Source organism: Prosopis cineraria, unplaced genomic scaffold (genome assembly GCF_029017545.1).
Source record: "Prosopis cineraria cultivar Desert tree isolate PC_DT_omini unplaced genomic scaffold, ASM2901754v1 PC11, whole genome shotgun sequence".
Classification (NCBI taxonomy): Eukaryota; Viridiplantae; Streptophyta; class Magnoliopsida; order Fabales; family Fabaceae; genus Prosopis; species Prosopis cineraria.
In genome coordinates, this window is record NW_026555342.1 from 33,436,815 (window position 1) to 33,508,903 (window position 72,089).

Here is a 72,089-nt window from a genome sequence, read left to right on the forward strand (position 1 = left end):
TATCTAAGGACGTAGTTATCATAGTAAACATGCAATTGATATGATAACAAAAGAGAAATTCATTAAATAACAATGTGCATAGCACAATGATTGGCCTTAAGGCACAATTTCCAAGACATGGCCCAAAATCAGACCTTATTTATTTGCTTTGAAGGCATGCAATGTTTGTTATGAATACATATAATGTGTTTTCGCTACGTATTGTTTGATGTATTATGATTTTAATGGTTTTGCAAAACAAGTCTTGGGCCTAAACTTTTCAAACAAGGAATTTGTTTACTGTATGATGTGATTAGTATGGTGATTTAGTTAATTTTCTCCTGTATCGAGTAGATATAGGTAAAGGTTACATAAGTAATGAGGGGGATATGGTCTATGTCAAGGGAAGGGAGGTCACTATGTAACAGCCCTCCCCGTGATCTCACCGTTATATGGGTTACTGGACACCTCCCCCCAAGCTCCACACAAGATGACCCCCACACACGGGAGCGTCAGAAGACAAAGGCTTCCCTGCAGTAGTATGCAAGATTATTCCCCTTGCAGAGAGCCTCCTCAGGTTCGGTCCTCCAACCTCTCCTACATAACAAAGTTGAGGCTGAACCTGGTACCATTGAGTACCAAGATTGTAACACACTAAATTTTTTTAAAATAACTTAACTTAATCATAGTTGGGTTACAGCCACCCAATACATTTTATATCAATAAATTCAATATAAAAATATTTTATAATTGGCTTAAACTTGCACAATATAATATTTTAGATAAATTTTTACCTCCCACATGCTATTAGGCTAAAACCACATTTATCCATCCTTATACTCCCAACAAGTGCAAATCATAGACCAACAAGTAAAATAAACAACTTAGTTAATTTTCAAAACAAGCTAGTTATTTGGCCTCACAATCATGCCATTTTAACTCATCCAAAGTAAACCAAATATCAAAATTATAGTCATCCAAAGTGTACTAAAAATAGAAATAGTTTGAAAGGCATGATTACATCATTATATTCATATAATTGTCAATAAACAAAAAGCTCTAGTATTGGCAATATAACACATTATAAATCATAAATCAAATACCCAAAAGAGACAGTGGATCTATGCCACTAAGCCTCCGGGACTCTTCCACGTGTCACTCATGGCTCTTCTCCTAAAAATTGTTAACCACATAATGAGACTCAAAAGTCCCAGTAACCAATGCCAATTTATGATAGTGTATACAAACAGTTAAGTGTGTGCTTACTAAGTGAGAATCAACAATAATATAATTCTAACAAAATACAAAAAATATTACAATACACAATAAACAACCATCCTTATCTCCCTCCATTAACCTTGAGCCGTAGCCCTCACTCGGTGCTAAATTATCCAGCCAAAGGTAGATTAGCCCGAGCCTATACAAGCCACCTATTAGGCTCCAATAGGGGCGTATCACGTGGCACATAAATACAACAATAATAGCAAGTTTCCTAACACCTCCCATAATAATCAAACAAATTCATAATAATATTGCACAATTATACAATATTACAAAATTCATAATTTTCTCAATAATCACCTAATTAACATGAAGTAACACTAATCACAAATTAAAAGCATAGTTACCTCGTGGCTTTTTCAATAAATTATTCCTTATGATTTCTCTCCCACCACAATCTTCACCAACAACACAATCTACAAATAATATATTATTTATAAATATTAGTTTCAATCATTGAAACTAATAAAATAACTCTAATAATAGAATTACAAAATATAACATAATTCCTAATCTCTCTTAATACAAATCTAGAGTTAGTACTATTAAGTAAAATTTTTAACTCCTCTTTTAGTCATCAATAAACATTAATAATCTAAAAATCAACTTCTAAACTAATTTCTATTATCAAAATTTTCTTTTTATTTCATAAAATCGCACCTGAAATACCCAAAAATTGAAAATTGAGTCTCAAGCTTAGAATCATAATCCTATAGCTATAATAATTCATTTCTCATCCCAAATAATCATCTAAACCTCAATGAATCAACATACATTTCTGAATTTAATAAAAACCTAGTCTAGGATTTGATCCATAATGTCACGGGGTTAGTCTTTCGACTCGTGCGACACTTAGACAATATTCTCTGGAAGTTGCTAAGTAAGCCTAACTTGTATGAAAGGAGGATGCTTGGCTAAGTTGAGGAAAGGGAAAGCTTGAGGGCAAAGGATACTTGGAAGAGAGCTTAGAGAATGTGAGAGTAGTATTGCTTTGAGAACTCAGGTTTGTGTTACAAATGAGGAAGGGTGAGGTATTTATAGGCCTACCCCTTGGTTCTAGATATTTCCCACCTCCTTAATGGATGGTGGAGATTGAATTGATCCTACGGTTACAAATGATTCTCTAGAATCCTCTCCTAGATATTTACAACAAATATCTAGATATTTACATGGAAAGATCTAGTAGCAAATATTAAAATATTGAGGCTAGAGTTGTGTAGACTTCTCTAGAATGTTCTTACACTCTCTAGCACTCTTAAGGTTGCCCGGGAGCCTTCTGGAGGGTTCTGAAATGTTATAGAGTTCCTTAACGTCATGAAAAATGATAAATTGTAACATTTTTCCCCACTTAATTTCGTGATGCCCTCGTCGTGCCTTCCTCCTTATAATGTTGGATTTAGTCAGTGAATTGCCACAGGAGGTCTTCATGTTCCCAGCTAGCTTTGGAGTGTGGTTGACCCTTCCACTTGGTTAAGTACTCGATGTAGTTGGGAACACCTCTTTTTCTGATCACCCTGTCGGCAAGGATTTCTTCTATCTCCTTGTCGTACTCGGTAACGACTGCTGTTGGTGCTCTTTTAGAGATACCTCGAGATGGATCTTCTTCATCTCTATAGTATTTCTTCAAGAGAATAACATGAATGATAGGATGAATCTTAAGCTTGGGAGGCAGTTGTACCTGGTACGCAACCTTTTCCACACGTCTGATGATAGGGAAAGGACCTTCATATCTCCTGACCAAGCCTTTGTGGACTTTGTGTAGTGACTTGAATTGATTCGGAAATAACTTGACTATGACCAAGTCACCAACTTGAAACTCAATGGGGCGCCGCTTCTTATCTGTCTACTTCTTCATTTTACGGGAGGCTTTGTCCAGGCATGCACGAGTAATGTCAGCTTTTTCTTGCCATTCCTTGGTAAACTTATAGGCAGCTGGATTATCTCCCTTATATGGTGTGGCAAGTGTATTAGGGGTTAAAGGTTGTTGCCCGGTAACTATCTCAAAAGGGCTCTTACCTGTCGACTCACTTTGCTGCAAGTTGTAAGAGAATTGAGCCACATCAAGCAACTTAGCCTAATCTCGTTGATGAGAGCGCTCACGTAGTGCTGAAGGTAGAGCTTTAACAAAGCATTGATCTGCTCTGTTTGTCCATCGCTCTGAGGATGAAAGCTTATTGAGAAATTCAAGTCTATCCCCAAGAGCTTGAAAAGTTCTCTCCAGAATTTCCCAGTGAATCGGGGATCTTGATCACTGATGATGCTGCGAGGGATCCCTCATAACTTCATGACATGCTTGAAAAACAAGCGTGCCGCTTCATCAACTTTACAATCTGTTGGGGCTAGAATAAAGGTGGCATATTTGCTAAATCTATCAACCACCACCATGATACTCCCACATCCTTTAGACTTAAGGAGAGCAACTATGAAATCTATTGAGACACTCTCCCATGGTCTCTCAGCCACTGGCAGAGGTTCGAGCAGACCAACAGGATGTTGTTGTTCAACCTTATCTTGCTGGCATACTAAGCATGTCCTCACATATGCTTCGACATCCTCTTGCATATGTGACCAATAAAAGTGATTTTGTACAAGAGCAAGTGTTCGGGTCATACCTGGATGTCCGACCCACATGGAATCATGGCACTCTTTTAAGACATCCCTTCGAAGGTTGCCCCATTTTAGCACATCGATTTGGTTTCCAATAGTGTAGAGTATTCCATCATTTACCCAGAATCTTCTAGTTTTGCCTTTAGTAGCAAGCATTACTAAGTCGCTTGTAGTTGAGTCTTGAGACATACATTCCTTCATTCGTTCAAAGAAGTCATTCTAAGGCATGCAGGCTGTGAGAATAACTAACTCAGCTTTTCTGCTTAATGCATACGCCACCACATTTGCTTTGCCTGGCTTGTACTCTAGCTGATAATCAAACTCAGCAAGAAAATCTTGCCAACGAGCTTGCTTCGGGCTGAGCTTCTTCTGTGTTTGGAAGTAGCTCGTACCGATATTTTTTGTCATTATAGTGAACTTACTCCTAAGTAAGTAGTGACGCCAGGTTCGGAGATAATGAATGATGGCAGACATCTCTTTCTCTTGCATCATGTAGTGCCTCTCTGTCTCATTTAGCTTGTGGCTCTTGTACACAATAGGGTACCTTTCTTGCATTAACACACCCCCTATTGTAAAGTCTGAGGCATTGGTGTGTACCTCAAATAGCTTGGAGTAGTCGAGCAAGGACATAACAGGCTTTTGCGCGACCATCTGCTTCAGTTTCTCAAAAGTATCTTGGCAATCTTGTGACCATTGCTAAGACTTATTCTTCTTGAGCAAGTTAGTTAATGGAGCAGCGATGGTTGAATACCCCTTGATGAACCACCTATAGTAGTTCACCAGACCAAGGAATGATCTTAACTCTGGGACCTTGGTGGGAGGTTGCCATTCTTGGATGGCTCGAATCTTAGTTGGGTCCATCATGAGCTTTCTATCCTTGATCTTATGCCCTAAGAAGTCCACCTCTTATTTAGCAAAAGAGCATTTTTCCAGCTTAATGTAAAGTTCGTGATCAGAGAGTACCTGGAAGACTTTCTTCAAGTGTTGAGCATACTCTTCAAGAGTCTTGCTGTACACCACGATGTCATCCAAGTATACCACCATGAACTGGTCCAAGTAAGGGTGGAACAACTTGTTCATGAGCGTGCAGAATGTTGTTAGGGTATTCGTTAGTCCAAAGGGCATGACAAGAAATTCGAATGCTCCATATCTCGTCACGCAGGTTGTCTTTGGCTCATCACCTGCGGCGATGCGTACTTGATAGTACCCGGATCGAAGATCAAGCTTAGAGAAATACATAGCCTTTTCAAGCTAATTGAACAAGTCAACGATCAAAGGTATCGAGTACTTGTTCTTGATTGTGATCTTGTTCAAGGCCCTGTAGTCAATACACATCCGTAGCGAACCATCCTTCTTCTTTTGAAAGAAGACTGGAGCACCATATGGGGCCTTAGATGGTTGGATGTACCTAGAATCAAGGAGATCTTAGAGTTGTCTCCTTAATTCGGCAAGTTCTGGAGGTAATATTCCATAGGGTGCCAAGGTAGGTGGTTTGGCACTAGGCTCTAACTCGATCTGATGATCTACCTCTCTTCTGGGAGGTAGTTTCTTGGACAACTCAATCGGCATGACATGCTTGTACTCCTATAGCACCTCTTGGATGCAAGGGGGTAAGGTTTCCCGTGGATTGATTGTGCCATCTTCTTCCTCGGCCAATGAACATACAGTGGCAATGTATCCTTTTGAGTTCTTGAGACCCCTCTTGAATTGCAAGGTAGAAATTATAGGTTTGGATTTCTCCGAGCGCCTCAAGGGGATTACTCAAATCATGTTGGAATCAATGACTACCATAGACTTGGCTTCAAGAATAGGGAAGGTATGTGCTTTGCAAAAGAAAGCAAGTCCCAACACAACTTTGAAATCATCCATAGAGACAACAATAAAGTCCAGTGTACCTTGCTAGTCCCCGATCTTCACCTTCCCATCCTTGGCGATCCCAAGGACTTGTTTGGCTGGGGAGTTCACTGCCTTGATGGTGCCTTCTCCCTTATTGAGTTGGATGCCTAATCTCTTTGCTTCTTCAACCTCCATAAAGTTGTGAGATGCTCTTGTGTCGAGCATGGCGGAGGTAACCTTGCCTTCAATGGCAAGATCAGCATAAAGTAGACCCTTCTCTTCCTTCTTGGACGGAGAAAAGAGCCCAGTTAGTGCATTCAAGTATTGGAGGGAACCAAAGTTGACCTGTTACTCCTTGTCTCAGCAACCAAGGCATTCATAGCCTTGCAGTTGGGGCAGTCGCGAGTCCAGTATGGACCATCACATATAAAGCATGGCTTCGGTGGCTTTGAGGCATCACATTTAGTTGAAGATGGTTTGTCCTATTTAGAACTTCCACCAGAGGATTTACCACCATCCTTATGATCGGAGTTCTTCTTTTGTCCTCCTTTGTCTCCCCTACTCTCACTAGGATTAGACTTCTTGGACTTAGTAGAGTAGTCGATGAGGCACTCAGCAACCACAATTGCCTCATCTAGAGTTTGTACCTTGCGCTTGTCGAGCTCTACTTTAGCCCAGTCTTTGAGTCTGTTCATGAAGTGGAAAAGAGCCTCCTTGTCGGACAAATCCTCAATCTTGAGCATAATGGTAGTAAACTCCTTGATGTAGTCAGGAATGCTACCACTTTGTCTCAACCTATGGAGCTTACCTCAAGCCTCCGTCTCAATGTTGTGGAGAACAAAGTATTTGCGGAGTTCTGACTTGAACAGCTCCCATGTGTTGAGAGTGCAAAGGCCCTTCCCTCTCTCGGCATGCTTTCTACGCCACTATAGTTGGGCTGTATCTCGAAGGAAAGTCAAAGCATTGTTGATTCTGATCAAGTCATCAGTGACTCCCATGTCCTCGAAGTACAATTCTAGGCCAAAGAGAAAGTTTTCCATAACTGTGGCACTACGAGCCCTATTATACATGGCCGCCTTGGGCACTCTCAGACCTTTAGAAGTGGCATTTAAAGTACTACCACTAATAGGGATGCTTACACAGTGATGAGATTCTCACTCATGATGAATCTCATTTATAGGGGAGCGTAGACCTCGCACCTCATCTCTAACGTATTTGCGGAGGTCAGCGAGATCATGTGTGAGGGAACGAATGTCCTCCCCCAAATTACGGCCAAGTTCTACAATCATCGACTTGGCAACCCACATTACCTCAACATTATCTTGGGTAAGATTGCTGAGTTGCTCATTGAGTCCTCCAATAGTATTTCTCACTTCTTCCATGTTAGATTCCAAGGTAGAAACATGAGGTTCAAGGGACTCACCTGCCGGTGCCCTGCTCCGGCCTCACTCTCGCTTGGACTTGGTGTGAGCTTGCTCTTCTTGTACACGAGCTTGCTCTTGTGCTTCCACGCCAACAACGTTTCCTTCCTTGGTTGCCATTGCGCAATACCTTCCTTCAAGCACAAAGGTTAGAACCTTGCTCTGATGCCAACTGTCACAGGGCTAGTCTTTCAACCCGTGCGGCACTTAGACAATCTTCTCTAAAAGTTGCTAAGTAACCCTAACTTGTATGAAAGGAAGATGCTTAGCTAAGTTAAGAAAAGGGAAACTTGAGGGGAAAGGATACTTGGAAGAGAGCTTGGAGAATGTAAGAGTAGTATTGCTTTGAGAACTCAAGGGTTGTGTTACAGATAAGGAGGGGTGAGGTATTTATAGGCCTCCCCCTTAGTTCTAGATATTTCCTACCTCCTTAATGGATGGTAGAGATTGAATTGATCCTACGGTTATAAATGATTCTCTAGAATCCTCTCTTAGATATTTACAACAAATATCTAGATATTTACATGAAAAGATCTAGTAGTAAATATTAAAATATTGAGGCTAGAGTTGTGTAGACTTCTCTAGAATATTCTTGCACTCTCTAGTACTCTTCTAGGGAGCCTTCTGGAGAGTTCTGGAACATTCCGGAGCTCCTTAACCTCATGAAAAATGATAAATTGTGACAATAAGCCTCAAATTTAAAGCTCATCAACAAAGTTATACTCTAGAATAGTTATTATACTACTAACAACTTCAAAAACCATATTTATTCAACATAAATTCATCTCTCTTCCAAATCCTAAATTTTTCACCATCACAAAATTAAAAACTAAAGGAGCTAGATGAATAAGAAAAATTTTTAGAACACAGATTTAGTCTTGAAAAGCTTAAAATCTCACCCTAAATATCCTATCAGGAAGTCTCACCTTTAAAATTCAGACACACTGCGTCGACAAATTCGCTCACATTCACCCGCTCTGTTCATGCGTAAAAGAGAAGTAAGAAGAGAAGGAAAATGAAAGGGAAAAAGACATTTGTTGTTTAAAAAAAAAAACATGTGGCTCCCCTATTTCCTTTTTGCTTTCCTTTCCTTCATGCACTCACGTTGAAAGCTCCATTCCTCCTCCTCCTTTTTCTTCTTTTTTTTTTTTTAATTTATTAATCTCCCTCTCTTCCTCTCTCATACATTTTCATTTTCTTTTTGTTTTATGGACCTACTTACACAGTACACACAGCCACGAAAAAATTCGCTCCCCATCCTTCATATATATATATATATATTTTAATTTATATGTATATATATATATTACATTTCTCAATCCCTCTCTTATATTTCTTTTTCTTCTTTCCTAATAATAATAATAATGATGATGATGATGATAATAATAATAATAATAATAACAACAACAATAATAATAGTAATAATTTTTAAAATTTTAATTTAGAATTATATCCTAAGTTAGATTTAATAATCATCTCCTACTAATTTGCTTACCTCTAAATAATTTTTAAAATTTCTATTAACCCAAATTAACTATTAAAATTTAAATTGGGATGTTACATACTACTTGATTGCCTTCCTTGCATTGCTGGAGTTATCAACTAAAAAATGTTAAACGAGGGGTGAGATAAAAATTTAAGTAACCAAGAGTAAATTGGGTAACATACTTAACAATAATTAAATGAGATTACCAATTATTCAATATTTTCACAATAATTTCCATTACCTTCTAAGATCACATCCCAATTTAGTGATAGTACATCCTTGCCCTTTCTCTTCTACTACTTGTAGTTTAGGATTTAGGAACTAGTGAGCCTATACCTTTTGAATCCAAGGGACCCCAATTTAGTGTAGTGCTCCGACCGCAACACATTTGATTATCGAGTCATGCACCATTTAGTGAAGTAGAATAACAACTAGGCACATGCTCCTTTTACCATTTAGCCATAGGTGAAATAATTTAGAGTCACGCACCATTACCAAGTTGTAGTAAATAATAAAACATAATTGATATCAACAACGTAGTCCAACTGAAATAGTATAACAAATATTTAATCTTCCATGATTATAGTAATATTCATAATTCCTTTTAATGCCATATTTAATTATCAACCTTAATTCTATATGTTTATAATGGCTGGTGATTAAGAATAAAAAGAAATAACCTCTAATTATCTCTACCCTTCAAGTTAGAAGGGGGAACCACAACTAAAAGCACCAGAGTAAATGGTACAAATCCCTAACTTAAGTCCATCAATAAGCTCAAGATAGGCCTACATGCCTAACAACACAAATTTATTGCTAGTTTCCACCAATGGCCATAATTTCCATCTTATAATCAATTTTGTCAAATTTTAAGAGTAAGAATCTTGAGTTCAAAATGATAAACCAAATCAATTCCAAACATCATGAAACTTATCTAAAGTTTCTCACCGAATAAATTTCTTGTTTACATAATATCCCATTTGCTCTAACAAAAATTCCATAAAGATTTTGATAGAGATTCTAGAATAATTCAAAAATCCTCCAAAAACATCTAGTCCAATCTAAATTTCTTGTTCTAACAGACCAAGTTACCTAAAGCTAGAATTACAAGTCACAAATGAGAAAAAGCTCTGAAAATCGAAAGCCCTTTCTTCAGCACTTACGGTTTGAGTCAAAAGTGATACATTTTAAGTTTCTACCATACAAATTCTCAATACCATAATCTGTAATCAACTACTAAACAACTCAAACATAGCATATTTTCAGCAACACATTTGGATTTAAGCAAAGAGAGAAAACCAACCGATGAAACTTGAAGAAAATAGGAGTTGATTGAAGATAAAACCTTACGTAGATGATTAGGAATTATAAGATGCTTCAAAACAAGCCTAAAGTGACGGAAATCGCATGCCTTAGTAGAGCCACTTGCTTCCTCTTAGCGTTCTTCATGTCTAATATGTTTGCTGATTTTCCCATTTTAAAATTGACACTTTTCAAATACATTTCTCATGGAAATTTTCTGTGAAAAACACCAATTTTTTAATAATTTTTGAAAATTTGTATTTATTTCATGGACCTTCAAAAGTTACAAACTAGAACTCCATGGAAAGCTTGAAATATCCACTTTTAAATCCAAAAAGTCCCATCCAAAAATAAAATCATTTGGTCCTTTAAATAACCAATCAAAAAATAGCTTGATTAGTTTAGAAAATTTCTTTTAATTAGAAGGGTCATTACAATTTTCCTTTCCAATTTCTCAAATTTTCAACCCAAATGAGTTCCATCAATTAATCCTCTAATTAAATTCCAAATAACTAAAGAATTAAAATTTTGGGACGTTTCATTTGTAACACTCTAAGATTTTACAATGATTTTTTGTAAAAATATAATTCAGTAATCAAACTTTAACCATTAAACACATACCATGGTAGAAAAATCTTTGCCATGGTAATAAAAAGTAAAACTTTTGTTTTTTTACAAGCCATATCATGGTAAATAAAAGTTTACCATGATAAAAAGAACTTTAGATATTAAATCAAAACTTCACCATAATAGAAAAGAGACTACCATATTAGTTTTGGGTCAAAATCATTTTATAAAGCTTACTATGATAGAAAAACTTTTCTTACAATAAAAGATTTCTCAAAGTAGACTATCATGGTAAAAAAGAATCTACCATAATAAAAAAGATTAAACATAGTAAAATAGGCCTACCATAGTAATTTAGGAAATAAATAAGTTAAATAAATACCAATGTAGAACTAAGTTAAACAACGTGTACCTAATGGGAACTTATTGAAAATAGAGCTGATAATTTGGGCTAAACTCTATGGGCTAATCCGAACTCACTTGAAAATTTTAGGACTGAGCCTAAAAAATAAATAATTTTTAATACTTAGGCTTATTTAGATGGAACAGAATAAGCTCGAGAAAATTCAAACCAAGCCTAATTAGGTTTGGGCTTAGCTTGAATACCTAGATAAAAAGAAAATTTTTTAAAAATATATAAACTATAATAAATATTAATTAATTCTTTAATTTTTATGTTATTTTATATTAAAATGCCATATATTTGAGTCCATTACCATAGTTATTTTTTAAAAAAATTAAGAATATTTATATTTTCATATTTTTATTATTTTTAATCAATAAAATATCTCAAAATAACATTTAAAATACATCTTAATATTTATTTTTATATTTTAAGACCCAATTTGTTTTTTAAAAAATTGAGTCTATACAACATTTGCATATCCAAATATATATATATATATTATACTCTATAAAATAAGATAATTAATGTTAAAGTAAAAATAAAATTAAAAATAATTTTAAAAAATAAAATTTGAGGTGTGTATGAATTGATGGCTCTACTACTAGATAAACATAATAAATAGAATAATATTTTTAGATAATTATTTAATTATCACTCACACCAGACTTGATTAAAAATTAAAAATAAACTAAAATAAATATCCCTTGTATCCAACGGTTAAACAATATAAAAAGCTAAAGAAAAAATAATTCCAATAAAAAATAATATTTTACTCATAATTAAATAATTTTATTTTATGTGATATAATGATGGCTATTTTTCTCATATTCTAAAAAATGAAAAAGTACAGTTTATCCAAAAATTATTAGGAACTTTGAACTAACTAGGGCAATGATTTTAAATTATTGGTCTAACTATAATTGAATTGAAATCAACTTAATCATAATTAAAATAATATAATTTAATTAAATTATGTAAGATATTTATATATGACCATGATAAGATCAATATTTAAATAACTAAGATATTAACTTACAAGTAAATGAAACATTCATGAAGAAATTATACATAATATAATAAAACAGTAACATAGCTACTTAAGTGCAAAGTTAATAAGTTATTATTTTTTATTTTATTTTTTTAAATTTAAAATAATATTGTATGCTTAAAAAATTATTTAAAAATTAAAGTTGATTCAAAAAATAAAAAAGTATTTTAAACAAGTTTTAGGTATTCAAGCCAGCCCGAATGAGCTAAAAAGTGTTAGGGTCGAGCTTGGTTATATAAATTTTTTAAAAAGAATAAGATACTTTAAGCTCGATTCAAATAAGCTCAGCCCGAATTGAGCCTAGCCCACCTAAATTACCAACTCTAATTGAAAACAAGTATTTAAATCAAACAAAGTGATCAAAAGGCGTAATTAAAAGTGAAGCACAGTCCCAAGAGTTAAATTATCCAAAAATAAGTTAAAAAGGGATAAAAATTCCAAAAGGACTAGTTTAGAAAGACATAGAGAAAGGATGAATTTTATAGAACCATACTAGCTTTTAAAAGGAAGAAATGAATGAAGAAAAAAAGCTGTAAAAATCCCCAGCGAAGAAGCAGTCACAAAAATTGACAACCATGCTAGTGCTTTTCTTTTTCTGAAAAATACCACCAATGATGTGGCTCTTTTTTCAAAAAGCCACCCGTAGTAGTGCTTTTAGAGAGAGCCTATGGAGGAGGCATTTTTGTAGATAACACCTCCAATGGAAAGACTTAATGTCCCACTATTGGTGGCACTTTTGTTGAAAACACTACCACTGCTGGTTAAAATTCATTTTTTACACTTACATTTTACACTAGTTAAAAAACAAAAGACAGGTTTGAAAAGTTGAGGGGATGACATTTTTATAAATAGTTGCAAAATTGATTGACTTTTTACACCTGTTCTATTTATAATTGGTGTGTAAATATTTTTTAATAATTTTACAAAAAATAAAATTTAAGAAACCTCACATGGTAATTAAGATAACTCGCGTGGCATGAATACCCCAAATTTCCTTAAACCCCATCATTGAACCCGGGAATTGCTAACTCATCGTCCAAAACCTTTCCCTCTCTCACATAACAGCGTTAACTTTATTTCACTTATTCTAATTCTCGCATCTGATTTCCAATCTCTGATTCTTCCATCGTGACCATCTCCTCTTGTGCTCAACCCAGACTCTTGTTCTGATAATCTGGGTTCTAAGATCTCTGATTCCAAAATCTGGGTTCCTTCTCTTCAATTTTGGCCTTTCAGCTACGGTGAGGACTGGATATCGAGAAACTGCTGCAACGACAATGAAAAGGATCAGAGGAGCTGAGCGCTTTGACTTTAAGTTATCAGTGATAATGCGCTGCCACTTTGCGATTCATTCGATAGTTTTGGTCTACCTTTATACGTTAATAATATATGTTGTCTTTGTCGTCATTTGGAGTTTCACTGCAAATAACCAATCTCGGTTTTTAAATAATGTACATCAAGTGATCAATTTGAAGTTGGTGAGCTATATTATTGATCCCCTTTTCTTTTTTATCCGGGCGAAACATTGATGTCTGTGTTTTCGGAATATGTAATTTTGGGGGGCTGGTCCTACGGCAAGGCAAAACTTGATAACAAAAGGATTTTCGTTTGCGTGTGGCATTATCGTGTGTTTGAATATGTGATAACAATCTTGGTAGGTCCATCTTATGCTCTCTATTAATTCCAGCTGATTTTTTATTTAGGTCCAAGTCCAATTCATGCTACTACATACTTTGCTATTTTATTAACAACCTGCCAAAAAAACTAAGGGTGTGTTTGGTTGAGAAGTTTTGGAGGGAACTCCCCTCTCCTCATTTGGTTAAGAAATTTTAAAGGGGAGGGAAAAATAACCCTTCCCTTTCCTTCATATGGCTTCCTTGCAAATTAGGGTTTCTTGAAAGGGAGTTAATTTTTTTACTATTTTGCCCTTATTTATTTTTTAATATTTTAAATATACCCATAACTTAAAAAACTCTCTTTCATATCGAATTATGCTTCACTCCCAAACCTCAACAGACCTCATTGAATTTTTTTAAAAAAGTTACATTTTATTATATTTTATTATATATTTAGTTATATATTTCTTATAACAAATTGTTATCATTATAATTATTGGGTTAACTTTTTTTCATATATTAACAATATGATAGTATGAGAGTGAATTTTAAAAAAATCATGCAATTTAAATTAAGGTGTAAATTTTTTTTCTACAGGATTTTCATTTGCGTGTGGCATTATTGTGTGTTCACTACTAAAAAATATGGTATATATAACGTCTTATATTCAACAGTTATACGAAAAAATGTTGAATAAAAAAAGGCGGGATTCCAAAAAGCTAATATTCAACAGTTAAAAAAAAAACCGTTGAATAAATTTATATATATTCAATGGTTAAATATAAAAATTGTTGAATGAATTTCTTTGAAAAAATGCCTATTGATATCACCATATTATTCAATAGTTCACTAAAAGCAACCATTAAATAAAGCATCAGATTATTCAACAGTTAAAATAAACAATCGTTGAATAAATGATTTTGAAACTGCCTTATGATGTCATCTTATTATTCAACGGTTCCTTAACCAAAACCGTTGAATAAACATTTATAATATTTAACAGTTTCTATTAAGGAACCATTGAATAAACATTTATTCAACGTTTCTATAACAGAACCGTTGAATAATATCATTTAAATTGACTTTTAAATCTCGCGAAGTTGTTACTCTTCATACGCTCAAAACTTCATTTCTCTTTGCAAAACCAAATACCCACTATTGAATCTTCTTCCCCAAGCATCGAGTCCACATTTCCAGCCAAACCCTTCCATATTCCGCCATTGAAATGCTGTTGCTTGCCTTCATTGCCATTTTCATCTTCTGTCTACGTTCTGCTCCTCTTCCTCTTCCTCTTCTCTCTTCCTCTTCCTTCTTTCTCTTCCTCTCTCTCTTCCTAACTTCATCTTCCTCTTCCATTCCAGTTGCTAGGTTCGTGGTTCATCTCCATTCAACCGTTGTTACGTGCGTGGGTTACATTGGCAAAATGAGAAAAAGGTTAGTTTTTTTTTTTAAGAAATTATATAAAATTTGAGTATTTTATTTGAACATAGATTAAATGGGTTATGATTATTTACAGTGGGAATGATTTCATATACAAAGTGCTTGAAATTTGGTTGAACGAAAATGCTCTATATCTGCTAGTAAATGTTAAATGTGATTGATTGAGTGATTTTTAATATGAATTTGTTGTTATTTTAATGTTCAATTTGTTAAAAAAGGGCAGTAAGCATGGAAAATGCTTAGTTTTATGCTATTATGCTGCCGAATTTTTTTAAAAAATTTAGTCTTGCAAATATGACCATTGTTAAAGTTGTTTTATGGTTTAGAGGGAGTTTAATTATACTTCTATCTTGGTTCTTAAATTAGTTTAAAATTTTGAAGTTAAAATAGTGTAAAAAAAGGGCATAATACTTGAGAAATACTCATTTGAAATCGTTAGGCTGCTAATTTTTTTAATTTTAAATTTTCTCTTGAAAAGAACAAATATAAGCATAGTTGAAGTTATTGAAGTAATTAAACCCGTGACTCATTGAATGCTTTTCTATCTTTACCATCTTTCTTAAATAAAGGCATTATGGATAAGGAGTAGATGTCAGCCAATGACCTATCTAAAGAATATTGGGATGGGGTGGCATAATTTGTTAAGTTTATGGTAAACAATGCAAAAAATCATGAGCGAATTGTTTGTCCTTGTTTTAGTTGTGGCAATGTAAAGTCAGTTTCTCCTGAGACATGTGAACTTCACTTATTTAAGTATGAAATTGATCAAAGTTACAAGTATTGGGTAAAGCATAGAGAGACACCTGAAGATATGAATAATAGTAGCCGAGGGTATATGGAAAGTTGTTCATCACCACCATCTTTTGAAACAAATGTAAATGAAGTCGATTGTCTTGAAGAATTGGTTGATGCGATGGAAGAGGAACTCGAGAATTTTCCAGAGAAGTTAGAAAGGTTGAAAACTGATGCAAAGACACCTTTGTATGAGGGTTGTACTAAGTTCACTTTATTGTTCGTTGTGTTAGAATTGTACATCTTGAAAGCAATAGGTGGGGAGAGTGATACAAGTTTTTCAAGCTTGCTCTCTCTAATAAAACTAATGCTACTGAAGAATAATAAGCTTCCAGGTTAGCTATATGGTGTAAAAAAGTTATTACGCATAGTTGGCCTAAGCTATAAGAAGATACATGCTTGCCTTAAGGATTGCATTTTGTTTAGGAATGAATATGAAGAGCCAACCCACTATCCTTAGTGTGAGACATCATGTTATGGCATACATCAAGAGGAAAAGAATTTAACTTGGCATGCAGATGGAAGGATTAAAGATGATAAGATAGCATCCAACTGATTCTCCTGAATGGATAAGGTTTGATCGGAAGTACCTTGAGTTCGAAAAAGAAGATAGGAACCTACACCCCACTATCTACTAATGGGATGAACCCACATGGTATGTAGAGTGGTACTTATTACATGGCTTGTGATGATGGTCATTTATAACCTTCCTCTCTAGCTTTGCATAAAGCGAAAGTATATAATGCTATCCTTACTAATATTAGGGCCCAAGCAACTTGGGAATGACATAGATGTTTATTTAGAACCATTGATTGAAGACTTGAAGCTATTATGGGAGATAGGTGTAGAGGTATATGATGCCTACAGAGAAGAGATATTCAATTTGAGAGCCATACTTTTTGGTACAATCAATGACTTTCTAGCGTATGGTAATCTATCAGGGTATAGTATTAAAGGACAACTTGGATATCCCATTTGTGAAGAGGGAACACATTTAATGAGATTGCAACATGGTATGAAGAACGTGTACCTTGGGTATCGTAGATGGTTGGGTGACAAACATCGATATCGTTGGTAAAAAAAGTCTTTTGATGGAAAAATAAAAGAAGAGAGGCCACCAAAGCAATTGACTGGTTAGGAATTATTTGAAAAGGTAAAAGACCTTGATATTAAATTTGGTAAACTATTTGCGAAGCATGTTGGAACAAGAGGGTGGAAGAAAAGATCAATTGTCTTTAAGTTGTCATATTAGAAGACCTTGAATGTGTGACACTTCCTTGATTTGATGCATATTGAGAAAAATGTGTGCGATAGTCTTGTTTGGATGTTGCTTCATATGCCAGGAAAGACAGGATGGCATCAATGTAAGGTTAGACATGGTTGAAATAGGCATAAGAGAAGAATTGGCACCACAAGAGAAGGGAACTCACACATTTCTTAAAGCAGTAGCTCACACACTGTCTAGAAAAGAAAAGAAAAGTTTATGTGGGTTTCTTGCTACAATCAAGGTTCCAGATGGCTACTCTTCAAATGTTAGAAACCTTGTCTCAATAAAGAACCTAAAGTTAAAGGGTTTAAAGACTCATAATTGCTATATTTTAATGGAGAATTTTATTTCAGTTGCTATATGTGGTATTTTACCTGATAATGTGCGATGTACAATCATAAAGTTATGTTACTTCTTTAGGTGCCTCTGTAGTAAAGTAATTAATCCTAACAAGTTGCCGAAGTTGCAAAGTTGAATTGTACAAATATTATGTGAGTTGGAGATGTTTTTCCCCCTGCATTTTTTGATATCATGGTCCACTTAACAATTCGCTTGGTTAGGGAGGCACAATTATACAGCCCTGGTTATTTGAGTTAGATGTACCCTTTTGAGCATAATATGAAAGTATTGAAAGGGGTGTGAAAAGTCAGAGTCGACCAGAAGGTTGTATTATTGAACGATATATTAACGAAGAGGCTATTCATTTTTACGATCAATACTTAAAGAATTCAAGGGATGTTGATGATGAAGCTATAGAACGAACAACGGGAAGAAAAGTTGTGACTATCTCAAGTGACCAATGGGAAAAAGTACACCTTTTTGTGCTGTACAACTCTCTAGAAATTGATGAGTATGTAAAAATTCATAAGGCAGAGTTAAAAAGGCAGCATTTTCATCAATTAGAGAGTTAGATCATCAAACTGCATAATAAATAGTTCATTTGCTGGTTGAAAGAGCATATCGAAGGGAACTACAATGCCGATCCTAATTTAGTTCTTGATAGATTAAAATGGCTGGCATAAGGTTCGAGCAAACATGTCTTCTCTTATACTAGCTATACTAGCAATGGGTACAAGTACTACATAAAGGAGCATGATGATCGAAATACAATGCAAAATAGTGGTGTATCCACCATAGGTGATAGCATGCACATTTCCAGTGCGAAAGATAAAAAACCTATTTACGCAAAAATGCATTACTTCGGGGTAATTGAGCACATTTAGGAGTTAGATTATATCTCCTTTTGAGTTCCAGTCTTCGATTGCAAGTGGGTTGAATATAAGAATAGGGTAGATGTCAATCACTCTGAGTTAATTAGGATGAATCTGAATAAGGAAGGGTTCACAAAGGATCCTTTCATTTTTCTTCTCAAGCTAAACAAGTTTTTTATGTCCATGATCTAGCTGATAAGAAATGGTTTATTGTTTTGTGGAGTAACAAGGAAGTTGAAGAAATGGAAGATGTAGAAAATGAGTAAAGTCAAAGAAATGATGAGGTTGAAATTGATCCATTTCATAGGACATCATTTGAAAATGATGATGGTGTAGACAGTATTGAAGATAATGCTTTCCACAAAAGATATGATCATAATGAAGGAATTTAGATTTCTAAGAGGGGGACATCAATTCAATAAAAGAAGAAGGTTGTTAAAGTGAAGAAGAAATTAGTTAAAAAGTAGTTAAAACAAGAGAAAAAAAAGAACAACATAAATAGGTAGTTATGTTATTGTTGACTTATTAAAGAAAGTGCACGCATTGTTGTTATTTTTTTGATTTGTTTTTTTAACTTATTCTTTTTTATTTAATTAATCTTGATTATTATTGCCTTCATAGGTAAATAACTACTGAGCATGATCATCTTGACACTGGCTCTAGATCCAGTAGTCCAAGTAGGCAGCATGATAACCCAGCTAAGAAGAAGGCTGACCTTGATAGGTAGGAAGAACAATTGAGGAGAGGGTTGGTTGTGATGGAGGAAGTCACTAAAGCAAGAAATGAAGGAAGAAAATTTACTGTCAAGTGGAACAATAAGAATCAAGTAGTTGATAGTCATAACTTTATTAGTTATATTGGTATGGCAGTGAAGTCCTCAATGCCTATTACTTTAAAATCTTAAAATAATGCAACTCCAGCAATGAAGAATGCAGTGTAGAGAACTTTAACAGTAAGATACTATGACTTTGCTTATTTTTTAAAACTTAATATTTTGTAATCGTTTGTTTAAATTAACATGTTCATCTTGCAGTCAGGATTTGAGATCGAGGAGAGACGTAAGAAGTTTGTTCTACAAAAAGTTAGGATAGCCTTAAGATCTTTTAAAAGTTTTGTTACTCGCAAATTTTTGGCAAACCTTGACATAGAGGGTATCAAAGATGCAGTTCCTTCCCTCATTTTGAGAATTGTAAGTGATGATTAATGAAAAGCTTTTGTCAACTCACGCTGTAGTTCAGAGTTCAAGGTAATATTAATGTTATTTTATTTAATCTATTGTTGCTTTTGTTGTCACCTCCTATTTATATTAATTGACTTGTCATTTTTTGTGTTTTTTCAAAGGCATTAAGCGCAAAAAATAAAGAGTTGGTGAAGAAGAATGAATATACATATAAGGTTGGACGTAAGCGATATGCAGGAGTTGAAAAAAGGCTTGATTAAGAAAGAGCAAGTATTGGAGGGTTCTATATCTTGTGGCAAGATTTGGGCCGAGGCTCGAAAAAATAAAGTAGGTAATATTGACAACCCAAAAACAAAAGCGATTGTCGAAACAATAGCCAGTGTTAATGATATATAGATATAATGTTATTAGTTTTTACTTATTCACTTTTCTTTGTTCTGCTTCATAGGAGACTTTGACTCAGGAGGCATTAGCAAGCACTCAAACTATTGGTGAGGATATATTGGAGAAGGTATTAGGGAATATTGACCATCCTAGTCGTGTTCGGGGCATTGGCTTTGGAGTCACAAGAAAATATTACTTTAGCGATGCATTCAAGCGTAGTAAAAAGGCTGCTTCTTTTGTTGAGGTTCAAAAGTTGAGGCAAGAGATATAAGAACAATCTAGACTCATTGACATCCTATTGAGTTCACATAAGTTGGGGCTTCCACAGGGCGACAGTAGCCCTAGTGTGAACGATAGTTGTACAATCCCATCTCAGCTCCTACCTGAGGTATTATTATTCATTTTACTATAATCTTGCATATAATACTAATTTTATTGTTCATATTACATAATTTTTTTTCTTTTTTTAAATTTGTGTAGGGTGACATCGACGTTGATTATTTAGTAGAAGATGGCCATGTGGTTGCACTGGGGCTATATATAACATTACTGGGCAAGTGATACTTCACAATGAACACATCCTTGAAGGATAATAAAAGTCTCTTTGAAGACAATTGAGAACCTTAATTATGATCTACCTTACCCCACTCCGGATGCAAGGACAGTAGTAGATGTATTGCTTAGCTTTGTTGCATGGTCGGTTCGTCTTCTTCATATTTCGGCACTATCTCTAAAGGTATATTTGTTAAACTCATAGTTGAAAATTAACTTCTTTTGCATTTTTTTATATTTGATATCTAACAATCTTATATGCTGGAAAAATTAGCCTGTTGATAAGCCGGTGGGAAAGAAAGCACCAAAGGCTATGAAAGCATTCACTACTAAGTAGAAGAGGGGAAAGGATAAGAAAAGCACTGAAAAATCCAAAGAGTCCATCACATTTCCCCAAAAGACACCGGTTCTCCCTCAAGCCCATATGCCTAAAGTCCCTCAGCCTCAAGCCTCTAAAAGTCAAATCGCACCCAATGAAAATTGGCAATTACTTAAGAGCTATGCTAAGATGCAAGAAAGAGTGCTGCTCCCTTTCCCTCAGTCTTTTGACTAAGTCAACAATAAGGTGTTAGATGATTTATTCAACCATGTAGAGGCTACCACTACTCTATGTAACTTATATGTGAGGTATGTTTCTAAAACCTTTCATTAAACATTTAGCTACACACACAAACACACACACACACACACACTTTAATCATATATTGTTCTATTTATTTCAATATTTAAGGAACCTCTACACTACCATGCTTGCTAGAATAGATATAGCACGAAGGATTATATTTGTCAGTCCTCATATAGTCTCTCCTTATGGCCATGACATAATGAGTCCTAAGCAAGGACTGAAAATATCTCAGAAGCTTTCAAAGTACTTCTAGCAACATGGTGCCGACAAGAACACGATATTCATAGTACCTTATTGTGAAGGGTAAGTTACTTTACAGTGCTTCACTTTAATTTATTCAAAATTTAATTATTTATATGATACTTTTTAATTGTAATTTTTGTCATAGGGAACACAAAATGTTACTTGTGATCAATCTAACTTTAGCAAAGGTGTGGTACCTTGACCCTATTCGGAGTGGCCACCCCTCTAACAGACCACATATTGTGGAAATGATTAATCAGTAAGTTAATTAATTTGTTTGCATATATGCAATTTGTTCTTTGTGTATGAATATTTCTTATGTCAAGTTTTCTATTTCATGTTAGGGCCATTGTCATGTCCCGCACTAATGTTGATCAACAATTTCAATAACTAGTAAAGGGCAGCGATTGATTTGATACAACAGCATCATGGACAGTTGTCAAAGTATATGTATTTATCATTAATTATGTTAGAAATGTCACTGTATAGGTCATGCCATATTATTAATTAACTATTCGGTTATTTTATCCATTGTATGATTGTAGTGCCCAAAGCAAGTAGACAAAGTCAGGGATTGTTGGTACGCTATCATGAAATTCATGAAGGACATAATCCAACCAGCTCCAACTAGAATTCTTCCGAATGATGTAATTGTCTTCCTATTCTATTTTATTAGTTTTTATCAATAAACATGATTTTAATTTGTTGTTGTTGTTGTTGCATATAGTACTACAAGGATACATACTGTGACACGTATACTCATTAAATGGAAGAAGTCCTTGAAGAGATAGCACACGGTATTTTTAAAGCATGGTTTACTTTCAATAGCCAGCAACAGTGACAATTAGGAAACTTAGGCAAATTTTGAAATTTGGAGCTTCATGTTTTAACCACTAGTTGCTTTAATTTAAGCAATCCAAGTTGTATATAAGTTTTTTTATAGGAATTCATTGTACATTTATATGTGTATATATATAACTATCATTAGCCGGAATTTGTGTCTGGGTGCTAGAATATCGTTTTGTAATTTACAATGCTGGGAGATTGCTAGAAATGCAGGGTGGATAATGAAAAAAATTAGGTCATAATATTCAATAGTTATGAGAGAAAACTGTTTAATATGATTAAAAACTATTCAACAGTTTCATCATACAACCACTGAATAAGTATATATATTCAATGGTTATTAGTGAATAATTGTTGAATGAGAGGAAAATATTCAATGGTTTTTAGTCCAAAATCGTTGAATATTATCTCTCACAATTTCTCATTTTCAAATTCCAAAAAGTTATGCAACAATTTTAAAATAAAAACTGTTAAATAAATGAAAAATATTTAATAGTTAAAAATTGTTGAATAAATGGTCATAGAATATTCAGCGCTAGCTTACTCAACGGTTCATAATCGTTAAATAGTAAGGAAAATAACCGTTGTATATTTTCTTTTATGTAGTAGTGTTTTTAATATGTGATAACAATCTTGGTAGGTCTATCTTATGCTCTCTATTCTAGCTGATTATTTATTTAGGTCCAAGTCCAATTCATGCTACTACATACTTTGCTATTTTATTAACAACCTACCGAAGAAACTAAGGGTGTGTTTGGTTGGGAAGTTTTGGAGAGAACTCCCCTCTCCTTATTTGGTTAAGAAATTTTAGAGGGGAGGGAAAATAAAATAACCCTTCCCTTCCCCTCATATGGCTCCCCTACAAATTAGGGTTTTTTGAAAGGGAGCTATTTTTTTTTACTATTTTACCCTTATTTATTTTTTAATATTCTAAATATACCCATAACTTAAAAAACTCTCTTTCATATCAAATTGTGCTTCACTCCCAAACCTCAATTGACCTCATTGGATTTTTTTAAAAAAAGTTACATTTGATCATATTTTATTATATATTTAGTTATATATTTCTTATAACAAATTGTTATCATTATAATTATTGGGTTAATTGTTTTTATATATTAACAATATGATAGTATGAGAGTGAATTTTTAAATAATCATGAAATTTAAATTATGGTGTAAAATTATTTTCTACAAGAAAAAATTAAAAAAATTTAAACTAATGTATAGAGATATAATAGTAAATTAATTATTACCTCCCCTCTCCTCCCCTCCTGAGCCAAACAAAGGATCATTAAAAATCCCTCCCCTCTCCTCCCCTCCAACAAAACCAAACAAAGTAACAATAAAATCCTCCCCTCCCCCCTCCTTCTCACCCGTTGAACCAAATACACTCTAAAACTTGTGCATATACCTTGGGGAAAGGCTACGTGAAAGCAACCATGAGTGTTACTTTGCACTATACCTTAATTCGTAAGAAAAAGTTTTTAACTTAATTAATTTTATACATATACACATTCTGTAAATCTGCACATAATTTATGTACTACTTTGCAAAGACCATTAGCAATTGGTGATTATTTGCCCAAAAAAGAACGTCATCGTGGTTTTGTGCACCAGCCACTATAAACTGGTAAAGGATGTGAAGAATGCATTGAACTCGTAATATTCTTTACTTTATGCTTGGTAAGTTTTTATAATATATGTGTATAACTCCATGCATGTTTTTTATTACAGGATTATGGTAACTTACCAAACCATAAAGAGAAAAGGAAACCTCCCCAACTAAAGGTAACGACTTGGTTATGCCTTAAGGTTAGCAGCTAGTTTGATTATGACCTTATCGACCTAGCTATAATATCAATTTTATTCATTTGATTTAATACTGATTATATGTTCTTGTCAACAGAGTCATAAACAACCGAAGGGAAGTAATGCATGTGGATACTGTGTAATAATACACTTGATCAACATCATCATCTCAGGCATAACAGAGTTTTTTGAAGAGGTAAAATTATATTTTTTACCAGAATGTTTTATTTATTTATTTATTGATTTATTTATTTTATTTGTTGACAGAGTTGACGTTTTGTTCTGTTTTTAACAAACAGATGTTCGAACCAATTCATTTACTGATGAGCAATTAAGAGGCATTCGATTTCAATGGGCAAGCTACTTTTCTGAACTCGTGAAATTGTGAGTTCAATTTTCCATGTTGTGGTGTTTAAAAATCCTGCTCATTGTATTTACTTTATTAGTTCTGTAGTTATTCGATTATAAATGTTGAAATATGCGTTGTAGTTGATTGGTTTTTAGTTTCTGGCTGGCTATTGACTATATTTCTAAGTTATTTTCTGTAAATATGAAGGTTGAGTAGGAAAAAAAAACATGGTTTCAAAAAAAAAAACAAGAAGAAAAAAAAAAACCATACCTTTCCATACCAGTTATATTCATAATCAGTGTGAAATGTGTACACTTTTAACACCTGTTATATATGATCATAATCAGCGTTAAATGTCCACTCTTCACACTGGCTATGTACACAACCAGCATTAAAAATGCATTAAATATTTTCTCTTTTTATCAAAATGAGATTTCAATGCAATCCTTTTCAACTTCGACTATTGATACTTTTCTTATTGATTGTTTTCACACCAATTATAGAACCAGTGTTAAAAAGTTAATTTTAACCGGCATGACACGTTCTTTCCATAATAGTGATGCCTTTTTAAAAGTGGTGCCAATGATGACTATTATTGAAAAGTGCTGACACTGTCAATGTTTAATGACACTGGCAATGCTTTGACAGCATTTTTTTGAGATTTTTTTTTTTTAAAGTATCATTGCATAAATGTCACTACTATATAATTTTTTTTAAGCAAGTAAGTAATCTATTTTTATTTTTGGTCATCACCCAACAAGTAATTAATCTAATTCTAAGCATACTAATATAATAATTTTGTCCTAGATATTATGAAAGCAATTGAGGAAGAATTTATTAACCTCATAGGTTGTGTAATCTGTTTTGGCCCTCTATTATCCATTTTCACGTACGGTTGTTTGAAAGTCCTTTTAGCTAGCATCCATCCTCCTAGGTCCTCCTCGAGAGTAACGAGAGGGTCATTAACAAGTGGTTGATTAGCTTTTTGGTTTCCTGCCATCTTCGGTTGATCTTCCATCTTTTCCAATGAGCCTTGTTCCTGAGATTTTTCTTTTTGCAAGAGGGAGCACTCTTGCTTTCTATGACCATACTTTCCGCAATGGAATCATACTACATCCAGACCTTCATACTCAACTTTGTAAATTCTATTTCTGATAACAAATTTGGATTTTAGTCGCTGATTCAAGTCCACCTCAACGCTAACTCTAGCAAAATGTCCTCGCTCCATCATAGTTCCCCTGTTCTTACAGTAGGCTAAGGTATTCATATAAACCTTCAGCACCTTCCCACACATATTACCTAATTCTAGCATTAGTTCTTCAGAGTAACAATGCGTTGGCAGCGTAGGAACCCTCGCCCATACAGCTATTTTTCCTATCGAGTTGCTATAGGGGTTGAAATTTGGAGACCATCTTTGTACTGCAAGATAATGGCCTTGTATAAGCCATGGGCCTTCAAAAAGTAGTTTCTGGCTCAGAGCTTTATCTTCTGATCCAAAGGTAAAATAATTATTTAGCAGGTCAATGAGTTCAAAGTTCGACGATTTCAAAATCCACTCAATCTTCTCACGCATCACCTTCAACATCATGCTTCTTCCCAATACTGTAACTATCACAGCATCCTTCCATGGCATACATAACTTCTTCAGGCGCTCATTAGATATATTAATCTGCGGCAAATTATCCAGCATAGCTTTTTGATCTTCCGTGAGCTTTGGGATCATCTGTTGCTCCTCTTGCAGCCACTCTTTCATCAGTTCATCATATCCTTTCTCAACATTCTAGTTTTCTTCCCCGAGAAGCTTCTCTTTATAAGAGATTCGGGTTTTAGCCTGTTCATTGCTTTTTGTCTTCGTAGCTTGTTCTTTAGCCCTGGGTTCTTTAGCTTCCTTCATCTGAGCATCATCACATCCGCTCCTCTATTCCTCCACTTCTACTTTTGGTGATCGTTTCCTAGTACTCCTTGCAATCATGTCTTCATCTTGTTTAGAGAGACCTTCGTCACCCTTCTCATCCAGCTTGACTTCTATGCCCATCGAACACCCATGCCCTTTCACACTCGCACTCACTCTCTCACTTCTCTCGCTCATCGTCCTCAAGATAAAGTTCTTATAACCCAGTCCTTTTCAACTTTGACGATTGACACTTTTCTTATTGATTGTTTTCACACCAATTCTAAAACCAGTGTTAAAAGTTTAATTTAACCGGCGTGAAATATTCTTTCTATAATAGTGATGCCTTTTTAAAAGTGGTGCCAATGATGACTTTTATTGAAAAGTGATGACACTATCAATGTTTAATGACGCTGGCAATGCTTTAACAGCATTTTTTTTTTGAAAGTACCATTGCTTAAATGTCACTATTGTATAATTTTGTTAAGCAAATAAGTAATCTATTTTTATTTTTGGTCAGCACCCAACAAGTAATTAATCTACTTCTAAGCACACTAATATAATAATTTTGTCCTAGATACTATGAAAGGAATTGAGGAAAAATTTATTAACACACATATCTTTAATATATATATATATATATACATATAATTTTTTTTGAACAATTATAATATATTTTACTTTAATTATTTATATACTTTTACAGCTAAGCGTTATAAATAGGAAAAATGATATTTTGACTTATGTAAATGATATTTTGATCCCTTTGTCGTGTCCAGAAAAATGCGACGCGGATGGCGTGCAAGCGGAGGTCCCGGCCTTCGCGGCAGGAACTGGATCGAACGAGGAGTAGCCACCAAGATTTTAAGGTAAATCTCGAGAAACCAATTAATGGAGGATAAGGTTGGTCTGCAAAATCAGAGAATTGGTTCGGGAGTCGATTGAGTATGGGGAAGGTGTTAGGCACCCCACAACACTCGTTCGGTAGAACAGTTACCTGAAGTTTGCTGTGCTCTATTAATATAGTCTTTTAATTATTTTAATTATCCCTTTTATATTCATGTGTTTGATAAAAATGATAAATATTTATTTATTTATGAGGGAGGACGGACTTGATTCAAAATCTGACTCTGAGGCCTACGTATCCTGTGATGGGAATCAAAGTCCACGTAGTTTGGGCTTAAAAGTTTGTTGGTGAAAACATTTTTTGAAGAGAAATTAATTAGAAATAATTCACCATTTTGCAAATAAAATGATTTCTGAAATTTTGATATGTGTGTTTTAAATTGCAAAAGGTAATTTCATTTTAATTATTTTCTCCATTTTTGAATTTTTGGAATAAAGAAAGGAAAGGGTTTAAAATTATTTTTCTTTATGTTTTATGATTGAAAATTTTAATCACAGTACCTGCAGAACCTTATTAGTTCATATGATAATGCAATTGCTTTAAGTATCTGCGGAGATTCTGAAATCTCACACGATAAAAGAATTTAGCAATTTAATTTATTTATTTATATTCTTATGTATATTTTAAGTGTTAAAAATATATTTTAATTGTGTATATACATGTTTCAAAGAAACTTTAATCATCATACCTGCAAAGCCTTATTAACTTGTACGGTAATATGATTATCCCTAATATCTGCGAAGATTTCAAAATCTCACACGATAAAAGAATTAAATTTAATTAATTAATTATATAATATATATATATATATATTTTAAAAACTTAATAGTTATATCTACAAAGTCTTATTAACTCATACGATAATACGATGATCTTACAAGCCTACGGAGATTCAAAAATCTCACATGACTAAAAGATATATTCAGTAAATATGGTTACAATTTAAATACATCAATTTGATAAATTAATTTTTCTTAATTGTGTATTATATGATTATTTATAAAAATTATTTATTTATTATAGAAATTGATAATCACTACATCTACGGGGACTTATTATCCCCATGATGGGGACTTATTATCCCCATGATGAGGTGATTAATTCAAGCCTCTACGAAGATTCTTGACACCTCACATGAGACTTAAATAAATTATTAATTTGAATTATAAAAGGAGAGTTAATTTAATGGTGGGCCTTTAGAACTCATATTAACATATAAGTTTTACTCTCATATTTGTGAAACCTCATTGATTTGCACGATACGAGATTATCTTGAATATCTGTGGAGATTCAAAGTCTCACGCGATAAAATGATTAAATAATATTCAATTTGAATATATTTTAATGTGTAATTATATAACACATATTTTTTTATATAGAAATCTTAATCGTTATACCTGTGAAGTCTTATTGACTCACACGGTAGTACGATTATCTTAAAGGTCTACGGAGTTTCAAAAACCTCACATGACTAAAAGATCTAATTAGAAAATGTGATTATAATTCAAATTTATTAATTTAATTAATTAAAATCATAAAAAATATTTATTATTTTATTTACAAAAATTTGCTTATGTAATATATACAAATTGAGAATCACGATATCTGTGGGGATATATTATCCTACACGATAATGTGATTAACTTAAGTCTCTACGAAGATTCTTAAAATCTCATATGAGATTTAAATATTTATTATAAGATTGATCCTCATACCTGCGAAATCTTATTGATTTACATGGTATAAAATCGTTCTAATGCCTACGGAGATTCTTAAAATCTCACACGACAAATAAATGATTAGAGATAAATTTTCTCTTATTCATTTCATTTTTTTTTAAATTGGGTAAGAATCAAATTCTCTCTCCTTTTATAAAATAGGTTTGTCATAATAAACAAAATCGTACATGTAATCGTGATGGAGAATGCCATATGATATGAGTGTAGCAATATTATTGACAAGTAAATGACCTTAAGACTAATGGAGATAAAAAAAATCATGCTCATACATATTAATACACCCTTTCATGCTAAAACATATTTAAAGACCTTGCTTAATAATTACACTAATTCTCTATTTGAAATGAGGTTGTTCGTAAAATCAAATTTAGCTTAGCTATGATAGCAAGCAAAAATTATTATTTGCAATTTCTTTATCCTTCTTTTTCACACTCTCTTTTTTAAAAATATGACAATTATAATGAAAATCATTTGGGAACTGAAAAATATGGGACAAAATATTTAAACATGAAATCTATTTGTTTGGAATAATAAACAGAAATTAAACACGTGTATTTTAGATTCAGAAGCAAGAACCTGTGTGTATAGGACGTCCCAGATCTGTCTCACTACTCCTGTCACTTCTCACTCTCTGATCTTGATCTCTTCTTCCTCTTCTTCATTTTCTTTGTTTTTAGAAAATTCTCCTTCACGTCTCAATCTCCTCTTTCTCCTCTCAGTCTCTGTTTCTTCTTTCTCCTCTCCATCTCCTTTCTTCTTTTTTTTAGAAAACTCTCCGTTGCTGGTTTCTCGGCTGACTCCATTTCTCCTCTCTTCATCTTTGTTTCTTTTTCTCTCAACCTCTCTCTTCGCCTTCGATTCTTTCGTGTTCTATTTTCTGCTTCTTCTGTGTGTATGTTTCTCCTTACTTTTCTCAACAAAAATTGCCCCCTGTCTCTGTTTCACGTTCAGTCTTATATAGGGGATGGAAGAGGTGAATCATTGCTCTCCTGCTCTACTTCTTCCTTTTTGCTGCGTTTTTTTGTGTGCGCCGAAGTCTCTGCTCTAATTTTTTTACATTTTTGTCTCTATTTCTTCTCATTTTTTCTATGTTGTCCCATCTCCTTTCTCTGCTGTGCCATCTTTTGCGTGCGTGCGTGCGTCCTTAGTTCTGTTTCTTTTCTCCTGCTAGCTGAAAGCATATGCGTACATGTTCCGATTGCTTACTGTTCTTTCTGCTCTGTTTTGCTTCTTCTGCATTTCGTGTCTGTTGTCTCTTTCTACATTGCTGTGTTCATGTGTTCTTTCTGCTTTCTGTTTACTGTGCTTAACTGAGTGTCTCTGGTTCTTTCAATGTTTGCAGCTCAGGTTTCTTCATGTGTTCGTGTGTTCTGCTGTTTTCTCCTTTTCCTGCTGCATAGCCGAAAGTGTGTATGTGTGTGTGTGTGTGTATTTCATTTCTTTTCTCATTTCCTCTCCAGCCTATGCAACATGTACGTTCTGCTCTCCACTCTTTTTTTTTTGTTTATTAACTTCAAGAACTAGATTAAAAGGAAGAAGAAAGAAAAGAAAGAAGAGAAGAAAAAAAAGAAATTAATTTTGAGTTAAACTAGAATATTTCTCTTTCTTTTTTGAAAAACAACAAGATTAAGGAGAGAAAAAAAGATAACAAAAATTAACTCTCAAAAGTTGATTCTCGAATATTTTTGAATGATTGAGATATTTTTAAAAGATTTAAACAAGATTTTTTGATTTTTTTTGAAAATATAATATAATCCTAAAAAGGGTTAAATTTTATTTTTGTATTTTTATATTTTTTGATTATTTATTATTAAATTTAAAAAATGCCCGGGCAAAATACAGTGTTCACACCCTCGAAATACCATAATTTTCCTAAAGTTCCTAGGAACTTTTCTATCATTAAGGAATTAATGTAAATGACCAATTGTCCTTAGTTCAGAATTTCAAATACAAACTTATGAATTGCTATTACATTCTTGTGATTTTAAGAAGAAAAGTTAAAAATTTTAGAACAAAACTTGTGAATTATAATTGATATTTGCAACACTTAAGGAATATTAGGATTTTAAATGTGAATTTGCAAATTGTTATTAAATTTTTGTGATTCTAAGAAGAAAAGTTTTAAATTTTAGAACAAAACTTGTGAATGATAATTGATATTTGCATCATTTGAGAAATATTAGATTTTCAAATGCAAACTTGCGAATTGCTGTTGAATTCTTGTGATTTTAAGAAGAAAAGTTGTAAATTTTGAAACAAAACTTGTGAATCAATTGATATTTGAACTAAGGATAATTTAGTCATTGATATTAATTCCTTAATGATAGAAAAATCTCTAGAGTAGTATGGAGCAAAATATTCACATGTTTATGCATTTACATTTTAGTGGATAATTAATAAATAAGTATAAGCAATAAAATAAAATTTCAGTTTAAAGATCTTTGTCTTCAACTACTTCAACCTTTTTTTTTTAATATATCGGATTAATATTAATAAAATAATAGCAATAAATATCATAAAAAATACAAATAACATCTTCACTAACCTCAAAAAACCTTCAATAATATTTAAAAAATATAAAGCAATAGATGTTATAGAATCATGAAAGACTTGGTATGAACCAAATTGGATATGGCACCTCAGTGAAGCTAGATCTTTCAAATGTATAGTAATCAACCATTTTATCCATCCTACGATGCCTTCCAATTCTCAAGCCTTTCCATTCATCCGTGATACCCTTAACACATGGAAAACGATAAGCAAAATAAATACAATTTCCTTTGATAAACTCTTTAGGGCACTGAAGAGCATCATTTGACACCACAAAACTTTTCCAATACCCAATGAATAACATACGATTTCCCAAGTTTTTAACTTCTATCCATCTAGGTTCTTTACTCATGTCCAACTTGAACACTTGGCTATCCACAATCTTGGGTGGACTAGTATACTCCTTTCCTGTCGTATCATTAAGCATTTCCTTCAACCTAAAGATTGAGTTGCAAACCAAATAAGTAAGGAACAACTCGCCTGATGAAGGATCAATTGCAAGAGTCCGAAGAATGTCACCATGAGATTCCCAAGAATTAAGAATACAACCATCACCATCATAAATGAAGTCCTCGGGACCCGTTTTCCCTCTTATTATCGGAAATCTTTTTTTAGGAAGCCTTGCTAAAATTTTGGGTTTTATGGGTTCTTTTTGCAAATCATAAAAAACCAAAGAGTTTAATAGTGAGTTATTGGTCAAAGCATACAACTTTCCATCAATAATCTCTGCATGCATGAACGCCAATGCTGTAGATACATCTTCTTTGACGATAGTCCACGACTCATTTGAAATCCAACTAAATGCAAACACATAGCTACGATGAAAGAGACATGCCACAACACAGTTTGGGTCATTGGGCTCTGTTGATGCCACAATATTCCTAATTTTACTTTTTACTTTCAACCTTGACGGTATATAGACCTTAGCATTCATTATTGGGTTGAAGAAGAAGATTCGCACATCAGTTTCTTGAACATAATCAAAAGAATTGTTGAAAGATTCAACCATGATCATCCAACCTCTTATTGTGCCATAGCAATGATGGAAGAATTCATGTGATAACCCTGTGGAGTTGAAGACTCTTCCTCTGGGCAAGTCGAAGAAAGGAAGGTTTTTCATTTCCATTGTTTGAAGAAAAAGAAGTGGCAATTCAGGTGATGGAAGACAATGTTTGTTAGCAATGCATTTAATGGCTATGGACCTCCAATTATAGCATACAGCTAGGGTTTGAAGGTAATCAATGACGCCCAAGTGTTTTAGAATGAAGCCCAAGACATCATCTCCAATTAGTGACCATTTGTTGTAAATGCTTCCTTGTTCTTTAATGTCCATTTCTCCTTTCCCACTACCACCACCTGCAATATGTGCCTTCTCGTTGTTACTACTTCCTTCTTCAGTATTGTTCATTGCTTTTCTCTCATTATCATCATCATATACGATTTCCACCTTTGTGTTGCTATTGCTTCTTTTGATTACTCTTCCCTCATCATCTTCATTTATAGCATGTGCTTTTTTGTTATTGTTGCTCCATTCTTCTTCTTCTTTATTGCCATTTGTTATACTTCGAAAAGAGGTGAGTTAGAAAAATACGTTAAGAAAAACCTATCATATATAATTAATGGTTATGTTCATGTCAAAAAATCATTTTTTTTATGCAAATCTGCTCAAGGATTTAATCCTAGAAGTAATGCACAAATAATTTCTTTCCGTGTGGGTTGGACAAATGAACCAAATTATGTTTGTAGTCATATCATTGAAATGAAAGAAGCTAATTTACATCATAAATGCTTTGCAAGAGATCTTGGGTAAAGAAGATAAATAAGTATAATTACCGAGTCAAGAGATGTTCTATGATTGGCCATATACACTCGATCCATGTCAGTTCCTTGCCACAACTTTCTTCTTTTGTGCCGTTCATTATTATGCTAAAAAAACAAGATAAAAAACATTAAAAAATATATTATAACTCAGGTTTGAGTTCCTTAAAAAAGCAAAAGTTTTTAAAATGATGCGCGGGGTGGTTCTCTCTAAATTGTGATTATTTTCGTGACTAAACATATTTTATTGTTATTGAAAAGCTTATCAAATTAGAATATACAATGCTCTCATCGATCCTCAATATAATATAAGATATCTTTTAAAAATTTTATGTAATCGTTAATACAAAATATCTTATGATGGTAAAAAAAAAAATCCAAAATATCTTACAAAACTTGATGGAAATAATAAAGAATTATTTCCAAAAATGCCCACTATCAATTGGTTCATACTTTATTTGGGTATCTTGTTTGAATTCGACTTCAAGATTTAATGATAAAGTTGATAATTATGATTAAGAGTAATTTATAATTGGACAAATGACAATAAAATCCCCAACAATTATATATCTAGGTCATCGAATTGCCAATTCCACTAAAATCCATAGGAACTTTTGTATCAATAAATTTTAAAGTGAAAAAATTATTTTACTCTTATTAAAAATAACAAGCCCCAGTCACAATTTTTGTTTAGAGAATAAAAAATTTTAGGAAAAATTAGTCTTTTAATCCCTCAACTTTTAACTCACTTGTAACTCAGTCTCTCAACTATGACTAGCTGCAACTCAGTCCTTCAATTATAACTCGCTGTGACTCAATCTCTCAACTTTTGATTCACCTATAATTCGATCCTTATTTTTTAATTTTTTTTTTAAAAATTTCTTATCAAATAAGTGGGATAAAAGAAATGCTCATATACTATTCTAAAATACCCTCCTCTTGCTCATTAATATGAAATCTAAGCTAACATGAAAAAAAATTAAAAAAAGTTGAGGGACTAAATTATAATTGATTCAAAAGTTGAGAGATTGAGTCATAGGCGAGTCATAGTTGAGGGACTGAGTCACAGTGAGTCATAGTTGAGGGACTGAGTTACAAGTGAATTAGAAGTTGGAGGACTAAAAGATTAATATTTTCAAATTTTTATTATGTAAATTACAATAATTGAACAAAAAATTATAACTTTTCAAATATAATTTCTATTATAGAAGAACAAGCTCTCAAAATAACAAGTCCTAATTACAATTTTATTTAAGGAATAACAACTTTTGCTATGAATTACAAGAGTTAAATAAAAAATTACAACTTATTAAGTGTAATTTCTGTTATTAAAAAAAGTTCTCAATATAAGAAGTCCCAATCACAATTTTCATTTAAGGAATAATGACTTTCCTCAAAAAAATCACAATAATTGAATAAGAAATTTCAACTTATTAATAAAAGTAAAATAGCCTTTTTAATTTAGAATTTATTGACATAAAATACCTAGATATTTCAATAAAATTATATTATTATGAGAAACCAGATTTGAGGAAATTTTGTTTTCATTTTCCCTTTTAATTTCTATAGACATTATTAAAAAAAAAGTCAAAAGTCAGGACTAATTATACTCATTTTTCTTAATCCACGTGATTTAATTAAAAGCATCTTCTAAATAGGACCCGGATGTATTTCATGCAAGTCTGAACATATAACATTCAATTTATTTAAGAGCCAAAAATCAAAGAAAATAAAGACGGTATAAAGATAAATTGAAGAAATAAGAAAAAGACCCCGCCGTGAGAAGCAGAGGTGCCAATGGATTTCAGTAGACGTCAATTTTCGATATATGAAGCAGAGATAAATGAAGATAGTTGAAAAAAAACTACAGATCTAATCAAATTGGGCATAAACACAACGTTCAGCACAGATCAGAGACGCTTTGGTGGAGACAATTGAAAGTGAAAGAGAAGAACGCAACAACAGAACATACCTTCTGCTACTGGGTTGTGTCTCTGCCTTTGGATCTGCGCTTTCCTCCCCGCTTCCGTCTCTCTCACTCACCTGTGATCCCTCCCTTTCTCTCTCCCCTACCCAAAAATATCTTCCAAGTCTTTCTAAAATCTTATTATTTATTTCTACGGATCCCTCTTCGTTTGCTTTTTATTTAGCCAGGCAGAGTCATTTGAATTGGAAAAAAAAATAAAAGAATAAAAGATAACCAGATTTTGCAAGGTCATGACAGTATAATTCTATATATATTCTTATTTATTTGTTTCCGTTTTCAAAATTATTATTTGTGTATTTATTTTTAATTCATAAAAACACATATCTCACATAATTTGTTTGTGTATTTATATTATTTTTAAATAATACGAAGATAGTTTTCTCATATTTTGATCCAAAATTTATTCAAAAAAATATTTGGCATGAAATGAGTGGACAGGGTTTGTTCCATACCGCATGTTACGTGGAGGAAGGGAAACGCAGCAGATCCCAATAATGATGGCAGGGTAATTATTGCTAAAAACCCGGAAAAAAAAAAGAATATTTATTAGAAATGATCTTAAAAATAATAATTATTGAGAATGACCAAATACTAAAATATAAATTTTAAAATATAAAATTGTTCTTAACTAAATCTTCTATATTTTCTCTAACTACATTTGAGATTGAATTTAACAGTTTTGTTACTGGCAATAGTAAATAAATAAATAATACTGGAAATCAAAGCAACTGAAAAGTTTAGTGTGTCTTGAAGATTCGCAAATTTGGAAAAAAGAGGAGTTAAATATCATCATCACATGATCATCGAATCAATTCATCATAATGTTAAATAAGTCTAAAGATAAATTCACACTAAAAAATCTTTTTAAACCAACGAAAACATAAAATGTAATAATTTTTTTAAAAATATTTTTAAATTATATTGATTTAATTTTCTAAAAGTAATGATTTCAAAATTATAGTCAATTAATCATTTAAAAAGTAATTATTTCTTAAAATTTATTGATTTAATTAAATTTAATACTATATTTTTTTTTATTTATGCGAAATTGAAATACGCACGACTGTATTTTTAAAAGATTTTTTTATAATTTATGCAATACCATTAATTTTAAAATATTGTTAATATGTTGTACATTAAAATTATAATAGTTAATTACATTTATCTTGGTCCTTCAGTCTAATTCGAATTTTTATGATCTTTATGATAGATATTTTTTTCCCGGTCCTTAGCAATAATTTTCTCATGATAGGACCCGACGTGAGTGCCCTCTCACCTCTCTTCTCAGTTGCCCCGCGCACACGCATGACGCATGTGAAAACTGAAAAATAAAAGAGAGTGGAACTCCGTAAATAAAGTTAGGAATAAAGGTCGAACTTAAAAAATTAAGTTTGAAAGTTTCGTTTTAAATAAGTGTTCGAATTTTAAAAATTAAATTTTTCTTAAAATAATCGGGTTTGAGGGCTTGGCCGTGAAAAGCTCTGTGAAAAAGAACTTGGGTTCGAGCGACCCTTTAAACTCTAATAAACCAAGTTATTTTACACACACACACACACATTTGACTACCAAACACACAATTTAATTAATATTTATTGTAGGTGATGAACAAAAAATTGCAGAGATAATTGACATCAAATCTTCACTTCTATCTTCAACAAGTGGACCTATATCTAATGGATTTAATATTTTATTTTTAAATGATGATAAGGAAAATTTATATTTACATTGATGAAGATTAAAAATTTTCATCGTAAATTTAAAATTTTAAATCTTTGTTGAATTTTATGTAAGATTTTAATTTATTTTATATTGAATTGTAGAATATTATGTTTAAATTAAAATGTTTGATTTTTTTGAAAAAGAGAGATTAAAGGCCAGGCCTTGAGCCCTGTAAATAAGACCCAAGCTTCAAAATTAGGTTAAATTTTAGGTAATTGAATTTTAAAGCCTGAATCTTTAAGGGCTGAACTCATAAAGGTCAAGCTCACTCTGATTTTCACTTCTACCATTGACTCTTTCATCCTTCCCACTTTTTTCATTTTAAATTTGAAAAAAAAATTAATCTACATGTTCTTTTCTTGTTTGACCAGCAATTAATCTACATGTTCTGTCGCCATGGCTTTATTCAACCTTAAATTATTAATTCTTGTGAGATAAAGAGTTTTTTTTATTTAACTTATTTTATAAAAACATCACTAATTTTTTTTAATATCTATTTTGTGGGTGTGTAGAATGTTTGTGTTTTTTTTTTGTCAAGTTTAGAATGTTTGTTTAAAAACTCATTTATTTTAGTTTATTTTATGAAAAAAATCCTTTTTTTTAAAAAATATCTATTTTATGAATTTTAATTATGTTTTTTAAACTATTGAAAATAATTAGAGTCCGAAAAAGAATAAATTTTTGATTATTTCAAGAAAATACTTTACGTGGCTTTCTAAAATAACCTAATATAATAGATGAAAGAGAATGTTTTAAAATGGTAGGATAGGCAAATATATCATAAAATTTTAAAATAATTAAAAAATAAATTTTTAAAAAAATAAAGAAAGAAATCATAAAATTTAAAAATAACTAAGTGAAAATGCCAATCAAAGATCACTAGAGTATATTTATATTAATCAATGACCAATAAATTCTGAAATTCATCTATTGTCCCTTAATCCTTAACTCATATTAATTTTTATGTGAAACGTACAATTTTTTCTCAAAATATAAAATAATAATAAAAAGTTACCCTCACTATCACTGCCGCCGGCCACCAGACCGTAGTTGGAGATCCTACTGTAGGCATGGTCACCTATGGCCGGTCACTGGAGCTTCATCCCCAATGACATTCTTTAAAAAAAAAAATTGATAAAAGTGGCCAAGGAGGTATTTGATCTCACAACCCATTGACCACCCAAAAATTAGGCCACCAAGCGCTTTTAATTATATATGACAAAAACATATATGTAGCAATCCAAGTTTTTAAACAACTTTTAGATTATAACATAACGGTATATTGTTAATTCTTAAACAGCATTTGTTATTTTATTAATGTTACTTATTAATCTAACATGCCCAATTACAAATTAGAAACTTTAAAGTTTCATGCACTTTACCTGTTAAAGTCAAAATGTATTGTTGTTAATTAAAAAATAATTATTGTCAATATGTAAATGGATACTTATTGATGAATGACTAATACTTATATAATTAAGCACATCTTATCATCTTTTCATTAAAATCTGAATGGATTGTTGTTGATTTCAAAATAACTATTGTTAAAACTTGAATGAATATTTGTTGATGAAGGACTAACATTTATATAGTTAAGTTCATCTTATTCAATTTTCTAACTTGGTGAAGCCCCAAATGAATTTTTATTAATTATCAATGCATTGTTGTGAATACCCAAATGGATACTTGTTTTTTTTTATGATTGAAAGCACAGATCTAATAGAACGAATGCGTAAACAACAAGCCATTTAGATTTTGACAACAATGAAACACAAATTAACAACAACCTTTTTAAGGATTTAACAAGCTAGGAAACACGAATAGGATAGGTTTAACTGCACAAGTTTTAGTCTTTTATCAATAAGTATTCATTTGAGTTTTCACAATAATGCATTCATAATTAACAACAATTCATTCAAGGCTTTAACAAATTATAAAAATGGATAAGATGGACATAATTATATAAGTGTTAGTCATTCATCAACAAGCATCTATTTGAGCTTTAACAACAATTATTTTGAAATCAATATCAATCCATTTAGGTTTTAACAAAAATTTGATAGGATGAGCTTAATTATACAAGTGTTAGTCATTCATCAACAAGTATCGATTCATGTTTTGACAACAATCATTTCGTGATTAATAACAATACATTCAAATTTTAACAAATAAGATGCATAAAGTTTTAAAGCTCCTAATTTGTAATTGACCATGTTAAATTAACAAATAACATTAGTAAAATAATAAGTGTTATTTTAAAATTAACAACACACTATTATGTTATAACTTAAAAGTAGTTTAGAAACTTAAATTGCTACATTTTTCTGCTATATATAATTAAAAGTTCTTGATGGCCTAAAGGTTTTAGGTGGCCAAGGGGTTATCAGATCAAACCCCCTTTGGCCACCTTTACCATTTTTTTTTAAAAAAAGTTACCGACTGTTGATGATAGGTCTCCGGCAGTAGTCTGATGGCTAGCATCAATGATAGTTAGGGTGACTTTTTTTTTATTATTTTACATTTTAGAGGTAATTTGGTCGTTTCACATAAAAATTAATATCAATCAAGGACCAAGGGACTATAGTGAAATTTAAGAATCTATTAGTCCTTGATTGATATAAATATGCTCCAGTGGTCCTTAATTGATATTTTCCCAATAATTAATTAATAATCACATTTTATTATTGTAACTAAATATAAAATAATATCTTCTTTCTAAAAAATACTTACAAAATAAATTTATTTTCATAAAATCTAAAAAATATTTATTTTTAAATTTTAAACACATGAGCCTTAAACTTTTAAAAATAATCAAAATTTAAAAGAAAAAGAAGATTTCTAAAGTAACTTTTGAAAATAATATGATGGGGTAGATGAGAGAGAATGTCTTAAAAAAAGTGAGATACATAAAGATATCATAAAATTTTATAATAATTAAATAATAAATTATTTTTAAAAATAAAAAATTAAAGAAGATATTAAAAAATTTAAACAAACTAACTAATAATTACTTTTTTATTATTGTAACCAAACATAAGATAATATCTACTTTTTATAGAATCTTTACAAAATAGATCTCTTTTTTATAGAATTTCTAAATTATCTAAAAATCACTTATTTTTTAATTTTAAGTAAATGGGCTCAAAAATTCTATTAAAATAAAAAAAAGTTGAGAATATTACTTTTTTAAAATTAAAATTAAAATTAGACAAAAATAAAAATAAAAATATTTAATAATTAATATGGATATTGAGATCAGTTCAAATAAACCTAATCTGTATAACTTGGACATGCTCGAATTACTTGCCCGAGTAAAAGCTTGTTTGATCCGAGAAAAATGGGGCCACACGAGGCTCCTCTGTTGCCTGTCCTCCCTTTTAGATTTAGAAAACCATGAAAGGACTTATCCCCACAATATTTATTTAAATTATATTTTTTACTTAAAAAAGGTGCAAGGCATCGGAGGTGCTCCCAGAACGATTGGACCCTGTGAGATTCCTTCTCTCTTTTCCCGTACGTACAAGTGCAGTTGCGAATAGTGAAGTCGCTGAACCTCCAACCCAGAGGCATCTCCCGTTATTTCTCTTATTGTCACAAAGCATACTCCTCCATACAATTTGGAAAGCCAGCTATTTGGAAACCTCCTCCTCCGATTTGAACTAAATGTCTTTAGATTTAAAGAGTTCTTATAAAATATTTACAGATAAATCATTAATAAGATTTTCGTATCACAATAAAATTTGATCTTATCATCTTGTAAATTATGGACTTACAAACTAGACTAACTTTTATTAGTAATATCATTGATTATTTTGATTTAAGTAATAATTATTTTTTTTAAAAATGACTAAAATGAAATAGTAAATTACAATTTCTCGTGTACAAATTTTTTAATTAGTGAAATAAAACAACTAAATATCATGATTACTTCAATTTAACTAATAATTTAAATAATGTCTTTTTTCCACTACTTTTCAATCTAGATGTAGAGCCCACCTTAATTTTGTCTAATTCCTTAGAGATAAACCATAGGCCTCAATGCTCTATAGTCAAGATGATAAGTTAAATATTAAATATAGAGTATGTTGGTTCTAATTTATTATAGGGAAGAAAAAGTATTCAGCATACCAAATTGTTGGTTCTATTTTACAGTAACTTTTCACCAATTTGGATTGAATTCAGCTCAAATGTACTAAATTAGTCAGTAGTATCATATTAGTACTATACTACTACATTTTATTGGCGCTAATTTGAGACCAAAGGAATATACATATATGTTACTGACGGGACATGAGTTAAGCATCAATGTGTCCTTTCATTTTCGGTTATACATATACATATGCATATATATGTGTGTGTGTGTGTGTGTGAAATTTTATTTTATTAGTTGTTTTTACAGACATTCTTTAATGAGATTCATAAAAGGCATATAAAGTGTCCATACGAAGCTCTTTGAGCTCTCTAGCTAATGGTACTGAATTCATACTCAAACAATCATTCATTTAAAAGATGGACACCCGAACCTAAAATGGTTTGTTTTTACATCAAAACACACACAAATGTGTCCAACTCACAATACCAATTGCCATTAGCTCCAGAGACACTTTGACCACCTTAAATGGACTGCACACAACATGACAATTCAATCATAACAAAAAAATTAAGCATTCACACTCAAAATGACTATTAAAACCCCAATTCACAACAACATAAAGGGGTAGATAAAATCTAACACACATATCAACTTGGTCATTTTGGTATATCCATCTCTTTAAATATATCACATGTAAGTGTAACTTGGCCAAGCACACATACTTAATCCACAACATCGACCTTAGACTAAGATACCCACACCCTTATCACAAATTCATATCAACAGATAATCACAACAATGTTATGTTCTTGACTTGGCATTATATATTGACAATATTCATTACAATACCTAAAAGAGGAAAGGGAAGAGCTATACAACTATGCTCTTCACTCTTCAAATGCCCCTTCCTTCTCCTTGCCCTTATTGGAGCCCTCACTTGTAAAATATAACCACAAGGTGAGATAAACATCTCAGTAACCAATACAGTTCATCAAATACTTATTATCGCAAATAACCATGATAAAGTATTAAAACTAAGGTAATTATCGAGTATATATGATTTATGAGATAAATACATCTTTTCACAATAATTCCATGCAATTTCACACTAGTATGATCATCTAACCATCGAACCTCTAATGCTCCTCAACATAAAACTATGGGCTCTCCTGGATCAACCACTTATTAACCTGGGCATACTTTTGGTGGTAGAAACACCCGGTCAAAGGTAATTTAACCCACTTACAGACTATGTTTTTTCCCTCTTCACACACTTATGATAAAGGCATCGTTGACTCCTAACTGTACCTTAACGGGTACTAGGGAGTTGCTAGACTACCTAGATGTCTTAGGGTAATAGTCCCATATAATGCTATGCCAGATGTCTCATGGTGCCAGCCCGACCATATGGATTTTTCACTCACATATCTCCACACACATACATCCTTACATATCTCGAGTAAACTCTTTATAACATCTAAAAATCTCAAATCTAGAAAAATTGATTAAATAAGTGATAAATTAGTTAAAAATATGATTAATTTATTTAATTATATTTTTGGGTTGCTAATCGGATTTTTGGGTCATATTTGGCTCTAAATTGAGATAGGATGAAAGTCGGATCAAGTCGGGTGGCATTGAGGGGAACAAAATCAACTTGTTGCTTGCTGCATCATGAGCTGCGACTTAGGTGGTGTGCACTGCGGCGTATGGCACAACAAGAAACTTAAAATTTCAAAAATGATAAGAAATTGTTAGATTTTGTGGTGGGAAACTTAGAGCACGAAGGGGGCAACTTTGGGCACTGCGAGGGCATCAATTTGGGAGAATTTTGAAGACAAATTAAGCCTCTAAACTCTTAAGTAAGTTTCCTACCCTTCTCCTCTACCTTTTCATCTCATTTTCCATGAGATTTGGAAGAGTGAGAATTTAGTCTGATTGGATTAAGCCATGAGTCAATGTTTTAAAGGTTTCTATTGACTCTAAAGGTTTAATTTAAGTTTATTGATCTTAGATATGTGGTAATAGGAAGCTACTTTCTTGTTTGGTAAATTTTGGATCAAGCTCTAACTTGATCATAGGGTGTTGAAGTGTGATAAGTTGAGATATTAAGTTTTATATTGTGATAGAGTAGAAGGAGGCTTAAAGGGATTGTGTGAACAAATTATAATCTTGACAAGCCTATTTGTTGAGAATTTAAGTGAGAAGTGGGAGAATTGGGAGGTTATTGGTAGTTAATAGTGCTTGTATTAATTAAAAATTAATATATAATACTTGTTGATGTAGATTGTGGTGTGGGAAGACTTACCTGGACACAAGAAAAATTTAGTACCACAGGTAACCCTTTTAGTAACAAAAAGATTGAGGTAACTAGATAATTTTCATTATTTATTACCTTGTATAAGTTATTCTCAAGTTACTTTTCTATGAATTGTTGAGTATATATGTATAAATTCTTTAAAGATTAACTATTTTAGAAAATGAGTGGAGTATTACTTTGTCAAATTCTATATTTTTGAAGTAAATGGTAAGATTTTGTTATATTTGTTTGGAAAGTTGGTTATGCATGGTCAAGGGGAGATATGTAGTGAAATGTGGCATATTAGAGGGTGGGAGGTCACCTTAGTGGAGATATTGAAGATTAAGTCCATATAGCATTGCTGGCCCTTAGTGGAGATAGTGAAGATTAAGTCCATATAGCATTGTTGTCACCTCGGGACACTAGGTATAACATTTACTCTCCTTAGTGCCCGAAAATGGGTGTGGTGTTGCAGACTTACTCTCCTTAGTACCCAAAAGGGTGCAGAGTTGGAGACTATACTCCTTAACATCCATAGGATGCGGTGTTGAAGTAACGACACCCCAATTACTTGTAATAGGGGAAAACAATAGTTTAGAAGTGGTTTAGGACACCTTGGTCGGGTAGTCCTACCATGGATGGTGAGCTTAGGGACCATACATGTGGTTTGGTTCTGTGAAATAGCCTACTGGTTCGGTTGTGAGTATTGGAGGACTGAATGGTTAGGGATCATGCATGCAATTTGTGGTGATCTTATATGATGTGATTATGTTACTTATTTTAATGCTTGTTTATAACTTGGCTTGTTAATTAATAATGTAGATTATCTTAGTTACTGAGATTTTTATCTTACCCCGTGGATTATCATTTTATAAGTTCTACCTCTAAGACTAAGCAGGGAAAGGAATCGGGCAAGGACTAGTAGATTTGCTACATCACGAATAGTAATGTTCAATTTTGGTTTGAATGGTGTACATAAACTTGTTATATGATATTATATGTTGCCAACTAGGAATGCATATCATTTTGATTGGTTGCACTTGTTTCATACTATGTTGTTTTGTATTTTAGCCCAATATGGTATATGATGTGAATATGTGAGAATTTTTATAGTGATGGGCTAAAATACTAATACAAGTGCAAGGAATGTTTTAACTATGTGGTGACAATGTAATTGTAATGTATTATGTGGCAATAGAAGCCAAATAGTGCATGTAGTGTTGATTGTGTTTTGGTCATCTTGGGGGAAATGGCCATTGAGTGGCCAAATTTTGTGTTTAGTATGTTTTTATGTGTTTGATTGGTCACTCAAGTGTAATTTAGTCTATTGGACTTGGTTCAAGCCTTACAATTGGTTAATGGTATAAGTTATGAGTTTTGGGTGCTTGGATGGTTGAAAATTTCTTTTAAAACTGACTTTTGCATCCGAGTGTCTAAAATTCTCATATAGTATTGGATCGTAATGAAACTTTATACTATTAGTTAGCTTATTAAATAAGCTTCACGTGGGCGCTTGAATCACTCCAATCAAACATCGAATGCAAAAATGGAGCGCATTCGAAGTTCATCCAGAAAAGATGTCATGACAGCATTACTGTCATGGACATGTGCGTCGTGACACATTTTGTGCAAGCCACGGGTGCATGGTATAGTGAGCAAACTTGGCTTTCTATGCCACATGCCGCAGCATACCACGAGCCGCGGCACATGGACCAAAACACTCAAAAATAACATTTTTTACCCTATTTTGAAGTGGTTTGCTTCCCAAAACTTTTCCATGCTTCTAGTACCTTTATAAATCATTAAGTTTAAGCTCAAACTATCAATATGAAGGGTTTTTATGGGATCCTAAATATTTCACAGTTATTTTTAAAGGATTATTAGTTTTAACCCTTATTTTTATAATGTAAGTTTAGGAGTAATCTTTGCTCCTAATTATGATTGTTTGTTGTGATTGTATAGTGAATTTTGTAATGTCAAGGTGGACATTACAGTTTGGTATCAGTTTCTCAGGTTATGAGATCTGGTTGTGGTAATGTGTCTATTACAGTCATTCTCATTAAGTGGCAACTTTATGTACACAACTCTTTCTCTTTGTCTCATTTCCTTTATTTCCCATTAATTTCCCTCTTCTACTTAGTTTCTTCCTTAGGAGGGGAGAAAATGGTTACAAGAAGTACTCAAAATGTTGGTAATTTACTGGAGAATGACGGGCCTATACCAGAGGTACAGCTAGAGATACAAGTAGAACAACAATAAAGGCCCCAGGGTAATGATGCAATTCTTAAAGAATTGTAGGATATGATGAGGAACATCCAGAGAACTATTCAAGACCACGACACTTTGCTCTATAATAGAGGTCGTGAGGAGGAACAAAGGAGACAAGAGGAAGCTCATGAGAGCAGATTGGAACCATCTCATGGTTCTGGTAGTAGACTTGGATCGTCTGGGACGAGAGTGGATGGAGATGTTCACGAGATGGCTATTGATCGAGCATGGAGGACTTTCTCTCAGTTTAACCCTTCAATCTTTAATGGAACTATGAAGGAAGGAGAAGCAGAGAAATAGATAGAGAGAGTTGAAACCATCTTTGAGGTGGCACAGTGCTCTACGAAACAGAAGGTGATCATAGCCATAGTGTATCTGGTTGAAGATGTTAAACACTAGTGGAATTCTGTAAGACCAGTAGATGGATGCTAGCTAATATGGGAACAATTCAAGGAAATGTTCTTTGACCATCATTTCCTCCAGCATTTAAAGATGAGAAGAGGCTGAGTTTCATGCATTTCAGCAGGGAGATCTTGATGAGGAAGCATTTATCCAAAAGTTAATCAGTTATCAAAATTTTATACTTATCTGAATGAGACCAATGATAGTAAGTGGAAGGCTAAAGAGACTTTTGGAAAAGATGAGGCCTGAATATAGACAGTAAATTGCTCTGTTAGGAGTAACCACATACGCTGACATGTGTAATCGGCTCTGAATTGCAGCAAGAAGGGGTCGGGAAGTAGAAGCAGAAAAGAGACGAGATAGTTATGGGAGCTTCTCGTCCTCCCTAGGCCCTTCTGGAGGAGTCTCTAAGAAGATGGGTTATAGCTTGAGTAGTTCTGTAGCACCGAGCAAGAAGAGTTTTGTTAGAGGATCACAAACTCGAGGAACATTTTAGAGGGGTTAGATTTAGGAGTTTAGTATTCCACAACCATCCCAACAGGCTTTTAATATGCCTGCCCCGACCTTGAGTACAACTCGACTACCATCATGTGCTAAGTGTGGGCGATCACATCCTAGGAGGTGTTGGGCATGTTTTAAATGTGGGAAACCTGGCCATCTAGCAAGACAATGCCCGGAGGGAAGAGTGGGACATGGTAGAGCTGAGATCTACCATTCCAGAATGAGTCTACACAATATCTCAAGAGGAGGCAAGAACACCATTGAATTTGATAAAAGGTATTATTTCTATCTGCAAGCAGAAAATTGAAGTATTGTTTGATTCTGGTGCTACACATTCGTTTATTTCATATGAATATGTAGAGAGGTTGGGACTTCGTTTGCATGAATTGCCTTATGTGATTAAAGTGTCTACGCCATATGGTCATCTGATATAACCAGTAAAGCATGTTTGAATGTAGAAGTGAGGTTTAAAAATCATTCAACTACTCTAGATTTGATCCGAATTCCTATAAAGGGTTTGGACGTGATTATCGGTATGGATTGGTTGATGGCAAATAATGCCACCTTGGACTGTGCTAGGAAGACAGTTTTCTTACCGGTACATACTACATCGATTAATATTCCTAGCGAGTCTAAGTTCTTATCAGTGGTGCAAATAGAGAAACTGATGCGACAAGGGTGTATGGCTTATATGGTTTTTTCTCAGTGCACAAGGTCTATGATGGAAATATTGATAAGATTAGGGTAGTGAATGAATTCCTTGAGGTATTTAAGGATGATATATCTGGTTTGCCTCTAGAAGGGAAGTGGAATCACCATAGACCTAGTGCAAAGAACTGAACCAATCTCAAAGGCACCATACTCAATATCACCAATGGAGTTAGCTGAGTTGAAGAAGTAAATAGAAGAGTTACTTGAAAAAGGATTTATTAGACCTAGTGTCACCTTAGGGATCACCTGTGCTATTTATTAAGAAGAAGGACGGTAGCCTATGGCTCTGCATTGATTATAGACAGTTGAATAAGGTGACAGTGAAGAACAAATATCCTTTACCAAGGATTGATGATTTATTAGATCAATTTGTGGGAGCTTCGGAGTTCTTAAAAATTTACATGAGATCAGGATACCATCAATTGAGAGTGAGCTTGGAGAATGTGCCCAAGACGGCTTTCCATACCAGATATGGGCATTATGAGTTCCTATCACGCCATTTAGGTTAACAAATGCGCCTGTAGTTTTCATGGACTATATGAACGACATATTTAGGCCTTACTTGGATCAGTTTGTAGTGTATTCATTGACGACATTCTGATATATTTTGAAAATGAGGAGTAGTATGCGAAGCATTTGAGGATTGTGCTATAAATTTTGAAGGACAACAAGCTCTATGCCAAGCTTAGCAAGTATGAGTTTTGGCTACGAGAGGTCTAATTTCTAGGACATATTGTGTTGGGTGGAAGGGATTGTGGTGGATCCGTATAAAGTGAATGTGGTGTTTAAATGGGAATGACCTAGTTCTGTGATTGAAATATGGAGTTTTCTTGGATTGGCTGGATATTATCGCAGATTTATCTAGGGTTTTTTCTCAAATAGCTTTATCATTGACTAGGTTGACCCGAAAAGATCAGCTGTTCATTTGGGATGACAAGTGCGAGATCGCATTTCAAAAGTTAAAGGAGAAACTGACTACGGCATCGGTGTTAATTATTCCTAATCCATGATTGCCATATGAAGTGTATACAGATGCATCTCTAAAGGGTTTGGGATGTGTGTTGATGCAAGATGAGCTAGTAATGGCTTATGCCTCTAGACAGCTCAGGCCACATGAAGAGAATTACCCAACCCATGACTTAGAGCTTGCCACAGTTGTGTTTACACTAAAGATTTAGCAGCATTATTTGTGTGGAGTAGTGTTCAGTATTTTTAGTGACCACAAGAGCCTGAAATATTTAGTGGATTAGAAAGAACTTAATATGAGGCAGAGAAGGTAGATGGAGTTCTTGAAGGACTATAGCTTTGAATTTAAATACCATCTGGGAAAAGCAATGTGGTTGCAGATGCCTTAAGTCGAAAGTCATTGCATGTCGCTTGTTTAATAGTGCAAGAGCACAAATTGTTGGAATCCTACTTGGATATTCAGCATGACTCACTAGAACTAACTTTGTATAGTTTATATTCCATAGAGATTACTAATGAGTTTTGGAAAGAGTTAAGGATAGCACAGCTTAAGATGAGTATTTGTTGAAAATTCACGAAGATATGGAGGAAAGGTGAACCACAGACTTTGGTTTCAGTGATGATGGATATATTATATATCAAGATCGGGTTTGTGTACCAGATGAGGGTGATTTGAGAAAGAAAATTTTGAATGAGGCACATAAGAGTAGATATACATTCATCCTGGAGCAACTAAGATGTACCAGGATATGAAGCGGTATTAGTGGTAGCCTGGAATGAAAAAGGGATGTTACAGATTTTATGTCTCAGTGTTTAATTTGTCAAAAGGTTAAAATCAAGCATCAGAGGCTAGCAGGAACTTTACAACCACTAGAGATACTGAAGTGGAAGTGGGATAGTATATCTATGGATTTTTATTTTAGGATTACCAAGAACCCAATCCAGTCATGATTCTATCTGGGTGATTATTGATAGGTTGACAAAGTTAGCCCATTTCTTGGCAGTACAAATAAGTGATTCATTAGAGAAGTTGGCAGAGATCTACATTTGGGAAGTTTGTGAGATTGCATAGGGTGCTAAAGGATATTGTCTCTGATCGTGACCCATGGTTCACCTCAAACTTTTGGAAAGCATTGCAAAGAGCAATGGGTATTGAATTAAGATTTAGTACAGTGTATCATCCACAGACTGATGGACAGATAGAAAAGGACTATACAGACTCTAGAGGACATGTTGAGAGCTTGTGCCTTGGAACTAAAAGGCAATTAGGATAGCCATCTTCCTTTGGTTGAGTTTGCCTATAATAATAGTTTCCCTTCTAGTATAGGGATGGCTCCCTATGAGGCACTATATAGAAGAAAATGTCGATCTCCTCTCTGTTGGGTTGAACTAAGTAAGAGAAGTATTATGGGTCCTGATATTGTGGATCAAATGATGCAAAAGATTTAAATGATAAGGTAGAAACTTCTGATGGCTTAGAATAGGCAGAAGAGTTATGCTGATAAACAGTGAAGGCCGTTGTAGTTTGTGGTTGGTGACTATGTTTTTTTAAGAGTTTCACTTGTGACGGGAATCTGAAGGTCAATCAGAGCAAAGAAATTATTTCCTTCCTCGATTCATGGGTCCATTTGAGATCCTCAGGAAAGTTGGGCCAGTTGCCTACCAATCGCCTTGCCACCACAATTATCGAGGATTCATGATGTTTTTCATGTTTCTCAACTGAGGAAATATCAACCTAATCTATCTCATGTGATTGAACTCGAAGAGGTAGAGCTGCAAGAGAATATGGCTTATCGAGCATAGCCAGAACGAATAATAGATGTTAAAGATAAGCAATTGCGGAATAAGACTATTCAACAAGTTAAGGTGGTGTGGAAAGGAATGGTTCTTGGTGATGCTACTTGGGAGATAGAGGACAAAATGAAGCAGCAATATCCTTATCTGTTTCTTTAGGTATGTGTTGTGGTTGTTCTTGAATTTTTGGGGAAAAATTCCTTTAAAGGAAGGGAGAACTGTAACATCTGAAAATCTCAAGTCTAGAAAAATTGATTAAATAAGGGATAAATTAGTTAAAAATATGATTAATTTATTTAATTATGCTTTTTGGGTTGCTAATTGGATTTTTGGGTTATATTTAGCTCTAAATTGAGATAGGATGAAAGTCGGATCAAGTCACGTGGCATGGGGGGAGCAAAATCAACTTGTTGCTCACTGCGTCGTGAGCCATAGCTTGCGTGGCATGCACTGCAGCGCACGACACAACAGGAAACTTAAAATTTCAAAAATCATAAGAAATTGTCAGATTTTGTGGTAGGAAACCTAGAGCACGAAAGAGGACCGGATGGTTAGGGATCATGCAGGTAATTTGTAGTGATCTTATATGATGTGATTATGTTACTTATTTTAATGCTTGTTTATAACTTGGCTTATTAATCAATAATGTAGATTATCTTAGTTACTGAGATTTTTATCTCCCCTTGTGGATTATCATTTTACAGGTTCTACCTTTGAGATTGAGCAGGGAAAGGAATTAGGCAAGGACTAATAGATTTGCTACATCACGAATAGTAATTCCCGATTTTGGTTTGAGTGGTGTACATAAACTTGTTATATGATATTATATGTTTGCTAACTAGGAATGCATATCATTTTGATTAGTTTGCACTTGTTTCATACTTTTGTTTTGTATTTTAGCCCAATATGGTATATGATGTGAATATGTGGGAATTTTTATGGTGATGTGCTAAAATACTAATACAAGTGCAAGGAATGTTTTATCTATGTGGTGACAATGTAATTGTAATGTATTATGTGGCAATAGAAGCCAAATAGTGCATGTAGTGTTGATTGTGTTTTGGTCATCTTGGGGGCATGGCCATTGAGTGGCCAAATTTTGTGTCTGGTAATTTTTGTGTTGTTTGATTGGTCACTCAAGTGTAATTTGGTCCATTGGACTTGGTTCAAGCCTTACAATTGGTTAATGGTATAAGTTATGAGTTTTGGGTGCTTGGATGGTTGAAAATTCTTTCAAAACTGACTTTTGCATCCGAGTGTCTAAAATTCTCATATAGTATTGGATCGTAATAAAACTTTATACTATTAGTTAGCTTATTGAATAAGTTTTGCGTGGGTATTTGAATCACTCCGATCGGACATTGAATGCAAAAAAGGAGCACATTTGAAGTTCATCTAGAAAAGCTGTCATGACAACATTACTATTATGGACATGTGCACTACGGCGCATTTTGCACAAGCCGCGGCGCATGGTACAGTGAGCAAACTTGGCTTTCTGTGCCACATGCTATGGCGCATGACTAAAACACTAAAAATAACATTTTTGGCCCTATTTTGAAATGGTTTGCTTCCCAAAACTTTTTCATGCTTCCAATACCTTTATAAATCATTAAGTTTGAGCTCAAACTATTAATATGAAGGGTTTTTATGGGATCCCAAATATTTCACAATTATTTTTAAAGGATTATGGTTTTAACCTTATATTTATAATGTAAGCTTTGAAGCAATCTTTGCTTCTTATTATGATTGTTTATTGTAATTGTGTGGTGAATTTTGATAATGTCAAGGTAGATATTACACTCCTACCCTCTATGATCATGCTTTTCACAGTTAGCACTACTTATCCATATATTCACAACATTTACTTTCATATCATATATATATATATATGCATATCTATTGGAATCAATGACTTATTAAAAATCCATTTCACAAACCAATGTTCATGCTAAAAAAAATCATTTTTCAATATCAATCATACACAAATTCTTAAACCATGAATTCATCACTTTGTTTCACTTCTACACAGTTATAATAGCTAATAAATATAATAAACTATATGGTTACCTTAACCTTTTGTCACACAAAAGGGTTACCGTGGCTCATGTTAGCTCCACACATCCTATAAGCATGATATGGCTTGAGCAACACTCAATCTACACAATCAAGTGAAATCATCAATTATCACTCCGGTTAAACCTGAATTCACTAGGATCTAAGTGCCTATAGCACCTAAATTCCTTTTCTAACAATATCAACCATTTTCAAATACTCTAACCATTCTATTAAACATCTCCACACACCAAAATCACTAACCATATCCCACATTGTCTCAAAATCTTCAAATTATACCTAGGGTTCATCTAAACCTTTACAAATATTCCCAATCACCTCAAAACTCATAACTTAGGTTAGAGGCTTGATTTAACTCCCCCAGACCTTTAATAAATAAATGGATTTGGTTAACCTAAAGAAATTGAAATCAAAGCCTTTATTGTCCTACCAATCTAGATTTCACATAAAAGAGGAGAAGAGGGAATGTGCAACTTACCTAATGGTGATTTAAGCTCCAATTGCTTCTAAAGTAGCCTAAGGATTATGCCCTAGTAGACCAAGAACTCCTCTCCATCGCTCTCTCATTTTTCCCTCTTTCTCTTTTTTGTTTTCAGTATGTTTTCGCAAACTGATAAGTGCTGATTTTGCACATGCATTATGATGCATTGACACGCCCACCGGGCAACATGGCACTGAATGTCCCAAAAATTTTAAACTCTCTTCCGTGCCATGGCTCGTTCAAACATCAACCTAGACCTCTTCTAAGGCTGTCAATGATTTAAAAACTATATTTATCTCCCATAAAACGCATTAATTAATAGTTTTATCTAAATTGACTAATTAACCTTTCGAAACACCAAATTTTACAAATTGAGAAACTTAAGATGTTATAAAAGGTAATTGGAGTAACCCTTTTTTCTGTTGGTTTTGTAAATAATTTACAAGTATTTTATATTAATTGTATGTATTGTGTTTTATGATTGATAAAGTAATAGTATTGCAAAACAACAATGCATGTGTGTGTGAAAGTAATGCTTACAATGTATACAAAGAGGCATGTGCATTTATATCTACAAGTGTAACCTAAAATAGGCTAGGGCATCATGGCCTTACTCTATGTAAGGCTAGGAAGTCTTGAAAGATCCTAAGTGTTGATGATGATCCTCTAAGGAGGACCTAGAGTATCTGCATTCATGAGTGTACCCTAGACTAGGGTAGGAGTTTGTGGCCCTACTTTGTGTAAGCTTAGAAGTCCTGATAGTTTAACTATTGATTTTGCTCTGTGTAACCTCCTCCTATATCCTCTAGATACAAGACAAGATTAATAGAATCACAACTTGAACCACTAATCAGTAATCAAATATTTTGTTTGAAAAGCTTTAGCCAAAGACTTATTAGAGATTATTAAAAACCATAATACATCAGAGAAATACACAGTGAGAATAAATCATATACATTTATCTCGATCACTGCATGCATTAAAAACTAGGAAATCAAGTTAGAAAATGGGCCATACACCATAGTATATGGCATAGAGCCATATGCCTAACTTTCTATGCCATGCACCATGGCATGTGATGAATGCACTATAGTGCTCCAGTCTGAAATTTCTACTATCATTTTGACAACAAAATAATGAATTTTTGACGTGCACCATTTTAACTTACAACATTTGATCAAGTTATTCAAGTGCCCACATGAAGCTTATCTCATAAACTAACCAATGAGATAGGTTTGGATATGATCTTATGGTTTGATCAAAATTTAGACACCAAAGTATAAAAAGTCACTTTTCCTAAAAAAATTTATGCACCCAATGGATTAAATCAATCTTTTTTCTCATTCGACTATACAAGGCCTTGATCCAAGTCCAAAGAGACCTAATATACCTAATTAACCACAATATATGATATATATACATCTATACTAAAATTTGACCCCTTAACGGCTAATTTCCACATTTTTCATCTAACTTCCTGAATTTCTAATCCTAAGTTTAGAAGTTAATTGAGTGTGAAGTGGAAGTTAGTGTGAGATTAGAGATTTGAATGATTAATTGGTATTTTAACTTGTTTGTGTGTTGTATGAATAGATATGGGTGATAGGAGTATATTTTGAGTCGAAGCAAGTACGCATGATGAGAATAAATCTTACTGTACCATGCGCCACAGCTTATGCTACTAATTATGGTGCATGGACTAGAAAATTACTTCTTAAGTCATGAAATTAGGTGATTTTATAAGTAAAAATCTGAGAAACACATGAGAGAGGAGAGGTGAAGGGCTGAAAAGCTAAGTCAAGCTATTTTGAAGCAGTGGAAGGTGATAATTAACAACTTTCTAAACAATATAATAAATATTACCATTTACTTCAAAAACATGGCATTTAACAAACTAATACTCCACTCATTTTCCATAATAATTAACCCTTACAAAATTTATGCATATGTACATAACAATCATAGAAAACAACTTGAGAATAACTTATACAAGGTAATAAATAATGCAAAGTATCTAGTTACCTCAACCTTTTTGTTATTAAAAGGGTTGTTCGTAGTACTAAATCTCTTCTCGTGTCATGGTAAGTCTTCCCACCACCACAATCTACATCAACAAGTTTAACACAAGTACTATTGCTACCAATAACCTCCTAATTCTCCCACTTCTCACTCATTTTCTCAACAAAGAGGTTTGTTAAGATTAGAATTTGTTCACACAATCCTTTCAAGCCTTCCTCTAACTCTCTTACAAAATAACACTTAATATATCAACTTATCACACTTCAAAATCCCATGGTCAAGTTAGGGTTTGATCCAACTTTCAGCAAACAATAAGTAGCTTCACATTACTACATATCCAAGATCAATAAACTTAAATTAAACCTTTAGAGTCAATAGAAACCTTCAAAACATAGACTCATGGCTTAATCCAATTAGAGCAAATTTTCCCTCTTCTATATCCCATGGAAAATGAGATGAAAAGGTATAGGAGAAGGGTAGGAAACTTACTCAACAGTTTGAAGGCTCAAATTATCTTTAAAATCCTCCTAAATTGATACCCTAACAGTGCCCAAAACTTGCCCCTTCGTGCTCTAGGTTTTCCACCATAAAAACTATCATTTTTTGATCATTTTTGAAATTTTAAGTTGCCTGCTGTGTCGTGCGCCACAACACACGACATGCAAGTCGTGACTCATGATATAACAAGCAATAAGTTGATTTTGCTTCTCTCGATGCCTCTTGACTTGATCTGACTTCCATCTAACTCAATTTAAAGCCAAATATGACCCAAAAATCTAATTAACAATCTAAAAACATATTTAAATTAATTAATCATATTTTAACTAATTTATCCATTAATTAGCAATTTTTTCTAGATTTAAAGTTTTCAGATGTTACAATTCTCCCCTCCTTTAAAGGAATTTTGCCCCCAAAATTCAAGAACAACCACATACATAGGGAAACAAATAGGGATATTACTGCTTCATTTGTCCTTTGTCTCCCAAGTAGCATCACTAGGAGCCATTCCTTTCCACACTACCTTTACTAGTTGAATAGTCTTGTTTCGTAATTGCTTATCTTTAACATCCACTATTCATTCTGGCTCTGCTCGATAAGTCATATTCTCTTGCAGCTCTACTTCTTCGAGTTTAATCACATGAGATAGATCAAGTTGATATTTCTTCAGTTGAGAAACATGAAAAACATCATGAATCCCTGATAATTGTGGTGGCAAGGCTATTTGGTAGGCAATTAGCCCAACTTTCCGAAGGATCTTAAATAGACCCATGAATCGAGGAGATAATTTCTTTTCTTAGATTAACCTCCCGATTCCCATCAAAGGCAAAACTCTTAGAAAAACATGGTCACCAACTATAAAATTCAATGGCCTTCACTGTTTATCCACATAACTCTTCTGTCTACTCTGAGCCATTAGAAGTTTTTGCCTTATCATTTAAATCTGTTGTGTTATTTGATCTAAAATATCCAGACCTATAATGCTTCTCTCACTTAGTTTGACTTAATAAAGAGGAGATTGACATTTCCTTCCATATAGTGCCTCATAAGGAGCCATCCCTATACTGGAGTGGAAACTATTATTGTAGGCAAACTCAGCCAAAGAAAGATGGCTATCCCAGTTGCCTCTTTGTTCCAAGGCATAAGCTCTCAACATGTCCTATAGAGTCTATATAGTCCTTTCTGTCTATCTATCAATCTGTGGATGATATGTTGTGATGAATATTAATTCAATACCCATTACTTTTTACAATGCTTTCTAAAAGTTTGAGGTGAACCTTAGATCATGATTAGAGATAATGTCTTTTGGAACCCCATGTAATCTCACAACTTCCTAAATATAGATCTCTGCTAACTTCTCCAATGAATCACTTATTCGGACTGCTAAAAAATAGGCTGACTTTATTAATCTATCTATAACCACCCAAATAGAATCATGATTTGATTGGGTTCTTAGTTATCTCAAAATAAAATCCATAGATATACTATCCTACTTTCACTTCAGTATCTCTAGTGGTTGTAAATTTCCTACTAGTCTTTAATGCTCAATTTTAACCTTTTGACAAATTAAACACCAAGATACAAAAATCTGTGACATCTCTTTTCATTCTTGGCACCACCAATATTGCTTTATATCCTGGTACATCTTAGTTGCTCCAGGGTGAATTGTATATCTACTCTTATATGCCTCATTCAGTAGTTTAATCAACTATCAAAGTTTTCTACTTATCTAAATGAGACAAATGACAGTGAATGGAAGGTAAGAGGCTTTTGGAAAAGATGAGGCCTAAATATAGATAACAAATTGCTCTGTTAGGAGTAACCACATATTCTGACATGTGTAATCGACTCTGTATTGCAGCAAGAAGGGGTCAGGAAGTAGAAGCAAAAAAAGAGACAAGATAGTTATAGGAGGTTCTCGTCCTCCCTTGGCCCTTCTGGAGGAGTCTCTAAGAAGGTGGGTTATGGCCTGAGTAGTTCTATAGCACCAAGCAAGAAGAGTTTTGTTAAAGGATCACAGACTCGAGAAACATTTTAAAGGGGCAGATTTAGGAGTTATGGTGTTCCCCAACCATCCCGACAGGCTTTTAATATGCTTGCTCCGACCTTAAGTATAGCTCGATCACCACCATATGCTAAGTGTGGGCGGTCATATCCTGGGAGGTACTGGGTATGTTTTAAATACGGGAAACCTGGCCATCTAGCAAGACAGTGCCTCGAAGAAAGAGTGGAGATGGTAGAGCAATGAACTACCATTCTAGGATGAGTCTACACACTATCTTAGGAGGAGGCAACAACGTCATCGAATTTGATAAAAAGGTATTATTTCTATCTGTGAGCAGAAAATTGAAGCATTATTTGATTCTGGTGCTACATACTCGTTTATTTTATATGAATGTGTAGAGAAGTTAGGATTCCGTTTGCATGAATTGCCTAATGTGATTAAAGTGTCTACACCATCTAAGTCATCTGATATGACTAATAAAGCATGTTTGAATGTAGAAGTGAGGTTTAAAAATCATTCAACCACTCTCAATTTGATCTGAATTCCTATAAAGGGTTTGGATGTGATTATCAATATGGATTGGTTGATAGCAAACAATGCCACCTTAAACTATACTAGGAAGATAGTTTTGTTACCAGTACATACTATACCGGTTAATATTCCTAGTGAGTCTAAGTTCTTGTTAGTGGTACAAGTAGAGAAATTGATACAACAAGGGTGTATGGGGTCTATGATGGTTTTCTTATTTTATATGGTTTCCTTCTTAGTACATGGGGTCTATGATGGAAGTATTAATAAGATTGGGGTAGTAAATGAATTTCATGAGGTATTTATGGATGATATGTCCGGTTTACCTCCAGAAAGGGAAGTAGAATTCACGATAGACCTAGTTCCAGGAACTGAACCAATCTCAAAGGCACCGTATCGGATGTCACCAACTAAGCTAGCTGAGTTAAAGAAGCAAATACAGGAGTTACTTGAAAAAGGGTTTATTAGACCTAGTGTGTCACCTTGGGGATCACTTGCACTGTTTGTTAAGAAGAAGGATAGCAGTTTATAGCTTTGTATTGATTATAGACAGTTGAATAAGGTGACGATAAAGAACAAATATCCCTTACCAAGGATTGATGATTTGTTAGATTAACTGGTGGGAGCTTCAGTTTTCTCAAAAATAGACTTGAGGTTAGGATACCATCAATTAAGAGTGCGCTTGGAGGATGTGCCCAAGATGGCTTTTTGTACTAGATATGGGTATTATGAGTTCCTAGTAATGCCATTTGGGTTAACAAATGTGCCTGTAGTTTTCATAGACTATATGAACTGCATATTTAGGCCTTATCTGGATCAATTTGGCGTGGTATTCATTGCTGACATTCTAATATATTTTAAAGATGAGGAGTAGCATGCGAAGCATTTAAGGATTGTGCTATAAAGTTTAAAGGACAATAAGCTCTATGCCAAGTTTAGCAAGTGTGAGATTTAGCTACGAGAGGTCCGATTTCTAGGACATGTTGTGTCGGTTGAAGGGATTATGGTGGGTCCGCATAAAGTAAATGCAATGTTAAAATGGGAGAGACCTAGTTCTATGACTAAAATACAGAGTTTTATGAGATTGGCTGGATATTATCATAGATTTATCCAGGGTTTCTCTCAGATACTCAAAAATGACATTTTTAGCCCTGTTTTAAAGATTTTTGCTTACCAAAAATTTTCTATACTTTCAATACCCTTATAAATCATTAAGTTTAAGCTCAAACTATAAATTTGAAGGGTTTTTATGGGATCCCAAGTTTTCCAAAATTATTTCTAAAAGATTATTAGTTTAAACCCTTATATCTTTAATGTGAGATTAGGAGCAAATCCTTGCTCCTAATTATGATTGTTTGTTGTGATTGTGTGGTGAATTTTGATAATGTCAAGGTGGACATTACAATGTAAAGTAGTAATTGGGTAGTAATTAACTTAGAATGGATAAAAAAAAGAGTTTATGATGAATATAACCCTTAGTAGTAAATATGAGTTTTCGATCAAAATGGACTAAGTGACTAAAATGTGCCAAATGTGTTAGATTGGCATATTGGAAGTATGAGTTGAGAAAAGAAGCTTGAGATAAGTGGTTTTGGTTGTTGATATCCACGAGTAACCTTTCTAGTGACAAAAGGTTGAGGTAATTAAATAACTTTCTCTGTTTGACTGTTTATTGTAATTGTGTGTGAATATGCTATGTAGTGCATGAACTTGTTTTAGCTTAAGCATAATTTATAGCATTGTGTGAATGTTGCATGAAATAGTTTTTGATTAAATAAAAGCATTGAAATGGGTGTTATCAAATGGCATGTTAATATATATGCTATATATGATAAAAATGTGTAAAGCAATAATGAATGAACCTTAAATGGTTCAAAAAGCATGATCATAAGGGTGGTAGTTCACTTGAGTAGAGGTGGTAATAAAGACCATATGGCATGCTCCTTTTAGTGCCCGACAAGGTGTGGTGTTGGAGATAATTCTCCTTAGTGTCTTATAAGGTGCAATGTTAGAGAAGATCTCTTCAGTGCCTATTGAGGTGCGCTGTTGGAGATGTGAGACTCCTTAGCATCTGTATGATATGATGTTAGAGTCAACAACACTCCATTGTATGTATTAGGGGAAATCATAGTCCAATAGTGAGATAGAACATCTTTGGCGGGGTGATTCTACTATTCTAGGTGAGCTCAAGGCTAATGAGAGTATACATTAGACTAAGGCAAGCCTATGATTTCATGTCAAGGTGATTTAGAGGTTCAGTTGTTAGTGATCATGATGTAAAATGCTATGGAATGCTGTGTGAAAATGGAAAAAAGTAGGAAATGAAATATGTAATATAAATGCTATTTTAATAAGATTTGACTGGTATATTATGCTATACTTCTATATGGTTGCATGTGATAGTTAATAAGAGTGAGTTATTCTGTTACTAAAATTTTTATCTCACCCCCATGGTTACATATTTATAGGATAAGGTAGTAATCAGGGTAAGGGAAGAGAGTATGGGCCGGCTTGAGTGGTTGGAAGCTATATGAACTCTAAGTTTGTGTAATGAACTAAGAAACTTATGTATATATATGTAAATGATTTGCCATAGGGTTGCATGCATGACTTGAGTAATGATTTTGTGGAATCTTAGCTTGATTATGTTTTTGTGATGAAATGAACTAAGGGCATGATTGAAGTGTACATGTGTTGAATTATTGTGAATATTGGTGGATCTTAAGTCTAAGTGAGAAATTATAATGAAATGAGTAATTTAGGGTTAAGATTGTAATGTACATATGTTATGAATGTGATTGTATATGTTTATGTTGAGCAGAGGCCAAGTGGGCTAAGTTATGCCAAGTAATGGCAATTTGTACAAAGCTAGAAAATGTGAAAATTGGCCATAGAAGAAATTTCAATATATGAGTATGATTATGCTATATTATGGTCAATTAGGTGTATTTGGTCTTATTGAACTTGATTCAAGATCTATAATGGTCTAATGAGAGAAAAGGATTGATTTGAGAGCTTGAGTGTGGAAAATTTTCAGAAAAAGTAATTTTTTATACTCGAGTGTCCAAAATTTGATCAGACCGTTAGATTGTGTCTAAACCTATCGCATTAGTTAACTTATGAGCTAAGCTTCATGCAGGAGATTGAATCATTCCAATCAAATGTTGTATGTGAAAACAGTGCATGTTGAAATTTTTCCATTCTTGCTGTCAAAATGATAGTATAAATTTAGACAGGCATGTCGCAACACAATGTGACACATGCTATAGCACATGATAAGAAAAGTTAAGCATGTGGCTCTGTGAACACTGCGGCACACATACTATATGCCACAATGCACGGACCACTTTTTGACTTGATATTGCGAGTTTAGATGTATGAAATGTTTGAGATAAGTGTATATGAGTCTTTTCTACCGCGTATTGCTCTAATTGCATTATGATTTGAATGGTTTTGTAAAATAAATCTTGGGCCTAAGCTTTTCAAACAAAACATTTAATTACTTATTGGTGTTTTTGATGTGGTAATTCTGTTAAACTTCTCTTATATCTGGAGGATATAGGGGAGGGTTACATTGATGATCAAGAATGTGGAGCTTGAATAGTTGAGCTTTAAGGATTTAGGCTCAAAATGGCCTAAAGGATAGGTTAATAGTAAGAATTTGGGTGAACAAATGGATTAAGACATTGTTATAGTTATTTGGACAGCCTATAGGGCTAGTGACTATAAATAATAGATGAGTGGATTCAAAAAGGTTCAATTAAAATGTTAGATTATTAAGGAATTTGGTTTAGCCGAATCAATACTTGTGACATGTGTAGAGAATTGACCAAGGGGCACTATATTATGTAGATTAAGCACCTGTGAAGTTGCTTATGAGAATTTATGCCCCTGGGAGCTTAGTGTAGTTGGTAACCCTTGGTAGCAAGGATTAAAGATAACTGAAGTAACCCTTTTACTTATTTGTTTGTAAAATTGTTTGTAAGTATTTTGATATAACTACATGCATTGTATTGTGAATTGATAGAGTAGCAGCATTATGAAAGTACATGCATGCAAGTGTGTGAGTATTGATTGAAATGAATTTGAAGTGGCACATGCATTGACATACATAGCATGTACGAGATATATCCTGGATTGTGGTAGGGGGACATTGCTCTACTGTAAGGAGGTCCAGGAAGTCCTGATGATTCAGAGCGTAGAGCTTGACTCTGCTAAGACCAACCTAGGAGAAGAACTCTAATGATCTAGAGTGTAGAGCTTGACTTCCCCATGATAAACCAAGGATATTGAATGATCCATGAAGTTATAATATACTAGGGTAGGGGTCATGGTCTTACTCTTTATAGGGCTAAGAAGTCCTAATGATCTAGAGCATAGAGCTTGACTCTGCCATGACAGACCTAAGACACCACCCACACGCAAAGAATATTACCTGGTCTAAGCTGTGGTATGGTAGGCCCTATTCCTTATGACTAGAAGTCCTAGTCTAAGTACAGAGATTACTTTGCCAGGGCTAACTAGGAATGCATTACATGAACATAACGAGATTGATGAGAGTGAATTCCTGTATATGCATATGATATTGCTTTTATTAATACACATGCTACTTTATAGCTTGTTTATGATTTTGCTTACTAACAGGTAATTGGGATTACCTCTGAGTTACTAAGACGTATGTCTTACTCCATTACTTTTGAACACAGGTGAAGAGAGTGCAAGAAGGTTAGGAAAGGAAGTGAGGAAAGAGTAGCTTCAGTTAGTAGTGGTATGACTACCGTTTAAATGAAATAAATGCATAAAGTTGTTTATAGAGTTATGTTGCCAACTAAGATGTATAGATGTTTATGTATATGAGAAAGTAGATTGTATAATGAAACTTGCTTGTATATATGTATATGATGTTGCACTGTACTGAGGGTACCCTAGTGGACAGTACATCGGTAGGCTTAAATGCGAATCAAGCAAGAATATGTGGTGTTGCAACTTGTTCTACTTATGTATACATGTGATGATTGTGAATTAATTGTGAATTATGTTGTTATATGAGAACTTGACACAAATGGTGAGGTAGAGCCTTATATGTAAGAGTCAGAGGGTTGAAAATGGAACAAGTCTAGTTGTATATATGTTTTCCTCATATAAGACCACGATTGTGTAATGTGGCTTTAAAAGGCCAAGATGGGCTGTTGATGTGATATATGTGATATATAGTGTTAGCCAAGTATATGTAGACCTTTTGGACATAGTTCAAGGCCCAAAAGTGGTTTAATAGGACAAGGAATGAGAATTGAGCACTTAGGGTGTATGTTTTTGAAATAAAAAGTGACTATTTGCACTCGGGTATCCAATTTTAGTTTAGATTGTCATATCAAGTCCAAACTTATTCCATTAGCTATTATATAGGGTAAGCTTTGTGTGAGCACTTAAATCACTCCAATCGGATGCCGGATGTGAAAAAGGCGAACGCCAGAAGTTCATCATTTTTTCTTTGAAATGACAGCAAAAAATTCAAATAGGCACACTTTGGCACATGGTGTCTCATGCCGCGGCACATGACATAACAAAATCAAGCGTGTGGTTCTGTGCCACATGCTGCGGTGCATGTATTGCATGCTGTGGCTTGTGGCCTTTCTTAAGGTTAAGAAGTTGTGACTTTTTAAGTTATTTGATTGTGCTTATGTAATGCCCTCACTGACATCACCATACGCTTAACTACAATTTTCCTAATCAAATTTAAAATTATTTAATTTGAAAACTTTAAAAACCTTGAAAACCTTAGGATCCCAAAAAAAGATTTCCTGAAATCATTTTACAAATTTCTCAACACACAAAACATTACACACAATGAAAACAATTTATAAGGGTACATTAAAGTCTAAGAAAACATGTGCATTACAAATAAATTAAGTTAAATCTAGGACCATGAGCCGTGGCTCATGCCACATGTGCTGTGGCATATGGCACAGAGACCACATCTGTTTGCTTTGTGCTGTGTGCTATTGCATACAAATATATACATCATAGCACATATACTTAAATCTGCTATCATTTTGTATATTTTTAAGGTGAACTTCAGATGTAACATCTGAATTTCTAATCTTGCGTTAATAACTGATTAGGGATGAATTAGTGATTTAATGTGGGATTAGGGTTTTGAGTGGTGAAGTGTTATATTGACTCATTAGGATGTTATATGAACAGATATGAGTAGAAGAGCAGAGTTCTACAGCAGAGTGTATGAGCATAGTGAGGATTTCCCTCACTGTGCAACACACCGTAACGGGTGATAGATGTGCCATGACGCATGGAGTAGAAATCAGATTAATAGGATGTGTTTAGCTCGTGGAAAATAGAAAGGAGAACATGAGAGAAGATATCAAATGTGGAGAAGTGTAAGGGATCTACTAGGGCAATCTAAATCAGGAGCAAAGATGATGTCTCCGACTTGTTACTTATCGGGTAAGTCACATACTGTCTTAACCTTCGAATCTACCCTATTTTCTCTTAGTTTTAACTAATGAGAAAGTGAATTTAGGAGTTCTAAGGAATTGATTTCTTACCCAATAGTAAAAAAAAAGTTTCCTTGGAGTTAAACTAGTGCTTTATAACTAGTTTAATTCGAAATGATCAAATTTTAAAGCTGTAAGCAAGAATTGCCCTAATCTAAAGAGTGAGAGAGTAGTGAGAGAAAATTTCTAGAAAATGTTAAAGCTTAAAATAAGAGGTGATTAGTGGTAATGTGCATAATTGAGCATGAAATATGGATTTGATAGCAATTAAGTGTTTAAATACAATAATTGGCACTTTTGGTTAATAGAGGAATTGACTTTGAATGTCAATTCTGTGTAGATTATAATGTGTAATACACGAATTATGAGAGAGAAGCTTGAATAGGGTTGAAGTTACACGGGTAACCCTTTCTATCAAATAAAAGGGTTGAGGTAACTATATAGTTTATTATGTTTATTAACTGTTATAACTGTGTAAAAGTGAATATCAAATGATAAATTGTCAATTTATCAGTTTTATGTATGATTGTTATTGAAACGGCTTTTTGCATGAACTTTGCATTATGAAATGAATTTGAAAAGTTATTAATTTTAATATATATATATATATGTATGTATGTATATGATATGGAAGTATATATATATGTTGTGGAAAGGTGTACAATAAGTGAAAATTGTGAAAGAGCATAATCATAAGGGGTTGGAGTTCACCCAGGATAGATGTGGGGTGGTGTGTGTGTAGAGATATGTGAGTGAAAAATTCATATGGTCGGGCTGGTACTATGGGACATCTAATGTAGTATTATATGGGTTGTTACCATGGATAATCCAATACAGCATATTATGGGACTGTTACCATGAGACATCCGGATAGTTTGGCAACTTCCTAGTGCCCGTTAAGGTGCGATTAAGAATCAACGACACCTCTATCACAAGTATGTGAGGATGGAAACCATAGTTTGTAGGTGGGTTAAATTACATTTAACTGGGTATTTCTACCATCAAAAGTGAGCTCGAATCAATAAGTGGTTGATCCAGAAGAGCCTATGGTTTCTTGTCGGGGAGATTTGGAGGATTGGTGGATAGTTGATCATGGTAAGGTGTAAAAGTATTTAAAACTTGATTTATATGTGAAAGTGATAATTTAGTTACGATATACTACATATATATGTGCTATATGATGATTTCAGTGACTTTGGCATGGTTATTTGTGGTAATAGATATTTAATGAGCTATATTTGATTATTGAGATTTTTATCTTACTCGTGGTTATTTATATTTTTTAGGTTTTGGTACTAGCAGGTCAAAGGGAAAAGATATAGGTTGAGTTGACATCTCTTGCCTAAATCTTTATAAGATATGGTGTAATGATTTGGAAATTATTAGCTAAAAGTATGTATAAGTTGCCTTGGGACTTAAGTATGTGTATATTTGTGGAAAATGTTGTGTTTTGTTATTTTTGAATTCCCTAGCCCTAGTACATGTGTGAAAGATGAAATGACTGGATGGGCTAGTAGATGGATGTAATTATGTGTGAATATGAGATGGGTGGAGATTATGTGTAGTGATTTGGCCATATATGAGATTAAAGAAATGAAAATGTGAATTTGGCCCAAAGGGAGAGATGAGTGATTTACAAGCTAAATTTGTATATGTGTGTTATATTGTGCATGTATATGGTCAATTAGGTGGGTTATGTCTATTTGGATGTGGTCAAGGCCTAAAAAGTTGCTAATAACATTTGGTTTCAAATTGAGAAACTTAGGTAACAAAAATTTGACAAAAAATGGTCAAAGTACACTTTAGTGTCCAATTTTTGATAGAAATATCAGATTGGGATGAAACTAGTATCATTAGTTAGATTTTGAAACAATCTTCATATGGGCACTTGAACCATCCCAATCGGACATTATATGTGGAAATGGCATGCATTTCAATTTCATATCAGAAACTGTTATTTGACAGCAAATTTAGGTGTGTGCGCCACGGCAACTCGCATGCTATGGTGCACAGCATACAGCGAGCGATTGTGGCCTCTGTGCCACACGCCGCATGGCACCAGCCAAAGTGCATAGTGCCAATTTTTACTTTATTTTTCAATGATGCACATATTTTTTTGATCCTTGATGCACATAGGTTTAATGCTTCCACTGTGTGTAATAAGATTTATACTTCAATAAGTTATAAAATGATTTTTGAAAAAATTTCTATATGGGATCCCAAAGTTTTTAATATTTTCAAAGTAAATGATTTTGATTTGATTAGTAAGATTGTAGTGGAGCATATGATAATGTCAATGAGCGCATTACATCATATGTGCGCCATTTTCACATACAATGTCTGATTAGGGTGGTCCAAGCGCCCACACAAAGTTTCTTTTAAAATCTAACTAATGACACTGATTTTATTTCAATCTGATATTTCTATCAAAAGTTAGACAGCCAAGTGCATTTTGGCTGTTTTATGCCAAAATTTTGTCACTCAAGCATTTCAATTCAAAACCAAATGTCATTAGCCATTTTTTAGGCCTTGACCACGTCTAAATGAACAATATACACCTAATTGACTATACACATACACAATATGACACACATACACACATTTAGTTTGTAAACCACCTATTTCATACTTTTGGGCCAAAATCACACTTTTATTTTTCAATCTCGAACAAAGCCAATAATTTCCACACACACTTCCAATCATCCCATATTCACATATATACACATTCATCCACTAGCCCATTCTATAACTTCACCATTTACATATATACAAGGCTAGGGAGTTCAAAACCAATAAAAACACCATATTCAACACATTATGCATATGTTTGAATCCTAAGGCAACCTATACACATTCATGACTAATAACAATCAAATTCAAAACACCAAATCCTCACAAAGGCTCGAATGAGAGATCTTAACTCAGCCAATGTCTTTTCCCTTTAAACTATTAGTTCTAAAACCTAAAAAATGTAAATAACTATAGGTGAGATAAAAATTTCAATAACTAATATAGTTCATTAAAGTCTATTACAATAAATAACCGTGCCAAAGTAATAAAACTAAGGTAATATCAAATATATAGCAATGTATGAGGAAAGTTTCATCTTTTAAAAGTATTTCAACATAAATACATACTAGCATGATCATCTAACCACTAAATCTCCAATGCTTCCTAAGACAAAACCATAAGCTCTCATGGAACAACCACTTGTTAACCCGAGTACACTTTCGGTGGTAGAAACACTTGGCCAAAGGTAATCTAACCCACCTACGGACTACGGTTTCCCTCTTTACACACTTGTGATAAAGATGTCGTTAATTCCTAACCGTAACCTAATAGGTACTAAGGAGTTGCCAAACTACCCGGATGTCCTATGGTAAAAATCCTATGGTATGCTGTACTAGATTACCTATGGTAACAGCTCGTATAACGCTACACCGAATGTCCTATTATGCTAGCCTAACCATATAGATTTTTCACTCACTTCTCCACATATACACATCCTCACATATCTTGGGTGAACTCCCACCCCCTATGATCATGCTCTTTTTACTATTTCCACTGCTCATTCACATTTCCATAACATATACTTTCATATCATATATATATATATATATATCAATTGAAATCAATAACCTTTTGCATTCCATTTCACAAACTGATATTGATGCTAAAACTATTTTCAATATCAAATCATGCATAAAACTCATAAAATAACAAATTTCTCTTTTTTTTATTTACTTTTATACAGTTATGATAGTTAATAAACACAATAAACTATATGGTTACCTCAACCCTTTTTGTTTGATAGAAATGCTTACCTATGTAATGTCCTTACTTAACTCTCTCTCCTCTTCTCTATAAGTCACACACTAGAATCTACACAAAATTGACAAACCAAAGTTAATCTTACTATTGACAATGTTATTAATTATCGCAACTAAGCACTTAATTGCTATCAATTCCATAATTCCATACTTAATTACATGTATTACCATTGATTAGCCCTCACTACAAGCTTTAACCTTTAGCTAGCCAACTTTCTCTCACTACTCTCTCTAGATTGAGGCAAATCATGCCTATAGCCTTAAAGCTTTATCATTTTAACTTAAACTAGTCATAAAGTACTAGTTTAATTTTGGAGAACCTTTCTATTATTATAGGGTAAGAAATAAATTCCTTAAAACTTTTAAATTCAATTTCTCACTAGTTAAAACTAAGAGAAAATAGGGTAGAACTAAATGTTAAGGTAGTACAAGACTTACTCGATAAGTAACAGGTCAGAAATTTCACCCTTGCTCCTAAAATCATTTTCCTTAGCACAGCTTGGACTCTTTTCCACTCTAAACCCTCTTCCTCTTATTTGTCCCTTCTATTTCACAAGCCAGACATGTCCTAACTTATCAAAGTTTTGCACCATGCACCCTGACGCATCCACTCTCCACTATGGCGCATGGCACAGAGAGGGATATCCTCACTATGCTCACACGCTATGCTATGAGATTCTACTCCTCTTCTCATATCTATTCATATAACACCCTAATGAGTCAATATAACCTCTCACTATCTAGAACACTAATCCCATAGTAAATCATTAATTTATCCACTAATTAGTCATTAACGCAAGATTAAAAATTTAGGATGTTATAGCTTATGCTTCTATTAGCCCTCTTATTTGAATATATGTTTTAAGAAGTCAGGATCCCATAATTTAAAAATAAATAAAAGGCTTTTACTCTGATTTTGATTTATTGATTGTGTTGGTTGATTGTATAATGGGAATGGTAAAGCCTGGATGAGTCAAGACTTTACATAAAATGAGATTGTTCTTTGAAGTATTTGATTTGGATTTTTAGGGGATTCTTGAGAATAGTCCCTATATTCTTGTAAAAATTGTGGAAGGATAGCAAATAAAGAAAGTAAGGAGTAAATTCACTAAAAAAGAAGAGAAGCTGGTGCTATTGAACTTCAAACCTAAATTGATCATCACAAATTCCTTGAGTCAACAAGAGTATTTTAAGGTTAGTAACCTTGACACTACTAAAGAAATGTGGGATGCTCTTAAAATAGCTCATGAAGGCACATAAGGAGTCAAAGAAAACAAATTGAGTACATTAACTCAAGAATATAAACTTTCAAGATAAAACCTAGGGAAAGCATCAAAGAAATGCAAGTTAGATATACTCATATGGGAAGACATAGACACAAAAGAGCAAGTCAAAAAATCATGAGAGGACTCCCTATTGAATCACAACTAAAAATCTCTGCCATTGAAGAAGCAAAAAGTGAATCAATGAGGTTAGTTGCTACATTATTTGGCAGCCTTGGGGAACATGAAGGAAGATTATCCATGCTGAAGGAAGATACATATAAGAAAAATAAATCACTGGTACTAAAAGTTTCAAAAGAAAGTTTTAATTCTCAAACTAATGACAGTGAAGATTCTAATGAAGAGATGGCTTTGTTTGTCAACAAGTGTGGAAAATTCTCTGGGAAGAAGTTTAATAAAAAAAATTCTCAAACAAGAAAGACAAGGATATTACGTGATTTAAGTACAAAAAGCCAAGCCACATTAAAGTTGTTTGCCCCTTAAAATAAGAGAGAAAGAGCTACACGTATGACAAAAATAAATTTAAGGCATATCTCTTTTCAATATGTGGTGATAGCAAAAAAGAATTTGTAGAAGAAGAAGTAAATCTTTGTCTAATGATAAAAAGTGACTCAAAATAGGTATATGATTCTAACTTAGACTGTGAATTTGATTTTAGTTTTGTAGAATGAAAATAGCTTTTATAGGGTTGCATGATAAGTCATTTACATTTATGAAAATTTTTGTTCAAACTAAAAAGAAGTTTACATCTTCAGAAAAGGAAAAATATGATCTTGAAACTAAAAAAGAACATTGAAAAAGAAAATAAACATTTGGTAGTGGCTACTCCAAGCATATGATTGGTTAAAGTTCTATATTCCTATACATGGTAGAAACTAAAGATGGTGGCACTATTACCTTTGGTAATAATGAGAAAGGTAGATTTTTGGGAATTAGTGAGGTTGGTAAGAATTCCTCTAACTCACCTTGCATTAACAATATTTATTTAGTTGATGGTTTAGGACATAACTTTTTAAGCATAAGTCAATTATGTGATAAATGTTACAAAGTGATATTTAATGCTGTGTGCTACCTCGTGAGAGATGAGAAAATAGGAAAGATCATCCTAGAAGGAAAAAAGGCTTCAAAATGTATACTCCATCAACCTCTATGATGATGATTCCTTAAACACAAAATGCCTAATATTTGTGAATAACAAGAGCTTGTTGTGGCATAAAAGACTAGCTCATGTGAACATAAAGAAAATAGATGAGCTTGTCAAAAAGAATCTTGTCATTAGACTATCAAAGATAAAATTTGATGTTGATAAGTTATGTGATGCTTGTATGGAGGAAAAGCGAGTTAAGACCACATTGCACAGCAAGAATGTGGTATCCACCTCAAGACCTTTTGAATTCTTTATTTGGCTTAATTAGTCTAGTAAGGGTAAAGAGCTTAAAGGGTAATCTATACACTTTTTATTATTGTTATTGATTATTCTAGGTTCACATGGACCATCTTCATATCTCACAAAGATCAACATTTGATTAATTTATGGCCTTTGCCATCAAAGTTCAAAATGAAAAGGGTTTGAAAATTATGAAGATAAGAAGTGACCATAGTAGAGAATTTCACAATTTCAACTTTATTAAGTTTTGTGAAGAATAGGGAATAAGTTATGAATTCTCAGTACTAAGAACTCCTTAGTAAAATAGAGTAGTAGAGAGAAAGAATAAAACTTTGGAGGAAATGGCAAGAGCTATGCTAAATGAAAAGAAGCTGCTAAAGTTTTTTTTGGTTGATGCAATGACTATAGCATGCTACATCACCAACAGAGCCTATGTGAGACCAATCTTAAACAAGACACCCTATGAGCTCTACAAAGGAAGGAAGCCTAACATCTCATATTTGCATGTATCTGGTTGTTATTGTTTTATTCTCAACAATGAAGTTTATGTAAAGCAACCTCTAGGATTTGAAGATCATTGCAAAATCGTGTCTACAAACTCAAGAGGGCCTTGTATGGTCTCAAACAAGCTCCTTGAGTTTGGTATGACAAGTTAAGTACTTTCTTACTTAGTAAGAACTTTAAAAGATATTTAGTGGATAAAACCTTATTCTTTCAAGTTAAAGGGAGTAATATTTTAGTATTTCAAATATATGTTGACAATATTATTTTTGGAGCTACTAATGAAGTTCTTTGTAAGAAGTTTTCTAAGATTATGCAAGGAGAATTCGTGATATCCATGATGGGGGAAAGAAGGTAGATCAACCCAAATTTAGACAAATGATTAGATCTTTATTATATCTCACTACTATCAAACCTGGCATCATGTTTAGTGACTGTATGTGTGCAAGATTCCAATTAGATCTAAGAGAGTCTCATTTAAAAGCAATGAAAAAGGATCTTATAGTATCTAAATGGCACACCACAGCTAGGACTCTAGCTTCCTAAAGGAGGAGAGCCTAATCTAATCACCTACTCAGATGTCGATCATACTAGTTATAAGACTAATAGAAAGAGCATAAGTAGAACATGCCAATTCTTTGTAGGCTTACTTATCTCATGGTTAAGCAAAAAGTAGAATAGTGTGTTACTTTTTTCATGTGAAACTGAGTATTTAGCTATTGAAATTTGTTGTACATAGATTCTATGGTTAAACTAATAATTAGAAGATTTGGGAATTCATCTTAAAGAAATCCCAATTAGAAGTGATAATATAGTTATCATAAATCTTGTAAAGAATCCTATCCAATATTCAAGAAATAAGCACATTAATATAAAGCATCATTTTCTAAGAAATCATATGGGAATTTTCCCTAACAACTAAACAACTAGCAGATATCTTCAATAAACCCTTGGCCAAAGAACAATTTACCTTGATAAGAGGGGAATTGAGAATGGTAAATCCCAATGAGTTATGATAAGTTTTAAATTTTAATTTTACTTGTCATTATACTTTAATCATTACTAACTTAAGCTTCAAA

The 72,089-nt window shown here is 33.4% G+C and overlaps 2 protein-coding genes across 3 annotated transcripts; both read right to left on the reverse strand.

Annotated features, from left to right (window-relative positions):
* Positions 1–25,353: 25,353 nt before the first annotated feature.
* Positions 25,354–26,001, reverse strand: LOC129286473 (uncharacterized). Its single transcript, XM_054922433.1, has one exon. The coding sequence runs from the start codon at positions 25,999–26,001 to the stop codon at positions 25,354–25,356; it is 648 nt and encodes a 215-aa protein (XP_054778408.1).
* Positions 26,002–31,347: 5,346 nt separating this feature from the next.
* Positions 31,348–33,257, reverse strand: LOC129284981 (uncharacterized). Of its 2 annotated transcripts, none has more exons than XM_054920509.1 (2): positions 33,169–33,257; positions 31,348–32,897 (listed from the first exon to the last, which is right to left on the reverse strand). In XM_054920509.1, exons 1-2 carry the CDS (start codon positions 33,252–33,254, stop codon positions 31,385–31,387), a joined length of 1,599 nt encoding a protein of 532 aa, XP_054776484.1. In that variant the 5' UTR covers positions 33,255–33,257; the 3' UTR covers positions 31,348–31,384. The 2 variants fall into 2 exon arrangements, with proteins under 2 accessions (XP_054776484.1, XP_054776485.1); XM_054920510.1 differs by having other exon boundaries at positions 31,348–32,691; positions 33,169–33,218.
* Positions 33,258–72,089: the final 38,832 nt, after the last annotated feature.

Excerpts from the sequence above, each read along its gene's own strand:
- LOC129286473 (XM_054922433.1), bottom strand. The coding sequence starts at position 26,001 with ATGAAAGAGTGGCTGCAAGAGGAGCAACAGATGATCCCAAAGCTCACG.
- LOC129284981 (XM_054920509.1), bottom strand. The coding sequence starts at position 33,254 with ATGAACGGCACAAAAGAAGAAAGTTGTGGCAAGGAACTGACATGGATC. Across the intron at positions 32,898-33,168 it reads ATAGAACATCTCTTGACTCG|TATAACAAATGGCAATAAAG; the intron begins GTAATTATACTT and ends CTCTTTTCGAAG.